This window comes from Clytia hemisphaerica, unplaced genomic scaffold, assembly GCF_902728285.1.
Source record: "Clytia hemisphaerica strain Z4C2 unplaced genomic scaffold, Clytia hemisphaerica genome assembly, whole genome shotgun sequence".
Taxonomy (NCBI): domain Eukaryota; kingdom Metazoa; phylum Cnidaria; class Hydrozoa; order Leptothecata; family Clytiidae; genus Clytia; species Clytia hemisphaerica.
Window position 1 is genome coordinate 196,306 of NW_027104535.1, and position 60,948 is coordinate 257,253.

Consider the following 60,948-nt stretch of genomic DNA (forward strand, 5'->3'; position numbering starts at 1 on the left):
TTGTCTTTAATTTCTTCTATTCCATTTAAGCTGATGAGGAGCTGAAAGAATTTCAGAGTAACATTTGGTGGCATCAAGTCAACTTGGATGTCAGTCGGGCTCATCGTAGGTTCCCTGTTGGTAAGACATTTAATACATCCAACCCATATAACTTCACTAAATCCAACCCATTCAACCCATATAACTTCATTAAACCACAACTAAATTTCCCTCGCTTTGAAATGGCTTTAAACATCGTCACAATATAGGCTTTTTCTGAGAATCTTCCAATCCTCGCTTTGAAAATCTGCCTTAGTCTTATTCCTTACCTCCTTTTATAAAGCCTCTTCCTTACACATCCATTAAATGGAATTTTCGGGGAGGCTCTGCCCCCTTAAGAAAAGTGCTTTGGTACACTTTGCCAAGGCATCCTGTATAAAATGATTCTACTTACGGTCATTGATTTCATTATTTTTCAATAATTGTTTTATTATCGTACACACGATGGTAGTGAAAAGTCTCAACTCACTCTCATTCGAATCTCTTTTATTCAAATTAGATTGGTCCCGTCCAGGCCCGTAGCAACTGGGGGGGGGAGGGGGGGGGGGCACAGGGGCATTTGCCCCCCCCCCAAAAAAAAATATTTTCAAAAGTTGGTAGCTTTGAAAAATCTTGTATTACTGGCTTCATGTTGAACATAATCCTTCCAGCAATCTACTTAGACACCTTAAAAATTGCAAAAAATTTTCCCTTAGACCAAACCGTGGCTGACCCTCGGTTTATATTTCTCACTTTGCCCCCTCTAAATGAAAATGCTTCCTACGGGCCTGCCCTCAGTTCCCTTTTTGAGTTTAAATACAAGATGATTTTAAAATCACCCAATACTTTTAATCGGAACAGCAATGACTTAAGCATAAGATTGAACTTTCCTGCTCTACCGAAATGCTAGAATGCAAGAGACTGCTATTTTTTTCGTGACATCATTTTTCGACTTTTTTTGTAACTATTGCTGGATTTTCTCAATGTATGCTTATGCACTGAAGCCATTCGTGACATTGTGTATTAACAGTGGAGTCTTTATAACTCTATAACTCCATAACTGACACGGGAAAACAAATTTGTTCGACTTAAAGGTTTATAAGGCATTATTGATTAAAAAGGGACAAGAAAACTTGTTCGAGTTAAGGAGATATTCGTGTTGAAGAGACTAAATGTAGTACAAATGTTGAACAACTCTCAAAGTGATCAAAATTTGATTTCTAGGGTCCAGAATGTCAAGGAAACGTGTCTTGCAACAGCAGTTGACTAACATCATCATGAGAGTTCTTTGCCGCCATCCCGAATTGCATTATTATCAGGTACGTAGAGATTTTTCGTGTTTTGTAAATGACGTAATTTCAGCCATTATGAAAACTGTAAAGGTGATCCTTTACGCAAATCGAACGTTTTCTTCCATAACGGTGGGTATTACGTAACTTAGACAAACTGATTCTTTACTACAGCGTGACATCAGAACTGGATGAAAACGGAATACTTTGGTAGAACTCGCTAAAGAGTAATTGTGTGTTTTCAGTAAATAAAACATTTTAGTAAGTTAAACAATAGTGCTCGTTTTCCTTGAAATTGATTGATTCTTATTGGGTGAAAACACATCACGTGACTTTTCCTGGTGAAGAATCAAATAAAGACACGCCCTCGTTTTAATGCAAGATTTTAAACATATAATGGTAAAAGGGAAATTTTCTCACAGAATTATTTCTAACTGAATAACATTACGTGAACATTAAAAAAACTTGACATCTCTTTGTCAAAGAAAATATTTTCTTTGCTTTTTTTCATAGGGCTACCACGACATTGCGGTGACGTTGTTGCGTGTGGTGGGAGAAGAATTGGCTTTTAGTCTGTTGGAACAACTCTCAACTAATCACATCAGGTTTGTTACTGGACCGGACTGGGCCTCCTTAGAAAGACTAAAATTTGACAAAAAAGTGACCCTCAGTGAGACAATTCTTGAAAGATATTTCCACTCTCAAAATCACATAAGTCATTATGATAGCTTTCGTAATCTTGATAAGACCCAAAATCTAAATAATATTAATAGCTAGACATTAAAATACTAAACTTAAAATATTAATACTCTTAGTTGAAAAAATATTTGGGAATTTTCTTTGTTTCTTCTTGGCAGAGATTTTATGGATAAAAATATGAATCGGACGAATCGCATGTTGTCGCTCTTTTATGCTGTCTTGAGTAAAGTGGACCAACAATTAGAACAATTTCTACTGCGGTAAGTTCGAAATTTCTTTATATATTATTCTGTTCTCTGAATATTATCGAATCTAATAACATGATGGGAGAAGAATCTCTCGAAACGTAGCCAAACGTAAATCTCGTGATCCAAGCCACGATAAACTTCCAATATACTAATAACATAGATACACGCTTTTTTAATAACAATTCTATAAGAACACGAGATTGAAAATTGGCTAAAACACAAGAACAAATTGAGAACGTTCTGAACCTCAGATTTCAAAAAGTTATTAAGAAAGTATTGATTTTAACAGATCTTAAACCGCTTTAAGTTTTACATAAATAAACTAAAGCGTATTAAGAATGTCGTAAGAACATTTATTACCGGCTTTCAAGTTCCGCTTCGCTTGCGCGCGCTTATTTAGCGGTAGGGACATTTGAATCAAAATGGTAGCCATTTCACTTTCGTTTTCACCCGCTCTGCAATGAAACCTAAGAAAGAAGTTATCAAAACAAAGGAAGATGCCAGTAAATGGCTCTCTAATTTGGGATTAGCTGTATCTGGAACAAAAGAGGAACTTTTAACAAGAATATCTGGCTATCAAAAATGGCCAAAACTCGTGGAAAAGCTAAAATCTCGAACAAAACGCTACTTTAAATTCAAGTGCAGCATGGATCCTACCTCTATCCCCCCACCTTCAGCCTGCTGGGATGTCAAAGAATCCAAGTACCCAGTAATTTCGCAGGATATTATGGAACATTATTTGTCATTTAAAAAAGAAGGAAACAAGGGGCAAGTCGAAAAAGCTCATAGGATGTTACAGAGCAGAAAGATAATATCAGTTAAAACCCTGGAAGATCAAGGGGCAAAATATGTAAAAGCCATGATCCAAAAGTCTTATGGGAGTGAGTCACGTCCAGCAGTAATTTTATTTTTCAATAATCTCCCAACCAATGCCCATTGTAACTGTCCTGTTGGAGCCTCTGGACTATGTTGTCATATAATTGCCTTACTGCTATTTTTAAAATACTACAAGGACACTGGAGAGAAAATATTTAGACTAACTTGCACGGAACAATTGCAAAAGTGGCACAAAAGAACAACTAAAGGGTCAATCCCAATGATGGCTCTAGCCAAATTAAAACTTAGGTCCGCAAAAAAAAAGAAAAGAATCTCAGCTGCCGATTCAGATAATTCACGTAATAAAAGAAATGTTCCTGAGATAATTTCAAAGATGCAAGAAAAGCTTAAAAACTTTGTTCCTGTTACAGAACATGTCTATTCCGTTTTGTCAAAGTCTGCTTTAGGAAGAAAAAGCTCAGTTGGACAGCATCTTCTCTTTAAGAACAAAGTTAACTCCTTATCTGACCATCAGTATCTTGGCCAATACAGTAATGAAATTTCCCTCAAAAAGCAAAAAATTGAATTAAAAAGTGAAGTAATTGATAAAAAAATTGAACAAATGCTTTCTGGTAAACCTGATGACTTTATTTTAAATCCAGATGTAAACAAAATCAAACCTGAAGATATCATTTTACAAGATACTCTAAATATTGAACTTCAAGAATTTAAAAGTCTATATGAAACTGATCCTGATTATATTTATTTGGAAAAAAACATACATGAACAATCATCTGGTGAAATAAGTATTGATATTTGTTTCCGTGAAAGCCCTATTCCATATTCAACTAACCATATTGATCTAGTCCAAAATACCCCTGAATGGCAAGAAGCCCGGAAGTTCCGAATAACTGGTTCTAGGATATCCTCCCTTTTGGGCTTGCACGGTGAGAAAAAGTTTGTGAGTTGTTGGGATATTGTTCGTGGCGGTAAAACTGAAAGGAGCTTGAAGGGGATTACTAATATTGAAAGGGGACACTATTATGAAAAAGATGGTATACAGTTCTTTCAACAAATTTCCAAAGCAACAGCAGAATCTTGCGGTTTTTATATTCATCCAACAAATCCACGATTTGGGGCTAGCCCAGACGCTCTTGGTCCAGACGGTATCCTTATTGAAATGAAAACTAGAACCGATAATGCGGAAAGCCCACTTGAAAGTATGTCTAGTTACCCGAACTACTATTTACAATGTCAACTACAAATGGAATGTACCGGTGCACACACTTGTATTCTGGTATCTTATCTCCCAGAGAAAGAAACAGCTAATTTCTTTGCTGTAAAGAGAGATCAAGTGCTAATGAATATCATCATGGATGTTTGTATGTCGATTTTGAATAACGAGCCTTTGGTTGATTGGTATGAAGGCGATGACTTGATTAGAAATATTGGACTCCAGCTCTTAAATAAACCGTTGAACTTTAACGTGATTAAGCCGTTAACCAGATATATCAAAGACCAATGTAAGAGCAAAATACAAAGAGTTAATTTCGTAGATGAGATTGATTTACAAGTCAATAGGCTATAATTTTCTATCATATTGAAAGAAATCCTTTATAATTTTTTTAAAGGATGTGTTTTGTATTACTTTTTATTTTTTGAACTTTATTCAAACATCCAGTTGATATTCATTGTACCTACTTAGATTTTATAATTTTCTTTAAAAAAAAGGAGATATTTACCCTAGGATAAACACTAGTACTGTAAAACACTCAAAAATTTACACCAAAACAAGAAAAACGTTTTCAAAATTTCATTCCTCTTTTGGACCAATGGGAGGACATGTTAAATTTACTGTATGACAAAGCATCTGCCAAACACAGGTTAGCATGTCAATCTGTACCAAAGGCCATGTATTATTAAGAATTTTCCAATCTCTCACACGACCAATAAAACGTTCTACATGAATCCTTGTACTAGCGATATCAAAATTTCGTTGAACTTCAGTTTCGTTAAATTGTGGATTCTCTTTTTGTTTTGGACGATTAAGGGTGATTCCTTTTGCTGAACATAAATCTTGAATAGAAAATCCTCTATCCGACATAATCTCGTGGGCTTCATTCACATAATGAATAGTATTGGTTTTCTCTGTGATTTCTGAGTCACTTATTGACCCTGGGTAGACCTCTGAAAACATAATTCCCATTCCATGGGGGGCAATACCAATTAATGCTTTTCCAGTAGAGTGGTTTTTGTAATGTGAAAATAATAATGTATTCACATCTAAATTGGATGCAAAATTAAACTTAAATTCGGTTGCATCAATCACCAAGTCAGTTTTACCATGACCAGTAGTAACAAAAGAGGAAGGCATTTGTTCAATCAAAAAACCATGTTCAGGCATCAAATCGATTTCGTTGAACAAAGTGGCTAAAAAAATGAACCAAGAATTTGCAATGCGTCCGACAGTGGCTTCTGAAGTTCTTAAAATAAATGCCATGAAACGATAATCCAAGCCGTGTCTGCTTATTGTTAAAATTGCTAAATACTGTGTTTCATACGAGAAATTCTTCACAGTATGGTTCAAAAGGGACAAATAAGGTTTCACAATGTCCATCAATATGTTAAATTGATCTAAATCTAGACCACATAAATACTTGAAAATTTTACGATCCTCTGCAATCGATTTAAAAGAAAAATAGAGATTCTTGAAAATAAGTAATTGTTGTTGGGTGTACAGCAACTGTCCTTCAGTGTGGAGTAGTTTATTTTGTATATGTAGTACTTCTTCGGATTTTGCTTTTAATTGTTGCTTAAGCTCTTCAATTTCAGAGTTTTTAGACATATCACTTGTGCTGGGAACATCAACAACAGGAACATCGGGTTTTTGTCTTTTTTTCAGGGAATGCTTTACAACTTTTCTTCTGGCTTTATGCACGGTAACGTTTCTCTTGTTGGCATTTGTAGCAGCAATGAGTTTTTTCTTCAATGTTTTCAACGTTAATTTGGATGACGTAGAATCAGGGTTACGTTTCAAGTTTTTAGCTGCTATATTGATTTTCTTGTTGAGCTTTGCAATCTGAGTCTGAGGAACAATGATCTCAGGCAAATGATTGGAATCTTTCCTCACACAATCAATCCAATGTTCACAGCAAATGTGTCCTCTATCCATGTTAGCTCCTCCTGTTTTCAAAAGCGTTGCATACTGTCTTTGAATTTCTTTATTTTTTGGAATTTTGTAAAAGTTGATTTTTTCTTTGTTTTTATCCAATGTGCGAAAGTTGTTGAAACACATGGAGGATACACAATACCAATTCACCATAATATTACCAAAAACTTCTTCAACAGAATAACAGAATACTAATGAACGTTGTTTTTAGCAGCTGATCGACTGAGTGTTTGGCTTATGTTTACGTGGCGGTCTACCATTTTGATGAAAATGTCCCTACCGCTAAATGAGTGCGCGTGAGCGGAGCGGAACTTGAAAGCCGGTAATGTAAATATCTTTGATGAAATGCCCAAGATTGTGAGACTTTGTAATGTAAATATCTTTGATGTGATGGTGAAGTCACGAGACTTTTTAATGTAAATATCTTTGATGTGATGGTGATTGTAAGACTTTGTAATGTAAATATCTTTGATGTCCAGAAGTGTAATGGGACTAAGCCTTAAAAGTGTTGGCAATCACATGACACAGCTGACAACTTTGGCATTTTGGTGAGCACTACAGACACAAACAGAATGAGCACCTTTAGGACCAACTTATATGCACTACTTTGGTCTTAAACTGCAAAAATTTGAAAATCCAATCTTTTCATTTGGATTTTCGTCTTTGAAAGCTTTGAATAGTTCGTTTAGATTACATAAAGTCAACCTTTTTTGTCTATGCTCTCCATTTCTAATGCTACCATGGTCATTTTTTCCTGGTAGCTGCCTAAAAACATTTTACCAAATTGATTGATTTGAAATAGTTTTTCCTTTTTTTGGGTTGGGTTTCTGTAAAATTCCTCCTTCTTTCTTTAGTTCCCTTGCCCTTCTTCTTCTAATGAGGTATTCAGACACACCAAAATATCTTGAGCATTGTTGTCTAGACCAACTATCAGGGACTAAAGTTAACATTTGAAGTTTTTATGTAGCATATATTAAATTTTCTTTCATTGCATTATATAATCTATCCAACTCTGTTGCTTTTTCTTCAAGTTCACTTTCAACTGTCTTATTTTGATCGTTTGAATCATCAAGTTGATTATGCTTCAGAAATATTATTTTTCAGAGTATCAACTGCTCGGTTTACAAGGTTAAATAATTCATTCTTTTGCATATCGTATAGAATTTTTTCCTTGGTAAAGAGACTAGGTGTTGACCAAAGTAAAAATACCATGTACCCAGAAGGCTTCTTCATCTTTTTCTTTGTGTTTGTTGGTAGGATACGATATATTTGGACAAGGATTCTGTCTTTTTCTATTGATATAGCCAGATCTGCTAATGAAATGCTTCTAGACGACAAACCTTTCTCTTCACTCCATTTAATGTGTCGATAGAATATAAGTCGTACTAATACCAAGCATTGAATTTGTTGTAAGTGGGGTTACTAAACCCAATTACTGAACCAGTAAAAAGAGGCAATTCATCCACTGAGTATCTGAGATCTGAGTATCTGATGGAAATCTCGTCAAAAGGTGTGCCACACATATCAAGAAGCTATAACCGAACTCAATATTCGAAAAGTGAAATCCTACCAACGAATGATATGCTTTCCATATTATCCTTTATAACTTCGAACTCGTGTTTTGTACAGACAGCTGGCTTTCTAGATGAATCCTTCGGGAAGGGAAACAACCTGTACTGAATCGTTGCAGATCTTCTTGTAAGGGAGTGGTTTTCGACTTGTTTTAATGAACCTAAAATGTTAATAGATTCACCAAGAACTCTAGGTTACTGAGTTTTTTTTCTGGTCATCCTTATCTTTTTCTTTTGCGATTCTAATGAAATGACGTAGCATTGAGAATTCAGGCTCTTCGGTCCCAGTAGCTTTGTCATTGTACAATTGTACAATGCTTTCACCGCATCCGGCAATCCCTTCCATGCCGTATTGGCTTCTTCAAACGTTACATCGTTAACTGAAATAAAAAAAATAAAATACATGCGCTAAAAATTTGCTAGAAATATTATTAAACGATATTTAAACAACTGCGCGACCACAGGGACATTGTCCCAACTCGTATAAAATCTAATGTATAAAATCTAGTGTTCAAAAATTTTCCCAACCGTTCTGACTTAAAAAGTTTCCTTTTGGCTTCCGAATGTTGGCATTCTCTGTCACTCTAGGTTCTTTCTTTCTGATCCAATCCTACAAAAGAATCTAAGGTTGGATAAACATTGTTTCCAAATTGCTCACGTTAAGCAAAAGTAAAACCCATTAATACAGGCGTATTACCTCGCAATAGAATCTTTTTTTTAGACTTCAGAGAGGACGGTCATGCTCTGAGCTCTGATTTGTTGTCGTGATTACTCATTATTTCGTTACGAAGTCTAAAGTGATAATACTATTTCTCTATCATGTACGATCTTATTTTTCTCAACAGTTTTTTTCAAAACTACTTTTCTTTTCTTTTTCTTTTCTTTTTGTTTTTCTGTTGTTTGTTTGTGTCAGCACGTTCCTTTGTATGCGATGTCCGTGTACGTTATTGTTGTTTTGTCTGTATTTGTTTTATTGTTAATCATTTCGGTATGAGAAACAGCAGGTCTTTGGATTGTACAAAAACGTATCTGTATCAGGATGTTAATCACTTCAGTGTAGAAAATCCTGTCCTATATTCTTACTTTGAACAAACACCGTATGTTAATCACTTCAGTGTTGATAATGCGTGTGATAGGATAGGAGAGACCTTTGAATCTGAATCTCATGGCGGAAATGTTAATCACTTCAGTGTTGAAAATTTCCCTAGGCTTTTAAGCAATTTAACATTATATGGGGAGAAGTCGTCAAAAGGGTACAACTCTGATATAGTAACATTCAGTCAGTTTCTGAAACATGTCATTTGCGACAAAAATACTAGAGGGGAAAGAATTAGGACTTGTTTCCCACTGATTGTTTGTGTAATTACGACGCTTATTAACACCTTCAATAGTGTAAGTGTGAAACTATGTAATTACCGTATAATTGAGACTCCCAGGAGGGTCTTAGTTAGGCGAAAGAGTTTCCGAAAGTATAAATCGAAGATTAACACTCTGATTACCCTTATGATTTTTGTCATAATTAGATCTAATGACACATCACTTTATGATGAACACTCGAAGTTCCGCGAATTCCTTTGAACTTGTCGACAATATGTCGTCCCTCTACAACGCTTCCAAAGGAAAGCCTTTACGTTTGAATTTTTTCTTATTGCTAATATTATCTGGTGACATTGAAACCAACCCTGGTCCAATTTAGCAAACCAGTTTGTGAATCATTTTACGAACGATAGCTAAAAAACCATCGTTTCGTAACGTGTTGAATGCTCGTGTAGATATCATATGATTCACACAGACATTACAAAAGCTCAATACGATCGCTTTAATCAAAACATAGGGCCCCCTTTTGTGCCAAGGTTGTGTTAGCGCTCAGTTACCATTTTATGATCTAGAAAACTTAGAAGTTCTTGATGAAGAAGTTGTTCTCCCTCTTGATTTGAATGAAGACCTTTACTAACAGACAAATCTTGTCTTAACATTGGTCATCTTAATATTAATGGCCTTCGTTCTAAAATAGATTTCCTAAGAATTTTCTTGAGACAACACAAATTTGACATTCTGTGTCTTAATGAGACCAAAAATCGATTCCACGGTTCCGGACTCAGAAATTTCTGTACCTGGATATGCCATCCACAGGCAAGATCGAACTAGTCATGGCGGAGGGGTCCTTATCTTTGCTGGTAACCACCTTACGACGAAGAGACTCTCGCATGTCTCAAAGAAATCGAACGAGACTCTTTGGGTGGAGATTAAAAGGAAAAAGTCCAAGTCTGTTTATGTTTGTGCCGTGTATCGTCCACCTGTCAGAGGACAGAATCTTGATGTCGTTGAACGATATAAATCTTTTTTAATGTCATGTATCGACAAATTACCAAAAGATTCTGAGATTTTCATCCTTGGTGATTTCAATTGTAATATGTTACAAAAAAATAGACTCTCTGGTATTATCAATGATCTATGTAAAGCCAAGGGTCTCTTCCAATTCGTTGAAGTTCCTACTAGGATCACTGAAACATCATCCACTTTGATTGATCTGATTCTGTCAAATAGCGATCATGCTTTAGACTACCAAGTTCATGACATTGGTCTCAGTGACCATTGTTTCATTAGCATCAAAAGAGGTGAACTTAAAGTTGAACGTCATCCTAAGTTCATAAAGAGTAGATCTTTCAAAAACTTTAGTCAAGAAGTGTTTTTAGAGAGGCTTGGAAACCTTGATTGGTCAAATGTAGTGAATGCAACAAGTGTCGATGCTGCTGCTGAAGCATTCAATGAAAATGTCCTTCAAAATCTTGGACACTCTCGCGCCTGTTACCAAAAAGAGAATACGGGAGTCCAATCCTCAATGGGTCACCGAGGAGCTCCTTACATCAATAAGCGGAGAGACTATCTAAAAAAAAGTTGCTTCGAGATCTAAAAGCGAAAATGATTGGCAAAATTTCAAGCAACAAAGAAATTTTGTGATTAACCTGAAAAATAGGTTAAAGAAACAGTATTTTCAGAACGTAATCGATGAGAATAAAGACGACTCCAAAAAGCTTTGGAAGACTCTCAATTCACTCATTCCCAATGACAAAAAATCAAAACAGCTCCTCATTTTCTCACTGATGAGGGAAAAGAGATCAGTGACAAAAAACAAATCGCTGAAACCTTTTAACAAATTCTTCTCAACCGTTGGTTCTAAACTAGCCGCTGCCTTTCCTTTTTCTGATACTTCTCATATTTCTCCCAAACCTATTCAGGATGAATTTTTCTTTCGCTCTGTTTCACTCACTCAACCGTTTCTAAGATTATAAATGGTTAATCATGGAAAAGCAACGGGGTTGGACGATATCTGTGTAAAATCACTCAAAGCAGGTTCTCCAATCTTGGCTTACTATTTAACCCACATTTATAATCTCTCTCTTTAAAACGGGCGTTGTTCCAAAATGTTGGAAGAGAAAACGAGTCACACCCCTTTTCAAGAAGGGGGATGCTGATGACGTTAACAACTATAGACCAATTTCAATCCTTCCAATCCCAATGAAAGTTTTTGAAAAAATAGTCCATTTCCAAGTTTCTGAATTTCTTGAAAAGAACAACATCATCAGCGAGTTTCAATCCGGTTTCAGGAATAAACATTCGACAGACACGGCAGTGTCTTATGTTGCTGACTTTGTCTTAGGGGAAGTAGCTAAGAAAAATTATGTTGGAGCGGTTCTAGTGGATTTGAAAAAGGCTTTTGACACGGTAGATCATGTTATTTTAATGAAGAAACTTTTTTGTTACGGTATTAGAGATGTTCCCTTTGATTGGTTTGAGTCGTATTTGAGTGAAAGGGAACAGTGTTCGGTTGTTGGTGATTCAAAATCTTCTTTTATGTGGGAGGGTAAGTACGGTGTCCCCCAGGGTTCTGTACTTGGTCCTTTTTTGTTTTTACTTTACATCAATGATATATTTGATTGCATCCACCGAAAAACTTTTTGCCATCTATACGCTGATGACACTGTCATTATACAAAGTGCAAAAGATCCACAAACTCTCAAATCAGGCTTAGAAAAGCAGCTTGAATATCTAAGTGCCTGGTTTTATTGCAACAAACTATCAGTCAATACAACCAAGACTGAAGTTATCTTTTTTGGTAGGAAACAAAAGGTTAAAGAATGTAAGGAAATGCCACCTCTATCCTTTCAAAACGTCCCGATTGAACCTAAATCCGACGTGAAATATCTCGGTGTAATTTTCGACGAAAGTTTAACGTGGGAAAAACAAGCGAGCCTTGTTAGACAAAGAGCCTATCTTGGACTCAATAAAATCAAAAGGGTTAGTTCGACATTGAACGATAGCACGAAACGGTTATTGGTAAATGCAATGGTATATCCACATCTCGGATATTGCGTTAACACCTGGAGCAACACTCTATCGCATGTTCGTAGGCGATTTGATTCTTTGTCTAGACAAATCGATCGGGTCACTCCAATGAACAAGCCTTTTGGAAAAATTGCTGATTACAGTACTGCTCTCATGACTTTCAAGGCTGTTCAAAAGATATGTCCCTCTTATCTATCCAAACGTTTCGTTCTCTGTGGAAATGGTGGTGAGCCCAATGCGCAAGGTGTAAATACTAGAGCTGGATCAGAAAAGAAAATTCGGATACAGAGAACAAGAAATAAATTTGATTCTAAAACCTTTTTATACAATGCTACAAACATTTGGAATAGTTTGCCTACCGACCTCCGCCAAACTAAATCTTTGGTCACTTTCAAATCCAAAGCTAAATCATATTTTTTCCAATAATCATACAGAGATTAATATATAATATGTATATCTTTTTTTCTTTTTTTTTTAAATATTCGTGAAGTCATTCTTTGTTGCCTATCGTTCTTGTTTCAGTTTCCGTATTCGTTCTTGTTCTGTTCACAGTGGCCCTTCGTGGAAACAATTCTCCAGCTGCCTAAAAGCTTTTGAATTTTTCGGAGCATGCCACTTAAAACATATGTTATTATTATTATTATTATTATTATTATTAGAATCTCGCTGGTCGTTAAGTTGTAGAGAGCAACCGTTGAAGACTATCAGCAATGCCATTAATATGGTCTTTGAACTCGATAAAAGTGACTGAAAACTTTTTCTTGATCTCTATCTCAAGTGTTAGACCGAGTCGAAATTCAAAACATGCGAAAAAACCATTATTTACATGGACAAAACCGTACAGTCTGCATAGCATTTTGGTGTTATCCGACGAATGCCAAAATACGGTGCTCCTAACTGGTGACAGCTAGATTCTGTAAATCAAAACAATCGAGTTTTAATTTCGCGAAAATGGCAAAAGTTCGCAAAATCGCGAAATTTAATCTCGTGAAAGTTAATTCGATTAAAGCAATTCATCTAATTGCCATTTGCACCAGGTGTTCTCACCTTTGGGACAAAATTTTGGACGTTTTACATCAGACGCAAACTCCGTACAATGAAATAGTACTGCACCGATTGCCTTCTTCATCGCGTATACATTCTAAATATTGTCCCTGATCATGCCATACCATGATAGTTTTGCATGGAATTAATTATGGTGTCAGTTAGCTTTCCTTTTCCTGATAGCTTGATAATTTTTGTGACGTTTCCTTTCCCTTTTTGATAACTTTTCTCTTGTCTATAATCTTTCACGATCTTACGTAAGCGCGTACTAAGTCACTTGCACACATGGCCCACGCATTCTAGCTTGGAAGTTAAAACTGATTGTTTCTCATGAAGTTTAGCGTCAATGACCTTTACGGTCAAACTTTTGTTATAGAAAAGTGAGTGAGACCAGCGGTAAATTCGAATTTCCCACCGTAGAATTTTTGAAGTTGGAAAACTGCCTTACATCTGGAACCCGTTCAGATTATAAAAATACAATACGACTCTCCTGTCTACCTCTCTCTATGCCTAGTAGCTTAACTTATGTAATGTGTATCAAAGCTTAATCTCCATCACCAAGACATTGCAATTCAACTTTAGTTAGATGGGCGATGAAATGTGACAAATTGCTTTAACGTGCGTCAACTCTTTTTTTGTTTCGTGTTGCGCTAAAGATATATTTCTACATACCTATATATTTCTTTGTTTCGGGGAAAGTCGATCTTTTAGCTGGCGATGAAATCTTTGGCACTTGTTCTTCTTAACGTCTCATCCATCGTTCATTAAATTCTCTGGATGATCTCTACTCAATCGACTTTTCACAAAGAGCCTTTAAAGTTGGTAGATGTGTGCTACCTTTTATTGAGACCCAAAAACAACACATTAACATATACTATTTCCTTGAGACTGAAGTTTGGTTGTGCTCATGTAATTCGTTTTCTTAAAATGCAACAGTTAATTCTTCTGTTTGCTTTAGTCTTTATCGATTTATCTGACTTTATTTGAGCTATTTTTCGTCTAAAACATCACGATAAATTTTTTTTTATTCATATTTATGATAAGATTTTGTAACTCTATATTTTAGATAATTTTTTAACGAAATCGGATATTTTTAAGTTTTTCATATTTTGTTGTAATTAGTCTTATGACTGAGCCCTTTTCAGAAATCGAACAAATGACCCGGTGGATTTTCATCGGAAGTTTGACCTTCGAAGGCTCCTTAAGTTTTGCCTCAGTGTCTTTGTATTGTATTCTAATCGATGCAGAGTTTCAAATTGATTTCAAAATGCGCTAAAAAGCAAGCAGTTTTATCGGTATACTCGTTGTCTTTGGCGAACGTATCTAGATGTATTTTATTTCAACTCATTATCTTTGGTACCAAACTGTAAATTATATTTTTAAAGGTACATAATTTATACTTATACTTATATACTAATCATGAAGAAACTTTTGACAAAAACGAAAATCAAGTTGTTAAGTTTCATACCACCTCCTCGATAGGTGGATTATAAGACGATATCGACGTGCATATTCGCTTTAAGTGTGTTCTTCAATGTGGCAACAGTTTCAACATAATTAGGATGACAAAATTCTCCTGAGAGTGGGAAAAAGAGTACACGCTTAAAATCAATGAATGAACTTCAAATAAACTAGTCGTTGAAAACAGACCCATATACAAAAGATCAAGCTCCAAATAAAAAGAATCGAAGGGGTGAAGTTGCGTCTCTTTTCAACGACTAGAAGCTACTTCCCTCAAAAAACGTTGTTTAATTTTTTTTAGGTTTTTGAGAAACCATCCAACTTTTTGACTAAATGATATTTCATAGTAACATTGAACATGGGAACATATAAATGAATGAGCATTTCCAAAATCGCAATAAACAGAAAGAAAAATAAATGCAATCCCGCACGGGTCAGACATACAGAAATCTGTATGTCTCTCCTTACGATTTTAGGTGAAGAAAAAAAGGCGTTGGAAGTAGCTTCTAGTCGGTTATTTATCTGATATTAGTCGGTTATTTTCCTTTTGTCTCACGCGCGCTGAATATTTAATTAGTGTTTACATTATTTGATTGACAGTTTTATCATAAGGTTATAAGTGATAACCGACTAGTTTACTAGTCTACAGATAAAGACGCTTTGACCAAAACTCCCTTTTCAATCAATTTTGGCACCGATTTTTCGAAATGAAAAGTCAAGTTTTTCATCTCAGATTTTGGAAATTCCGCCCGAGTTTTGAGCAGTGAAATCTGATAATACTTTTCAGCATCCACCAAAGGTGTGCGACAGTCTGTTGCAAAAATAGTAAAGTGAATTTTGAGTTTAAAAGCTCATAACTAGGGAACTTGTGCGTCAAATTTAAAAAGTAATGGCTCGGATTTTAAGTTAGGATATCTACTTTCTAAATAATAATACTCCAAGCACTTTGGGACATTTGTTCGGCCTCAAGACGCCGAGAAACGTCCGAACTTTTTCGTGGGTCACCCGGTAGGTACCCTAAGAGTAATTCAAAACTACTTAATTTTACAGCTACAATGGCCATTTGAGGTTTCATTGGATTTTATAAAAAAGTGGAAAAAAAGATGGCGGGGGGGGGGCAATTTTCCTAGGAGGCAATTTTCCTAGAACCATAGATGGCAAATTTCATGCAATATTAAACCGAATGAAAATATGTTAATTTGACCTTTGCAAATCTTATTAGTAGCATGGGGTCAACCTCCCTCCACCCGTTAACAGCCAAATACTATGCCCTTGGCGAAAAACAGCTTTTCTGATTACTCAAAGTTCAACGTTCACTTCTATTGAAAATTCTATTGTAAAAACGTTGATTAGGTCATTAAATGAAAGTCCAGAAAAGACGGCTCGCCATACAAATCGGACGGTTTCTACATGATTTGACGATGAAAATGAAAATTTGTTATTCCTTTTTTGCCAATTACTAGTTCAATTTTTAAGAATAAGGAGCAATATTTTTACCAATGTATAACAAAAGAAATTCTTTTAACGCAATGATATTAAATTGGTTCTTGTAAAACTGTCGGAAGTCGAGTAAAATCAAGATGAAGTTATAATTTTCTCGAGCTCTAGCTTTCCTTTCCATATATGGTGCGGTCATGATGCGGTTATATCAGTAGAATTGCTAGGAAATTCTGAGCAAGAAGATATATGTACCTTTTCGTATAGGAGAGGTGTACCCAAAACATAAGCCCTAAAAGTTTGCGCATAATCAGGCTTGAAACAAAAGAATTTTGTCACAACACGCTAATTATGCAGATTTTTTATAGCGACAACAAAAGAAACCTATTTACTCGACATAAACTCCCTTAAGGGCAAGAGACCTGGTATATGACGAGCCGTTTTTCCATTGTTTTCAAGAAGCTATTTTTCCATCTCTTTACATTCCTCTGATCAAACTAAACCGCCTATTCACAAAAAAATTTAGCTAGCTAATTTGCTACAATTATCAATGGAGCAGAGCAATTTAGCAAAACAACTTAGCTAGCTAATTTGTTACAATTATCAATGGAGCAGAGCAATTTACCCCAATTATTCGACAAAAAATATATGTATTTTAAACGTATTAAAAGATTTTGAACGTAAAACGTAAAAAAATTGTCACAAAATTCTTTACAATTTTGGTTAAGTTTCTTCTGCATTGAGGAATAAATCAAACATCAAAAACGGGGTTGGTCTAAAAGGCAGGGTAGCCAATGGGGTAGCCGATTGGGCTAGGTTATGGGGTACCTCTTTTCGCCTAAACTTTTGAAATCTGAAACCTGTTTTCATGTGGAAATAACTATTACAACATCTTGTTAATGATTCCATGTAATAAAATTTAAGATTCCTTTCGAACTTCAGCCACAATAGCCTTTTTTCCAAAGGTACTGAACTTTGTTGGCCCAGCCGCGCAGCGCAAGTGGGCCTTTAAAAAGCAACTGAACGAAAAGATTTTGGCTTTGTCGGAGCCTGTGCGCGCAATAGATTAACAAGTCCAGTAGTCCAGGCTAAACCAGCGGCCGATTTAGAATTTTTGCCTCGCCTACCCGCACGATGTTTGACCTACTCTTATATTTTTTTTTTACAGAAGAGATTTACGTAAAGTATATTTCCCAGAGCCTCAGTTGACTGGGTCTAAAAACGTTACATACATTATATGTACAGTTAAAATATATATATATATATTATACCCATATTATAAAATTTACATTACCTACTCTTATATTGGATTGAATTGGTAGTAAAGTCAAATTTCATTCTCTTTATGGCAAAGTATTTTTTAGGTCAGGGAGCAAGTGGGAGCATTTGGATGTTGGAGTTTTATATTTCAAGCTTGACAGAGACTTTTTTCAAGTAAACTTATGTTGTAATTCATTAAATGATAATAAAATGCAGCTCATGTGTAAATTTGAATAAGTTTGGAATGTTTTTCATGATGCTACCCGTGAAGATGGTCAGTTTGGATTTTATCGCTCTAAACGGTCGTTGGCTGGATTTTTTAAACCTGACAGAGAATTTTTCAAGTAAATTTATGCTGTAACTCATTAAAGGATACTAAAATGCAGCTAAAGTGTAAATATTTGAATAAGTTTGGAATGTTTTTCATGATGCTACCCGTGAAAATGGTCAATTTTGGATTTATTACTCTAAATAAACTAAAACGATCGGTGGTTGGATTTTTCAAACCTGACAGAGAATTTTTTCAAGTAAACTTATGCTGTAACTCATTAAAGGATACTAAAATACAGCTCATGTGTAAATTTGAATAAGTTTGGAATGTTTTTCATGATGCAACCCGTGAAAACGGACAATTTTGGATCCATCGCTCTAAACGGTCGGTGGTTGGATTTTTCAAACCTGACAGAGAATTTTTTCAAGTAAACTTATGCTGTAACTCATTAAAGGATACTAAAATACAGCTCATGTGTAAATTTGAATAAGTTTGGAATGTTTTTCATGGTGCAACCCGTGAAAATGGACAATTTTGGATCTATCGCTCTAAACGGTCGGTGGTTGGATTTTTAAAACCTGACAGAGAATTTTTTCAAGTAAAATTATGTTGTAATTCATTAAAGGATACTAAAATACAGCTCATGTGTAAATTTGAATAAGTTTGGAATGTTTTTCATGATGCTACGGGTTAAATCGATATTTCTGAACTTTGACGGTCAACATTTGACATTTGAAGTTTGTGAATTTATTTAAACCGATTTTTTCTTTCATACTAGTAACAAAAGCATAAAGCAAATCTATTATATACATATATTGCGTATCATTTATCATTGCTGACCTTCCCCTGACCTTCCAGCGCAGCTGGTTTCTTTCTTTTCATTTTTCACTTTTTTCACTTTTTGAATGTTCAATGTTCCGTATTTCAATCTCTCCCGAAAATGTGCATTAGGATTCTAAGACTCGATGTTTCCTTTAAACCCTAAAATTGCAAAAATACGATTCCGCAAACATTGATTCTCTCAAGGTACCCGTTACGAAGGCAATCTCCATTAACCCGACCTCGACCTCGACCCTGACCCTCGAAAAAGGCCGACCCTCGACGGTGCTACACTTTTTTTTTTTATAAGAACCAGTAAATTTTTGTTGAGTCTCGGCTGTTCTTATTTTTTTGGCACTTCGAGCCTCAAATTGTTCTTATCCTGTTCTTATTTTTAGGGCAAATTTGGGGGTATTTTTGGGTTTGAACCCTAATTTCATTAATTTGGCCCTTATTTTACCTAAAACTCAGCAACTCCAGGCTCAGGATTGTTCTTAAATTGTTCTTATTTTTTGGCATTTTTGAGCCTCATTGTTCTTATAAAATTGTTCTTATAAAAAAAAAAGTGTATGTCACCTATTCGACAACTCAATTGTTCGACAACTCACTTGTTCGACATTTTTGCAAATTTGTCGAACAAGTGAGTTGTCGAACAATTGAGCGCCCAGATGATAGACAGACCAGTTGTTCGACATCAATTTGTTCGACAATCACAGTATTGTCGGACAAGTGGATGTCGAACAGTTGAACGTTTACATGTCCGACATTCATTTATTCGACACCCACTTGTTCGACAATAGCGAGGTTAAGTACCGTCGTTACCGTCGTAAGACAAAACATTGAAATATTCGGCCCAATATTCGGCCAAACATTCAAATGCAAAATTCCGAAGATGCTACCGTATAGTCAAGATAAGCCAAGCTGGCTAATCAACTAAAATTCTGTCCCCGTGAAAAAAGCATCAAAAAATATTATTCTCATTTTTTATTACACAGTGCCAGCCTGATTCGTTTCTCAACTTTGCATTTTCCGGGCCATTTTCTGATCTTTTTAAATTCATTTGCCTCGAAAGATTTTTACAGCCATAGTTGCAAATTTTATATTGATGTTTTTGTGCACATAAAGCTGTATTTGATTTTTACAAACTTGTGCACGATGGTGGAATCAAAAAGAAAGAACTATACCCTGAGAAGTTTCTATTTTCATACACCATTTAATTTGAAACCTACCACAACGAAATGTAATAGCAGATTTATGACGGAAATACAAGACGTTCTAATGCCGTCAAAAGGTATCTAAATATTAAATTGAACTAGGATAGGAAAAATCTACCCCTCATCCATATTCCGAAGTAAATTTTTTTCAGTTTCAAAGAAAACACTCTTTATATATGAACATAATATTAAAAACTCCAAAAAAGAAAATTTTTCCAATTGTAAAACGAAAGGTATATTCTCTTTTTGGATTCCAAAAGTTATAGTTTCACAAATAAAATGCACTTTTAATTCCATGCTGTTTTAATTTTTTTTGCTGAAATTCATTTTTTTCTAATTTTTTAAAACCAAAAAATTAGTAAAGATAAATTAGTAAAGATTCCCCAGAGTAGTGACGACACTAAATGCAACCTAATATATTTTAAGTAAACTATAGCCAGTCTATTCGATATTCAGAAAAGAGAGAATGATTTTCTTCTAGTGTCATGCATTTTCTGGTATATAGCGATTGCCAAAAATTTCCATTTTCACCTATTTGAATTCATTGCAGAATGGAGATTTTTCGCAAGCTTTCAAATAAAATGTAACCAAAATTCTTGAAACTTTTTAATTGAAATTTCATATTCTTTCTTCCAGTGTAACATTCTATTTCAAGCTAACCTTTTCGCCGCGGTGAAGTGAAAGACCCAGCTTGTTTGTAATCTTAAAACCATATGTACCACAAAAGAATGCGGCTATCGCTAAATCGTACCCTTACAATGAAGATCGTAATCGTCAAGAATAAGGCACGATGATGACAGTACAGTATTTCCCCATCAACTTCAAATCTTTAATCCATGTTTATCATGTTTTGTTAAATCTCATTCTTGAATAACTCTCTCAGCTGTTCACAAGCTAGAGGAAACAGCCCCTAATCACAGACTCAGTGGGCCCCTCCCCACTATAAAAAGCAGCCAAAAAATGGTCCCGGTGATAAAAATACCCTGAAATTTCATCCCTATTGAAAAGCTACAAAAGCCCTCATCCCCGCTGGGAAAAAACACTGGGACTTTGGCCATCCTCACTGGATTTTTGAGGTGTAAACACTAGAATCTGAAATCCCCACTCGTTTAAAAACAAGCGGTTTTCCACTCCCATTGGCATAGTTCTTTTTATCTTCACTGGCTAAATAACTTTCACAGGGTGACTGAGACAGGGGTGTCAGGAAATGGATCTGAAAATAATATATAATGTTATAATATGATGGGTTTCACCGTTGGTGGAGGAGCGGAATCGGCCATTTTTTCGTCCAGAATGGCCGAATTTGACGAAAATCTGGACGGAATTGCGGAATTTAGGTGCACTGTCGGAGACGGAAAATTAGACATTAAACATTGCTTTTCAAAGAAATTTTTGGTGACGGATTTTCGGTTTTCTTTTGGACGGTCATTTTATTTACAAAGTTTTTACTCTAGCGATGCGATTTATTTTCGTTTTAAATTTTCGTTTGAGTCCAGATTTCACTACATTTAAGTTGCAATCAAAGTGAAATGTCAATAAGAAGTTCAATGAATTTAAAACGCGTGGAAGTTCCGTAAGAACGGGAGTCAAGTATGATAACCACTATACCACTACTCCCATGCCAAAAATAAGGGACGTATTAATTTGAAAATGAAGAATTATTCCAAAAACAACTGTTAGGATAAAAAGATCTATTATGAAAAGACAAAAGACAAGCGTAAGGAATACAAAAAGAATCCGGGCCACTTAATCGTATCATCCAGTCTATCAAAAAGCCTTAAGTGGCCTCTGGGCTAAGTCGTCATATGCTTATAGACGTTATGCTTATAAAAAAGTCATGTATTGGTTCATATCATGGCAGCTTTTTTCTGATTTTAGCAAAATATTGCACTCGTTTCATTCTGAAAAATGGAGCTGCCCTTGACCAAATGGCTATTTCAAATGTACTTTCTTTATTTCTTTGTTGCTTAGTTTCTTAGTCATTTTGGATTTCCACTGATTATTTTCAGTTTGAAATAAAGATAAAGAGGCAATTAATCTGCTTGAAAATCCTGTTTAAGAAGTAGAGTATAACTTTTATCATTTTCTCTCGACAGAAAATCGAAAATTATTGCGAGCTCGATGGAGAGAGCCGAAACAACAATGCTCTGCAATGTAAAAGACGTTTTTTAAGAGGATTACCCTTAAAGACTCCATGCTGAAGTCGGAATTTAGGAAGTGAAAAGAATGACCGTATGCAATATTGTTTTTTAATGAGAACAAATAACTGCCGTCCTAAACTGAACCTAATTTGAATGTTGACAATTAAGGTTGAACTTGGCATAGAGCATCGATCAGCTTTTATTTTTTAAGAGGATTACTCTTAAAGACTCGTTCGTTCGTTCGTTCGTTCGTTCGTTCGTTCGTTCGTTCGTTCGTTCGTTCGTTCGTTCGTTCGTTCGTTCGTTCGTTCGTTCGTTCGTTCGTTCGTTCGTTCGTTCGTTCGTTCGTTCGTTCGTTCGTTCGTTCGTTCGTTCGTTCGTTCGTTCGTTCGTTCGTTCGTTCGTTCGTTCGTTCGTTCGTTCGTTCGTTCGTTCGTTCGTTCGTTCGTTCGTTCGTCGTTCGTCCGTTCGTTCGTTCGTTCGTTCGTTCGTTCGTTCGTTCGTTCGTTCGTTCGTTCGTTCGTTCGTTCGTTCGTTCGTTCGTTCGTTCGTTCGTTCGTTCGTTCGTTCGTTCGTTCGTTCGTTCGTCGTCGTTCGTTCGTTCGTTCGTTCGTTCGTTCGTTCGTTCGTTCGTTCGTTCGTTCGTTCGTTCGTTCGTTCGTTCGTTCGTTCGTTCGTTCGTTCGTTCGTTCGTTCGTTCGTTCGTTCGTTCGTTCGTTCGTTCGTTCGTTCGTTCGTTCGTTCGTTCGTTCGTTCGTTCGTTCGTTCGTTCGTTCGTTCGTTCGTTCGTTCGTTCGTTCGTTCGTTCGTTCGTTCGTTCGTTCGTTCGTTCGTTCGTTCGTTCGTTCGTTCGTTCGTTCGTTCGTCGTTCGTTCGTTCGTTCGTTCGTTCGTTCGTTCGTTCGTTCGTTCGTTCGTTCGTTCGTTCGTTCGTTCGTTCGTTCGTTCGTTCGTTCGTTCGTTCGTTCGTTTCGTTCGTTCGTTCGTTCGTTCGTTCGTTCGTTCGTTCGTTCGTTCGTTCGTTCGTTCGTTCGTTCGTTCGTTCGTTCGTTCGTTCGTTCGTTCGTTCGTTCGTTCGTTCGTTCGTTCGTTCGTTCGTTCGTTCGTTCGTTCGTTCGTTCGTTCGTTCGTTCGTTCGTTCGTTCGTTCGTTCGTTCGTTAGGCTCGGAAATCCTGAGTTATTTTTCTCGAGTTAAAGAACCGAGTCATTCTCAATTTCCGTAACTCGGTTCTTTTCCTTGACTTTAAAATTTCGAGTTATTTCTGGTATTTTAACCCGAGTATTTTTCCTCCCTTTGAATTTTCGAATTATTTCTCGTTTTTTAACTCCACTCAGTTTATTTTCGTTCTTTTAAATTTTCGAGCTATTTTCCTTCACGTAGATTCTCGACTCGAGTTATTTTGGCGTTCCCAGCAGAAGGTTCAAGGCTTTTTGCTTGCCACTGAGGGGAAATTTTGCTGACTAGCACTTAACTCGGAAATTTCAACCTGCAACTCTTGATATGAACAACTCGGAAAGATTAACTCGTTTTACGCAACTCCACATTCATTTTAAAGACCGAAAAAAATTTCCGCTCGCTTGGAAATTTGCCGCCATGACAAAAAGTCAGAAGTGCGCAGTGTCACTTGAGCCTTCTCTGGGCCATTGACCCTACAGTTCTAGTTCACAAATTTCATAAGAACTGGAAGTGCGTGAAAACTAGAAGTGCGTGTTTTGAGCCTTCTGGGCCATCGTCGTTTTGGGGCCTGAGTTATTTTTTTTCCGAGTTATTTTGCATGTGAGTCAGACAGGGATAACTTCAAATTAGCCTATCATCTCGGAATATAAGCTAATTAGCCTAGAATAAGCAAATTACCCCATTTCATATATAGGCTAATTATGTAGCTCATAATGAAGTAATATTTGATTTTTGAGCCAAATACTAATAGTCGCATTCTATAAATTCTCAGATTAATCTCTAATCACTCAATTAATGTATATTCCAAATATTATCCCTTAATCAGCTCCAGAATAGGAGATATTTAATTTTTTCTAACTGCGCATGCGCGGGCATGCGCAGTATAAAAACTTAACTAGCTTTTTTAAAATACATCTTTTCTGGGAGCTGAACACAAAAGATTTTTAAGTGGAGAAGGTTCTTTGAAACATATAAGATTTGTTTTTAATGAAAAAAAGATGCGACTATTACGTATTAGTATTTGGCTCAAAAATCAAATTTTTCTTCATTATGAGCTAATTAGCCTACATGTAGTAAATGAAATGGGCTAATTTGCTTATTCTAGACTAATTAGCTGATATTCCGAGATGATAGGCTAATTTGAAGTTATCCCTGCCTGTGAGTGATAATTTCAGTTTTTATGACGTCACCACAAAAATGATAACTCTAAGTGGACCCCGGGCTAGTTGCTTGTTGGCTGGCTATACAGGAGCCCTTCCTTACAAGTCGTTCTTCGTGCTACATAAAAAGCGATAAAAGCGGTGAAACTAGTTTCAATCAGCAATTCCGCCCCTTCAATATTTTTCGTTCTTTCTAGTCCGTGGTAATTTTCCGGGGGTCAGGATTCGATTATTATCAGTTAGGGGTTACGGTCAGGGTTGCTAGTAACGGCTCGAATTTCAGTCAGGTTTAAAAAAGGGGTACATTTCCCCCGTCTTGCCAGTTCGATATAATATGTTTTGAATTTCGTAATTTTGCTGTGCGACCATAGCACAAGTGGTAAGACGTCGGGTTTGGAAACCAAGATTCCTTGCATTTGGTGGTTCGAACCGAGGTGTGGGAGTATAGTTTCAGAATTAGCAAAATAGCTTCAAATATTCAAATTCAGAAAAAACTAAGTCCAGAAATCAGAAAAAACAGAGTTAGAGGGGGGGGGTTTCAGGGGTCTTAAATACCGTCATACCGACAAAATTTTGGGTCAAATACCGTAATACCGTCGGTGAAGGAAGCCTAATACCGATACCGATATTATATTTATGTTTTTTTTTCGAAAAATAATGAATTTTCAGTTATCAAATCTATTGTGTAGTATGTAGTAGTAACAAATTAGAAACTGTACAAACAAGTCTTGTACTTTATGAGGCCCCCCAGTCAACCCTCAATTCAGGTATTCACGCACAATTTTTTTCCAATTCACGTATTCACGCGCGAAAAAAAAACATTTTCACGTTCACGCACCAATTTTGCTTTTACATCTTTGGTTAAACGATTGTGACCTTATTGGGCTAAACTTAACCTTTTTATGGTCTCTTTTAAACAGATTGCCCTATTCTTATAGCAAACATTTTCGCCAATATATAAAGTTTTTTGCTAGTTTTGTGACCTTATTTTCGATATCGTCGACTTTTTAAGGCCTCTTTTACAGCTATTCGAGCTTTCATAAAGGAATATTTTAGGTCTGTCGCGCTAAAGTTACTTACTTGTTACGGGAGGCAAATGTAAAATTAAGCCTTTCCCCCAATAATTTCTTCCTCGCAGACCCGTAAGATGTCTTTTATATTGAGAATTAATTTAAAATCGAGGTTTGGGCCAATCATGGTCTGAGAAGCCGTAGACTTCAACACAGGCTTCATAGAGGTCGTGCTGTGGTGCAACTAGAGGATGCAATTTCAAAAGTTTAACCCCCTCCCTATCGGAGGAAAGAAAATAAATGGAAAATAAGAACGCGAGCGAAGCGAGCGCGAAAATTTTTCGACAATTTTCGCTCTCCTTTGTTATTGACACAATTTTTGATATTCTTTAACACTGACCATTTGTTGGGAAAAATATGGTACAGCAAAGCGACGTACCTGTCGTACCCGGTGCGGCGTTCCAAGAGTTTCGCCCAAGAAAAAATTTAAAATTTAGAATGCCTAGATTGCCTGAAAACGCATCATGGGCATCATGATGTGAATTATTTTTTAATCGTTCGATGCTGCACAAGATGTTTTTAGAACCTACTTTTACAAATTATTGAAGGAGTAAATACCGCCTTTACTGTCTCAAAGTTACTGCAGTATCAGTGTATTGTATTGTAGTAGCAATATAAGTGAATACGGAGAGACGACCATATCATTTAGTGCTGACGGAGAAAATTTTATCTAGACTCATTCGTTGGATGCAGTATTTGCANATTTTTAAGAACTCTTACAAAGTGATGCTTATAAAAAATAAATATGCTCACATTGTGCGCCGTCCCTTGTTTACTTTGTAAGAACTAATTACCGAAAGGTATCTCACCGTCTATCAAGAGTTTATATTATTTATCTTATAGAATAATATGCTTACAAGAAAAGTAAAAATTGCTCATACTTTGGACAACCATCCCTTGTTTACTTTGTAAGAATTAATTACCGAAAGGTATATCACCGTCAATCAGAGTTATTGAGTTGATTCTATAAAGTATATGCTTATAAGAAAAATGAATATGCTCAAATTGTTCGCCATCCCTTGTTTACTTTGTAAGAACTAATTACCGAAAGATATATCACCGTCTATCATGAGTTATTGAGTTGATTCTTATAAAGTATATGCTTATAAGAAAAATAAATATGCTCATATTGTTTGCTGTCCCTTGTTTACTTTGTAAGAACTAATTACCGAAAGGTATATCACCGTCTATCAAGAGTTATTGAGTTGATTCTATAAGTAAATGCTTATAAGAAAAATAAATATGTTCATATTGTTCGCCATCCTTTGTTTACTTTGTAAGAAGTAATTACCGAAAGATATATCACCGTCTATCATGAGTTATTGAGTTGATTCTTATAAAGTATATGCTTATAAGAAAAAATAATATGCTCATATGTTTGCTGTCCCTTGTTTGCTTTGTAAGAACTAATTACCGAAAGGTATATCACCGTCTATCAAGAGTTATTGAGTTGATTCTTATAAAGTATATGCTTATAAGAAAAATAAATATGCTCATATTGTTCGCCATCCTTTGTTTACTTTGTAAGAACTAATTACCGAAAGGTATATCACCTTCTATCAAGAGTTATTGATTTGATTCTTATAAAGTATATGCTTATAAGAAAAATAAATATGCTCATATTGTCTGCTGTCCCTTGTTTACTTTGTAAGAACTAATTACCGAAAGGTATATCACCGTCTATCAAGAGTTATTGAGTTGATTCTTATAAAGTATATGTTTATAAGAAAAATAAATATGCTCATATTGTTCGCCATCCTTTGTTAACTTTGTAAGAACTAATTACCGAAAGGTATATCACCTTCTATCAAGAGTTATTGATTTCATTCTTATAAAGTATATGCTTATAAGAAAATAAATGAATCAACATAAAAGGGGTTGCGGAACGACCGTTCCGTTTTCGCAAAGCGAAGAAATTTCGACACTAACAAATTATTTTTATAAGTCAAACTTTTATTGATAATGTTTTCCAACTCAACTCTTTTTTTTTTATAAGAATTCTATAAGAACAATACGAGGCTCAAAAATTAAATACGCCGGGTTTTGAGCAATTCAAAAACAATTTCAGGCTCAAAGTGCAAAAGGACAGCCAAACCTTTAAAAAAATTTACTGGTTCTTATAAAAAATAGTGCAAGTGACAAAAAAGAACACACATGTTTCTTGTGCAATGGCTGAATGACCAACAACAAAGATATTACATTAGGCTTTAGGCTGGTAGTTTATCTGAATAAATTGAAAGACTTTTATCCCATCTTTTTGTGACTTTTTCAAACAATTACTTAGCTCTCTATAAAACTTTTACAAAGACAAATTTATCAACAATTCAAAAATTATATTATACATTTCCCTTCAAAATTTAAAAGAAAATAGTGCGTAGTTTGAAAGATGATCTTGAGCTTTTCAGCCATTAGAACCTAGTATACAATCTCTCAAAATGTGCTACCTCTTCATGATATCATTCACTTCAAATGTAGTATCAATTTTCCGAAATAGAATCAGCAGCCTAGCAATAATTTCCAGTAACTTATCAAGACTAGTGAGATTTTTTGCGTGATGAAATTTTGTCTTTTTGTGAGTCTATTTTTATACCGAAATACCGTTTTTTATTGATAAAAATATCGAAATACCGACAAAAAAACAGGCAATTTACCGATACCGGTAGAAAATGAAATACCGTAATCCCGTCGTTTTTTTCTCGTAATACCGATTTACCGGGGTTAAAAAGGCCCAATACCGCCATACCGTAAAAGTGAAAACCCCCCCTTAGAGATAGGAAATAGAGAAAAAGAGGAGAAGGGCGGAATTGGTGATTGAACCTAGTCTTCCCGCTCAGTCGGGTTCAACCCTCCTTAGAATACTGAAAGGAAATTAAGAAAATTAGAGCCGACTTACCAGATGAAAAAAAGGTGAGAGGAGAACGAAGAAGGCTTCCTTTGTCTTTTTCTGGTTATCAGGTAACTACTGTTGAATATTTCTGGAAAAGGTAATAGAAAGGAAGGCAGCTGGGTTCATTGCTGTAGGTGCAAAGTTTTCAAACACACTTAGCTGCTACTTTTTATAGACTGATAGAGGCAAAAATTGAAAAAATAGCAAAACCGCATGAGGTTACGCCCCTTAACGTAAATGTTTTTTAGGTTTTTTCAAAGCATTTTGATATAGAAAATGGGATGGGGCATGGTCAGATGGTCCCACTTGCTGAAAAATTGAAATTTTTTTTAGAAAACCTAATTTTTTAGCCAATTTTTATGATTTTGATGAAAATGAACTAGACAATGCTGAACAATACTCAAGACGATCATGTATTGTTGTCAATGGTGTTCCTGCAACTAATGACAAAAACTTTGACCATGTTGGGAACATCAAGACAATCCTCGAAAAAAGTGCCCCTGAGGTCACTACATCATCAATTGACAAAGCCCACCCAGTTGGACCAGTTATCAATGGAAAGCAGTCAATAATTGTAAAGTTCTCCAAACATTCAACTGTTAAGAGTCTTTACATGAAACGAAGACAAATCAAGAAGGATTCACTGGTATCACTTCAACCTTCTCTTACTCGTCAACGCTCGAAAACTCTCAAATCCTTGAAAGAGAAAATTTCTAAAGAAGGAACTATTTTTAACAAGTTGGTAAATTTTATTTTTGCGGACATTGAAGGAAATTTGAAAGCTTGCCTCAAAAATCCTTTGCGTGGCAGAAATATTCACACTTTTACAAATGAGGACCATCTTGCTTATATTATTCATGATCTAAACTATGAACGATTTGATGCCCCTATGTAACTATGCTAACCAACCTGAATGCTGAAACTAACACAAACTAACGTAGAATGACTCCAACCTATGCTCCAAGAAAGAAAAGTTCGTTAACAATTTCATCTTAGGTATATTTTTTTATTATTTCTCACCACCTCAACAATCTCTTCACGTACTGTAAGTTGGTCTAATGTCGACATCCGTCTTCTAATTTCGACATCCTTCTTTATAGATAGGAATAATAAGAAGGTCGAAATCACTGATAGACTAAAGATTTTTCCTCTCGTCGCGCTAATCAAAGTCAATCAGCGATTCCGACTTTCCTCAGTTTCTATTGTTACTATCTCTAAAGAAGGGTGTCGAAATTAGAAGACGGATGTCGACATTAGACCAACTTACGGTACATAGCTCATTGCATTTATTGCCTGATTCTTACTACTTTAAACACTTTTCTCGTCTTTTGAATTTTTTAAGCTCATTTCATTTATGGACAAATGTCCTGTTTGTAAAAAAACTGTTAGTGATAAGTGTAATTCAATTCAATGTGACATATGTGACCTCTGGACCCACCAACACAAATGTTCAGGGTTATCACGAAAACAATTTCAAGCTCTGTCTTTACCCAATTCTCCAAACTGGTATTGTCCTGTTTGCATTAACAATACATTACCAGGTTCGTATATTTTCAATAATAAACCTGAAGACCAAAAAACAACTGATTTCTCTAGCTCCAATCTTAATGATGAGTTGAAAACACTACTTTCTGATCTTAACAAAGTCGTCACTGGCACCACTGCCAGTGAAAAAGATGAAGAAGATAACATCCAATTTCACAACAACAGTTGCAGTTACCTTGACTGCAACGAACTCAATGACGTAATCTCTAAAAATAATTTTGATTGCTCTGCGTTCCATCTAAACATTGCATCAATGTCTAAACATTTTGACAAACTAATAAATCTTCTAGCATTGATAAATTCCAGTTTTAGTTTTGTTGGTATCTCTGAAACTAGAAGCTTGACCGACCAGCCTGAATCTACTCTAGAATCTGTTCCCCTGGAACAAAAAAGTGACTTCACTATTCCAGGGTATGAAAATTTTTCACTCCGACAGAATCTTCTGCTGGTGGGGTCTCTCTCTACATTTCCAAGAAACTTCTATATAAACCCAGACAAGATCTCAGTAATTCCTGTTATCAATCTCTCAGTCTTGAATCTGTCTTTGTTGAAGTCATTCTCTCAAACCGTCCCAACATTTTAGTTGGTAACATATATCGCCATCCATGCATGTCCATAAAAACTTTCAATGAAGAATTCTTACAACCACTGCTTCACAAAATAAAACGTGAGAAAAAACAAATTATTTTGCTTGGTGACTTCAACATAGACCTGCTCAAATGTGAAGAATCAGCTGAGGCTTCATCATTCATGGATATCCTTGACTCCCACCTTATTCTTCCTCAAATTCTTCTCCCTACAAGGATAACTGACCATTCCAAAACTCTCATCGATAATATTTTTTCTAGCCCTTCTGAGTCAGGAACAATTTCAGGTAATATATGCCACTCTATATCTGATCATCTACCACAATTCTGCCTTTTCCCCTCTCTTAATCTTGACAAAATCTTAGACAATGGTCCCTATTTTCGGAAAGACTGGCAAAAATTTAATGAGGTCAACTTCATTCTTGACTACTTAGATATTGACTGGGCTGCTCTTTATGAATCCTCTCATCTCCACCCCAGTGCTTGTTTTGATGTTTTTAATAATGAAATCAAAGACCTTCTGGAGAGACACATTCCCACAGTCAAACTTACAAAAAATCAAGTCAAATCACAGCTCAAACCTTGGATCACCCCTGGCATAGTAAAATCTATGTCAAAACGAGATTTTTATCAACGAAAATACTTAAAAACTAAAAAAGCAGAAGAAAAACTAAATTACAAAAATAAATATAACACCTATAGAAATACAATTGTTTCATTAACTAGACGGAGTAAGTACCTTCATTTTACTAATTACTTCAACCGACACTCTAAAAATATGAAAAAAGTATGGTCTGGTGTTAGAGACATTATTTCTTCAAAATCAGGTAAGTCAACTTGCCCTATATCAATCTCAGTTGGGGACACTGTAACCTCTGATCCCAAAAGAGTTGCTAATTCTTTTAATGATTTCTTCACTTCCATAGCGGACTCTATCAGAGAAAAGATGCAGCCACCTAACCATCATTTCTCAAGCTTCATGAAAAACCCAAATCAAAACTCAATATTTTTTGCGCCAACGACCCCAGAAGAAATCACTAAAATAATTAATTCCTTCTCGCCCTCTAAATCTTCAGGTCCGAACAGCATCCCAGTCAGAATACTTAAACTTTTGAACCAAGATTTATCCACTCAAATATCTTTCCTTATCAACAAATCCTTTGAAACAGGAATATTTCCCTCATCTCTTAAGATCTCCAAAGTCGTTCCTGTCTTTAAAAATAAAGGATCACCTCTGGATGTTTCTAACTACAGGCCTATATCTCTGCTTTCTAATATCGAAAAAATTTACGAGAAGGTAGCTTACTCTCGAGTAATAAATTTTCTAAATCGGTATAACCAGATTTACTCAAAACAATTTGGCTTTCGGAAAGCTCACTCAACCATTGATACCCTTATAAACATCACAGAGCGAATTAGAAACAAACTTGATAATAAAGAATTTGCCTGTGGCGTGTTTGTTGATCTCCAGAAGGCCTTTGACACTGTTGATCATGAAATTCTTCTTGCTAAATTAGATCACTACGGTATTCGTGGCATCGAAAATGCTTGGTTCAAGTCATATCTTTCTGACCGTTCTCAATTTGTCTCTCTATCTAATTCCAATTCTGAGCTTCTACCTATAAGACATGGTGTCCCTCAAGGCTCTGTCCTAGGGCCATTGCTCTTTCTACTCTACATCAATGATCTACATTCCTGTATTAAGACATCTGAAACCTACCACTTTGCAGACGACACTCATCTTCTTAACTTTTCTAGTACAGTATGGTCTTTGTGTGGACGAGTTAATGCAGATCTTAGGGTTTTGGTCAGCTGGCTCAAGGCCAACAAAATATCTCTCAATGCAAGTAAGACTGAATTTGTTATCTTTCGATCTCCTTGGAAGCGCCCTGATTGCATTCCCCGACTCAAGCTGGCCGGTCAAGTTCTAACACCCAGTAAGTGGGTTAAATATCTTGGAGTCTATCTTGATGAGCATCTTAACTGGAAGCAACATGTCTCGAACGTTGCTACTAAACTCCGCAGAGCAAACGGAGCTCTCTCAAAAATACGTCATTATGTTCCTACAAAAACCTTAGTCAATGTCTATCATGCAATTTTTGCCTCACATGCTAGATATGCTGCTCAAATCTGGGCTTTGCGTGACAATACAACAACCCACAGAATCCAAACTCTTCAAAATATTGCGGCCAGAATCATGACCTTCAATGGCCCTATGGTATCTGCCAATCCTCTTCTAGCTAATCTAGGACTTCTCAATATCTTTGATCAAGTCAAAGTTATGAACATTATGTATGTTCATAAATATTTCAACCAAAATCTTCCTCTGGAATCCCTAAACACTTTAAAATTCATGAAAACCCAACATGAGATTGGAACTAGAGATAAAATCATTGAATTAATTTTTCGACCCAATGTCAACACTAACTATGGATTGCACTCTTTCACAAGGATTTCCTCAAACCAATGGAATGAGCTTCAACGTATCTTTTCCGACGATAATCTTTCAGAACTTAAACTCAAAGAATTGAAAAATTTCTCTTTTGTTGTCTGCATGAGCTTGTACGAGATTTAGAAATATTGTTATTATTATTATTATTATTATTGTTTAATTATTATTATTTTTTTTTTCTCAGATGTAACTGGTTTTATATTTATAAATCCTGTAGCTAATAAGGCTATTTTTTAAATGTAAATATCAAACAAAGTTTATAGTTTTTACGGTTATATATGTATATTTTTTCTTAGGTCGACCTCTGTATTTTTATTAGAATTAAGTTTCTAAAAGGGGTGTCCCTTCTACCTCACCTGGGTAGTAAATATATTCAAAATGTTCAAAATGTTCAAATGTTCACAGAAATAAGAATTTTAAGCTTTTGACTTCAAATTTTCACCAAATGTGTAAATCAATAAAAGGAAGCGATTCAAACCAGACGTCCACGCTCGATCACTGCTGTTCCCCTCAGGCAAAATTGTCGATTTTGTAGAGGTCACGAAATTGCCGAGTACAGACGTCAAAAAAAAAAATTCAAAATGGCTGCCGAGCGAGCACTGACAAAAACAACAAATCAGGAGTTTTCAATTGCCTACTACAGCAGAATAAAACAGAGAAATGCAGTAAAATAAAAAGTAAACAAACCTTGAATCTTTGGTTTGTCAAAATAAAGAAAATATTCTAGCCTCAGTAATGTTTACATTCAGAAATAAATCCATTTTCCACCAGACCTACAACACAACAGCCACCACCAAGGTTTCAAACCACGCTGCGGCATAACTGGCAATGAATTCTGACTTAAAAAATGTGGGTCCAGTTCCCTGAAAAGGGTATGATTACACTTCCAAATGACTTTTTTTTACAATAGCATTTTGTCTTCTCACAAATCCAAAAATATAGGTTATAAAACCAACACGGGGGTCAACTTTCTTTACAACAAACCGTCAAATCAAACTTTAGAAAGATTAACCATGTAAATGTCACTTGTTTTCGTGATATTTGGATAATATCAAAACCTTTTTGTATATATTTGGTTCTTCAAAACCATTTCCCTTTCCCGCAGCAGGCTTTAAAGTTCATGTTGACCCCCGGTTTTTTTGCACGGTAATATAGAAAGGCCTTTAGTGCGGTATAAACAAATGATTTCATTAGTTTAAAAAAGTCAAAACATCAAGCTATATCACGTGATCAGAATCATGATCGGAGTGAACGGGAGCTGTGGTCATACGTCATATGATATCCACGTGGGTCGTATCAATGTTTAGATTTTTCAAGCGGGGATTTCTGTAGAATGATAAAATATGGCTTGGCTGGAATGGACACCATAACAGCAGTGTGATAGGATTGATCATCGGAACGGCTCGATGACGGATCGATATGTGATATCCTATGTGATAGGAGATGGATGGAAGATTCAGCCATTAAAAAGTCTTCAGTATTGATCCTTCGTTGATCCATTATCGAGCTATTATTTCAATCGAGTATATCGATTCGTCATCGATTGTTAATCGATTCGTCATCGATCGTTAATCGATTCGTTGATCGTTAATCGATTTGTTATCAATCGTAAATCGAGCATGAGTCGATAGGGTAGATAAGATCGATAACTAATCAAAAGCTTAAAAAAATCTTGAGTATCAATCCTCTATCGATCTCCTATCCGGATCGTTAAGTAATCCATCGATCACATATCGATCTGTCATCGGGCCGTTCCGATGATCGATCCTATCGAGCGCGGACGTCTGGTTAAAAGAAATAAACTTAAGGTTTTTTGCTGACGTCAGCAAAAATTTTAATTTTTTTTCTTCGTAGATTGCTTCCTTTTGTTAATTTACACCATTGGTGAAAATTTGAAATCAAAAGCTTTTTCCTACTTAAAGTTATTCAAGATTTTCTTTTGATGACGTCATCAAAATGGGGCAAAAATGAGGTTTTCTCAAAATTTTTCAATTATTGAGCATGTGGGACCATCTGACCATGCCCCATCTTATTTTCTTCGTCGAAAGAACCGAAAAACATTTACGTTAATGCGTGGAGCCTCATGCGGCCTTTGGGGAGTGCCTTAGGTACCCCGAGAATATTTACCGTCATCATTATATTTACCGTCAAAATTTACCTCAGGATTAAGCCAGACCCGATCAATCGAACTTGTCGAGCCAATCGAACAATCAAAGTAATCTAACTCCATCGAACGATTAAAGTTTGATTAAAAAAATTAATCGAACTCTAAGATTTTTTAAAAGATTGTGAGTGTTCGATTAAGTTCGATCAATGGATTTCAGTTCGATAAGTTCGATAAACCAATTTTGTTTGACAAGTTTGTGCTGCTCCGCCACCGTATATTAGCTTCTTTTTAAAGCCAAATTTGGAATGTGAATTGGGAAATTACTTCCGATAACGAATTACACACTTTTCCTGTATTCTTTTAGCGCCAGAGCACAAATGTTACGCTGGGTTACGCGTAAGCCAAATCGCGTATTACGAACAACCTAAATTGCAGAGTACAGGAGAAAAAAAATCGAAATTCAAAATGTCGGCCAAGCTCACAATGATAACTATCAAAAATCTTCGTTTTTCAATCAGCTATTGCAGCTCAATAAATCAATGAAATAATTTGAAATAAAAAGTAAACAAACCTTGAACCTTTCATGAATCCAAATAAATAAAAGTATTCTTCTAAAGTGAAGATTATATTTCAAAATAAAACGATTTCCAAACCAACCTAAAGTCAGTGTCTGCCAACTAAAAATTTCTCTGCGGGGTCACTGGCAAGGAGTTACGACTTCAGACTTTAGGGTTTGTTCCCTCCACCAAATTCTTTATTTTTTTAAATCTCCCCCCTCTTTTTTTCCCCCTATGACTTTTGGGTTTTTTAGTTTCCCCCCTTTTTTTTGCTTTCCCCCCAGAAAATTCTGAAAATATCAGTTCCCCCCATATATTTCTCAAATTTCAACTTTACACAAACCTAGAATTTTGCTGCAAAAGGAATACTAGACAAAATAGAACGAAAATTGGTTAATTTTTCAATCATAATCTAAGCGCATGATATCGTGTGGACTGACTTTGGTTGCTGTGATAAAGTTGAAGTGATTTCACACTCCCCCCCACCAAATTTGCCAACTATCGATGTTTTCCCCCCTCTTTATTTCCCCCCTTTACTATTCAAATTTTCATTTTCCCCCCTCACCCATTCAAAATTGGTATAGGCTGCAACTACACTGCCAAATGATCTGTATTACATCCCCAAATGGGTCCATAAGTTAGGCGGCAATCACAAATATCTTCATTTCGCGTCCTCGTTGGGTCGAAAAGTGTGCGTCGGTCGGTCGGTCGGTCGTAAAAATGTTCGGGTTTTCTTAAAATTGGACCCAGTGAATTTCTTCTTCTCGTCCGACCTTAATCATCCATTTTTGGAGTGTATTCTTGAAGGAAACTGCCAGCCAGCAGCCAAAACGACCGCGCGTTACGGGTGGTTTCAAATTATGACCTTTGAACATTGTAATGATAAACAAAGTCAAAATGCCGCGAATGCGCTAGAAATCGCTCGCAAAAAATCGGCAATAATAAAATTTTTGAACGAAGGAAACGTCATCGACAGAAAAAGTCCGACAAATTTACCGACTCACCGACTCAATTCTACTCAATTTTCGAGAGTCGGTCGGGCGACGCGAAACGAAGATATTTGTGATTGCCGCCTTAAGAAAATGAAACTATCATCTAGCGCGGAGGTTATGTTTTTAAAAACAAACTTCAAAATAAAATTGTTAATGAACTTGTTACTTTAAAATATCACTTACTTACATAGTTTATGAATGATATAACACCCCTTTCTTAAATAAATGGCCTCTTTAAGCCTTTTATGTTTGCCGCAAGAAGGGAGAAAAATTTAATTTGACCCCCGTTTTTTCTCTCTTTTTCTCTTAACCATTTCCCGCGTGTTAGTGTAGACACAACTTTAATCTGGGGAAATGAAGCGTTTTCATTGGTCTAAAACTTAAGTACCACTTCCCATTGAAAACAACCAAAAACGTTACTACCAAAGCCGGAGACCAAAAAAAATTATCTTCCTTGATGAGGGCACCCTTTTGGATCTATTGTTATTTCATTTAAAATGGTGGAAGTTGTGGATTGATAAAGGCGCCTGCTGATTCAAGGGTAGTAACGCCAAAATGTCCAATATGATCAGGCAACAAAAGGCGAGTTTGTTGCCGCGTTTTGTTGCCGTGCAAGTTATGTCATGCACTCCACCATAGCGAAAGCGCGAGGCATTTCATGGTTATAAGAATATCTTATGTGCTTTTAAATGCTATTCAAATTTCAGTGCTTCATTGAAGATGAAGAAGGAGAAAGATAAAATATGCGCTGACTTATTTTGCTTTTTTTAATAGATTTGCAGCCCTCAAATTTCAAGTAGAAGTAAGTCGACACATAATAAGCCCAAAATATTGGTCAGCAATGCCCGATCTGAGCTTTATTATAGGTCGACAAAGTTGTTTAAAGGCTACAGAAATGTTTTTTTTCTATTTGAAAGCTACAATGTTCAGTTAAAAGGTCAGCTTTGCTGACCAAAAAGATCACTTATGGTCTGCTGCCGAGAGAATTTATTATTTATGGTCGGCAATGAACTGCCGATCATACACAGTCTTTAGTTTGTTATGTCATTGTTGAAAGTTGGAGAAATTTCTACCGATGCAGAATTTTTTTACAGCCAATTAAAGGCACAGTCAGCTTATACTCTTTATGTTTGCTTTATCGTCTAGGTAAAAACGATAAAAATAGACCGGAATGTAATTTTTTTATGAGTGTGGTTATGATTTTTTGATTGCAGCCACATACAGGAACATACAAAATGTTCCTAACTGTCTGTATCTCTATATTCCTATCTTATAATAAAGAGTTGGCACAATATCTATGTTTCAAACTCAGAGTTATATTCAGAGTTTATATGCTTATCTTAGAGATCAAAACCTCAATACAATTATAAGTTTTATAAGATACTTATTTAGAGATTTAAAACCTTATCCACAACGCCAAAGTGCCAGGCATATCTCCACATATTCTTGTATCATTTTTGTATCTTGCCGAATGAGCAAGCACAGCATGGGATTGAGCCCTGACCTCCTACACAAAGTTAAGGCTTAAAGCCACTACAACACCCAGGCTAAAATTTACAAAGTGAAAAACATTTTGTTAGTGGCCATAGTATTATTATTTAGAATCATTTTAGCAATCCCTAGCTAGCAACTTCCTATTTTACAAGCATGAATTTTGCTTTTATTACTTTATAAACGTTGTGTAATGTACTAGACTGTACTCTATTTTCTTATTTTCTTTGTAGATTTTCATGGAACTAAAAAAATGAACATTAAGATTATTCGTTTGGAAAAGAAGGTGTTCAAACTATGGTGTGAAAAGAAGGAGCAATATGGTTTTGGTAGCAAAACGCACAATGAATTTGCAGTGTTTCTACTGGAGACCATCGTTGAGTTGAGCAATGATGGTGCAAAATTTGTCCACGTTCCTATAGCTACAGACATCAACTTCGGAATTAAGGGGAAAATTTCTAATCCAAACACTAAAACAAATAATGAAAACCGATCCACAGAAAATGTTGGAGAGTCACCTGCTGAAGAAGATGATCGATTGACAAATGATAATCGTGTGAATGCATATCAGATGACCATCAAAGATGAATCTATTGATGAATGTGAGACTGTTATCGTTATGCCCAGTGATGAAATCAACATGGACGATTTAAACACAGATGAATATACCCAGCAAAGTTTGACTCCAATTAAAAAATCATCACGTTTCTCAACTTTACAAACTGAACACCAATCTATTGACCTACCACATAATTTTCTATCTAATTCAAAAAATATTACTCCAACTTTAGTTCCATGTTTTGATAGAAATTTTGTCGCTACCTCAGAGATGTCAAACAAAACTACACCAATGTTTGATTCATTTCAACCAAATAATCGACCAGTAACTTATATTTCAATCCCTTTACAAGATCCAAACAGTATGGTTCCAGTTTCTCCATCACATGAGACCTTCAGTGAAGTGACACCGATATATGTTCAACCACCCTTAACTTGTACCAATACACAACGTCTTATGCCTAATCAAGATGAAATACCTAGCAATATGGCCGCACCAAACAGCTCTCCTGACAATCTTGACTTAATGCGAAAGGAATTTGTTGCCCCTTCAAGTTATTCATATGGCCCACCAGAAGAGACACAAGAAGATCGCTCTGCTATAAGCAGCATTTTTCAGAGACTTATGAATCGAGGTTTTTTACGACATAAATCTGAACTCGATCCCAATCTGACGCAACCATTACCTACTTTCGACATACAAAGTGAATCTGTTGAAATTAGTAAACCAATTCTAAATAAAGAAGAGGCTTGGAATAAAAATAAAGATGTTGAAATTGATGATGAAAGTAGTAGAAAGTTCAAAATTGAAGGTGCATCAGTGGACGGAAGCGAAATTGGATTACAAGATGAAGAAGGGAGTCAGAGTGCATCTGAGGATGGTAGCAAACTTGACCCTGAAGAAGGAAGCGAACTTGGGTCAGAAGAAGAGAGTGAACTTGTGCCCAAAGAGGGAAGCGAACCCGGGTCAGAAGAAGAGAGTGAACTTGGATCTGAGGAGGGAAGTGAAATTGAGTCGGAAGAAGGAAGTGAGTTAGGGTCTGAAGTTGGAAGTGAAAGTGCACCAATCACAGACAATGAATATGAAAACGAAGAAGAAATAAGTGGAAGTGAAACTAATTCTGATGATGACAATGGGGAACAAGAAATTGGAGAAAATAAATCACTGAGTGACACCAAAAAGAAATTTGATACTTCTTATAAACAACTTCAAAATTCAAGAGACACTGTTTATCAGAAAAATCCTGATGTTCAGCCACTGCAAACAATGCTACCACCAATGATAAGTTCTACATATGATCACCAAGATATTCCAACAATGGTACCAACCTTGTTGAATGAACAATGTAACCCTATTTTGACACCTTTAATAATGACTCCTCCGCTTGAATACCAACAAAGAGTTACTCAGCAACAACCTCAAGGAATACTAGATAAATTTTATGTTGACCAAAAGAAACCACCAAAAAAATGGACTTGTAAAAGAAATATGAAAAAAGAATCTCAAAATCAACGGCAAGGATATTCAGAAGCTATCAATGGTATTTTTCAGAGACTGAAGGATAATCAAATATTGAGAAAACCTACTGCACCTCCCCAGGTAGAAATAGAAAGGATAGAGAGTGAACAGGAACTCGAACAACCCTCTAAACATTTATCACGTAGTGAACGTTATAAAACTCGGGAAGAGCGCAAAAGAAATATTGATGATAATGAAAAGCCTTCTTTGAAGGATGATGAAGAATGCATGAATGATAGCGAGAAACCTTTAAAAAAGCAGCCACGAACGAATAAAAAGGATTAGTGTTAAAGTGAATTTAGATGATAACAATATCGAAGTCAAGATGGAACAAACTGATGATTGATGTTCTTTTAATACACCTATCAACCCTTAGCGCTTTTAAGGGGACTGGTAAAGAAAGTATAAAGGCCGGTCTCCACTTTCGCGCGAAATGAGCGAAAACTTTTTGACGTTTTTGTAAGGTCATTTGTCGGTTGAAAAATGAAGCAATTCCATTGGTCGAAATTGACATGACGGACGAAAAAAGTAGAACTTCTTTCAACTTTTTTTTTGTTTGTGTGAAACTTTTTTATGACGTAATCTTAAGAAAAAAAACTGTCACCCATTTTGCGCGAAAGTGGATACCGGTCTTTAGTGCTTTTGAGGGGACTGGTAACAAAAATACAAGGAAAATTATTCTAGAAGACGGCATTGAAAACACAATTGTAGGAGTGCTCTTTTGAAAAATTTAAGATATACTCTTGCATTGAAGCGATTATAAAGTAACATCGATATAGTTAAGTTATTCAAATACTAAAAAATAAATTCCACTCTACCGCAGAGACTTGGGAAAATGCCTCTAGAGTTTTTGCGGTAATTTGCTTAGTTTGGTTTAGTTGTAGCTTAAAAATAATGGGTTGATAGATGTATTGACTTTGGTTGTACACATTCAAAAGTTCGCATCTTCTAGAAATTTTACTTTTTTAGGAAAATAATTTATGTTCAACCCAAGAAATTTTTTTAGTAGAATCAATTATTATTATTGTTAAAAACAGTTAAGCTCAATTCTCATAATCCTATTTTCAATTCAATTTTTGCAATTTACAGCTTGAAAAATCAATAACAATATTAATAAGCGAATTTCAAAATCTTGTCGATGCCTCACAAAACCCATTTCATCCTGTTTTCTAATCTTTAAAAAAGTGTGTTTTCTGTCAACATTTTTAAAAATATATTATATGAAAGATTTTTTTAAATTTTGAATTTTTAAATTATTTATCATTATCATGTAATAATAACAATAATAGCCATACATTTATATCCTAAAATTATTTATTGTTTTCTTGAGAACCGTTTGAGAGACAAGAAAGAAAATTCATTCTTGTTTTTCTAAACTTGTATTTTTATAAGCTTCGTTGTTTTTAAGATTTCACTTGCAAAATGATTTCAAATTATGATATTTTCTAAATAAGTCCTGGATTCAAAACCAACTTAGCAAACGGAGATTTTCAATTTATAGTGAAACACTTGAACTGGATATTGAAAATCATGAATTATTCCGTCACTTATGTTTTATTTTTAGAAAAATCCTTAATAAATGGTAAAATGATTATCCACATTAATAATTGTAAGGCGATTGTAGTTTGCATCAGATCTCTAAAGATAAAGGTACGTATGAATTTCAAGAAATTATTTTCATATTTTTCACATGTATTTTAACAATTTTAAACTTTAATTATGTGCTTTAGGGGATTAGGTTATAGAAAAATTCATTTTCTTTAAGGTATGATACTGTAGAAATGACTTGAAGCATCATTTAAAGATTGGTGATGAGTGATAAACCTCGCAGCCATGTGTCCAGTTGGACAGATCAAATAGAAATTGCTCGTCTGCTTGATGGATTGGTTGATGATGTCATCCATAGAGATCGCACCGTCAACCGAATTAACAAATCAACAGGAACATTATACAGATGTGACGATCCTTCAGTTATTGCAGTTGCTCATTCCTTTGAAGAAATGAATCGAATCATTGAAGAATATAGAAGTCGACCTGAAAATGAGTTCCATAAATTTTCTTGTGGGATTTCAAGTAAGTTGGATTGTGATTCACATTGCATTGTTGTATGGTTTTATCTTGTAACTTCTTTCTTTGCAATCAATTATTGGTAAAATGGCCCTATTATTGGGTTGAGAGAACGTTTGACAGCTCAGGACAGCCTGAACAACCTCTATAAGATCGAATATTGTACCTAGATTTCATGGGGAGCTAGATTTTAGAAGGTGGGGGGGCTAGATTTCCGGGGGACCAAGATTTCAGGGGGACCTAAACCTCGATAGGTGCTATGAATCTCCACCCTCTGCTTTGGATATTTCGATTTCAGGATAATATTTCAGGAGGAGGTATTCTAGGTATAAAATGTGTTCTTACAAATGTGAAATAAGAATAAGAATCTTCGGCTGCAGTAGACAATGTTGACCAGCCAGATCTTACCATAAAGTTTGGAAAATAATACTTAGGGTTGACCTGGGTTGACAGCTATAATAAATATTGAGCTTTAAGACTGTCCCTTATAGTGTTTATTACTCTACTCAATTGATCACCTATTTTAAAACTTCAAACTAGGATGGTCACATAGTAGCTCATGTTAATAAATTATATAGATCCGAAGTTTATGGTATATCTCTACTTTTTAGATTGTGGAAAAACACCGAAAAAGTTCTGGATTAACTGGTACATCAGGGATGAAAGATATATCTTCAACAAGACCAACAAATGGTGCGATGATTCAGAACTTGAAGGAATGCCTTACATTAAACTGGGAAGAGATATTTTTCTATGTGATCTTGGAAGGGACCAGGTAAATACCGTGTAGTGTTTTGTCTAGTACTTAAGTCCCCACCACTAGCTTGATGGGAAATGATCCAATCTATCCCAGAATGCGAAGCTGTACGATGACCAGCGAAAAGTGGCAAAAATATATTGAATTTTCATCAGAGAAAAAAACTCAGCTGCAATCTTGGTTATTTGCCAAAAATCTTTTGAAACTAACAGAACAAGAAGTTTGAACCCGACCAGGAAGTTTGAGCCCGACCAGGAAGTTTGAGCCCGACCAGGAGCGGGAATTTAAGTTAAAACCATGAATATTCATGTTAAAACCTAATCGGGAAGACCCTCCCGTTCGGGAACCACAATTCTGCCCGTTCGGAAAGTTCTCGGGGCTAGTGGTGGTGGCTGTTAGTAGTTGTTCAATTTGCTCAAGTAGTCACGTTCTCAACTTCAGTTGAGCTATAATCTGAGAATGTCTGTATGTATGTATGTATGTCTGTCTGTATGTATGTATGTCCGTCCGAAAACTTTAGGGCAGGCTGGACACTTCAAAAAAGGTCGGATTTGGCTGAAATTTGGCACACTTGTTCCTTGGGTGAATATCTGGGGGTGTTTTTTTCATTTTTTGAAAATTTTGATTTTTGGGGCCTGGGGACGAGTTTTTCGCCAAAACGAGGCTAAAACTTTGGGGCAGGCTGGAGACTTCAAAAATGGTCCGATTTGGCTGAAATTTGGCACACTTGTTCCTTGGGTGAATATCTGGGGGTGTTTTCTTCATTTTTCAAAATTTTTGATTTTTGGGGCCTGGGGACGAGTTTTCGCCAAAACGAGGCTAAAACTTTGGGGCAGCCTGGAGACTTCAAAAATTGTTCGATTTGGCTGAAATTTTGCACACTTGTTCCTTCGGTGAATATCTGGGGGTGTTTTTTTCATTTTTCAAAATTTTTGATTTTTGGGGCCTGGGGACGAGTTTTTCGCCAAAACGAGGCTAAAATTTTGGGGCAGCCTGGAGACTTCAAAAATTGTTGGATCTGGCTGAAATTTTGCACACTTGTTCCTTGGGTGAATATCTGGGGGTGCTTTTTGCATTTTTCAAAAATTTAGATTTTTGGGGCCTGGGGACGAGTTTTTTGCCAAAACGAGGCTAAAGCTTTGAAGCAGCCTACAGCCCTCCAAAATGGTCGGATTTGGTTGAAATTTGGCACACTTGTTCATTGGGTAAATATCTGGGGGTCTACAATTGGGCCTATGAATAATTTGAAGCCACTGAAGTTGAGCCCAGTGCGTTGCGCACGTTCGACTATTTTAAAACCAATCCATTATTTCAATTCAACTATTTTTAATGTACTTCAGAAGCTAACATGTAAATAAATCATGAATTATTTTCTTTTTTAGAATGTTTTAGCAAAAGTTAGCAGGGAACAAATGAAATTTAACCACTGTCGAGCTGCGATTGTTGTGAGACAATTCGTTTTCTTTCCAGAATACAAGGTATTGATAATAATTTATTTACTTCATATGCCTGTAGATTAATGGTTTTATTTTTACATAAATATTCCCGCTTCATATCAGACACATATTTCATATCAGGGCAGTGTCTGCCTATTGTTATAATATGCCGATGTAAGCAAAAAATGTTTTTCTTTTCCTCTCTCTGACCAATCTTGCTCCACATCCATGTCAGTCCAATGTACAAAAGCTTGGGAATTAAAATTTATGAGTATAAGCAAACGATATCACTCTTATTTAAAAACAAAACCTTTAAACTGACTCGACAAAATTTGAAGAATAAAAATAGAAGTAGATTTATTATTTTCATATTCCATTGTTGCTGATTGCCAATTTTTCAGATTTTTGAAAAATGTGTTTATTTTAAATTCTTTCAACTTATTTTTCGGCTGCTTCATCATTAACGAGTTTGTTAAATTTGACAGGTTTTCGATACCTGAAATTAGTTAAAAATTTAATTTAAATATTTTTTATCTTTGAGGCAAACAGGATAGCCTCTCTCAACCCGTTTACAAAAGTAGCTGCTATCGAGGAACGACTTCAAAAGAAACTGAAAGCTCATCAAAACGAAATTGAAAAGAAAACTGTTTACATCATCACTTTTCCAAAAGACTCGCACCACAAGAATCATACAACAGAGGTATTTTAAAGGGATAACCAGCTATTTTTTATTGTCAGATAATGTCACAGAGTTGGCTAATTCTGAGAAAAAAACTCACAGACATTATTATCTTTTAAATGTTGCAATTAAAAGTTAACAACGAAATACAAACCTTTTCTTATGACAGCAATCGCAGGGCCCCTTTCCTTTGACGTCGGGATTCCACTTTGTTGATATTTGAAATAGTGACGTCAAAAATCTGTTGACCTTGGAACAGTTTCACCTTTTGGTGTAAAAGCGAGAATTAATCAGACACTCTAAAATACATCTGAAAATTAAAAAAGCTGGCTATCTGTCAATTGAATGCAATTTTAAAAGTTTTCTTAAAAATGCCACACCCACTTGCGCCTAGCTTTTACTTCCCGGCATCTATCTGTAATAAAACGTCACTGAAAATATCGCTATTCTTTTTTTCATGTTCTTTCTTTCGTAAAATAATATTTTTGGACCTACCCCGGTGGAGGTCCTATAAATTAACCTTTGTCCGTTCGTCCGTTCGTTCGTCTGTTCGTTCGTTATTAGCTTTCCTCATGATTGGCTCGTTAGTTTTTTCTGATTTTTTGCACAAAGATGCATAACTATAAACCCTCGAATGTGACGGAGCTCGATTTTCAAAAAAAATAATTTTTCAAAGTCCAAAAAACCCGTTTTTTGGACTTTGTGAAAAATTAGGTCGTTAATTTTTTCTGATTTTTGCATGAAAGTAGGGTACCATCGTAGGTAAAAGATGGCTTAAGCAAATTTTTGCAAAAAAATTTTGTTGGCTCAAAAAACGCATGTTTATCTATAAGAATCACTATTAATAAGCATACATCAATGTTCTTAGTCAAATTACTCAATTTTTTTATTAGATAGTTGTTTTTTTTGCTCATGAGGGCTTACTTTTAAAGAATATATGTGTTTAGACATGAAATTTTGGTTGTTTGGCTTGTTTTTATAGAAAAACTGGCCAAGTTCGATATTTTTTTATAATCACACTATCAATTCCTTAGGTATTAGCGTTTCTCGAGATTGGCTCTTTCATTCTTTATGATTTTTTGCACAAAGATGCATAACTATAAACCCTCGAATGTGACGGAGCTAGATTTTTGGGAAAAAAATTTTGGGGTAAATTTCAAAAAACGGATAAAAAAAGGGTTTTTTGGACTTGTTATTTTCTGACTTTTTGCATGAAAGTAGGTAAAAGATGGCTTCAGCAGATTTTCGTAAAAAAAGAATTTTTCAGCTCAAAAAACGCATATTTATCTAAAAGAATCACTGTAAGCATACATCAATGTTCTTAAAATTACTGAATTTTTTGATGAGATGTTTTTTTGCACTCGAAGTCTTCAATATGAAAGAATTCTTCAAGAGTATGAAATTTTGGTTTCTAAACGTGTTTTTTATAAGAAACAAACGACTAATTTTAATAGATCGCCACTATTTGTGTTCTGAATGATTATTTAATGGTCACGCTTATGTAGATATCAATTATATATGTGTTAAATGCATAACCAGGTAGGTCCATAAAAGTATCACTTATTTTCTTTTAAGGTTGACAAAAGCACACTTTGTGGAGAGGTCACTCAAAAGATTCAAGACCTTGTTCTGCAAGACATATCAACTAAATCTATTAAAGAAGAAATCGATCACTATGTCACCAAAAGCATGTTTTATAAACAAAAACCCCCTGGAAAAACTGATGGCCGATATTTTCCTGATCCTGCAAGAATACTGAATCTCAAATACAGTGTTTTGAAGATGTATGTCGTGCAAGAATCACAGATTGAGCTGTTAGAAAAATCCTTTCAAACTTTAAGGGATGACTTTGGAGTAGAAGTGACCTTTAAGATTGACCAACCTAGAGATGTCAAAATTGATTTCGAATTCATCATCTCCAGAACGTCAAGAACCGTCATTAAAACGAAGAAATCTATTGACAATAATGTTAGAGTCGTAAAAAATGTTGGTCAAAATACATCATCTTCTGAATCTGACAGTGAAGACTCAAATCCACAAAACGTTAAACCAAGTCAAAATAGAAAGTGTAGAACTGAAACACATACAATGGAACCGACTCCCCTCAGGAAATCGCAAGATATGAAGATTCAGCAGGTTTATTTATTCTATCAAACTCAAAATCAACAATATCTTCTTAGCAGATATGGATATTTTGTTCATCTCACTAAAATCAAGCCTAAACAAATTGGCTGCAGAACTATCGCTGTTTCATTGTTTTTAATTTGCGTGCGAACCAATGTGGATTATCAAGTCGTGGGGACAATACTTTGCAATCGATACAATGATCATACGAAAGTTTTGAGGGAAGCATTGGCAGAACTCAAAGTAATCAACGAGCTTTGGAAACCAAAATATTTCATCATTGATCCATCGAAATCAATGATATCTGTTGTTGAAGATATCTTTCCAGGTATTTCAAAAATGAGTATTTCAAAGGTCCTGCGTTAGTTTCGCCTTATTAGTTCTCAGTTATTAGTTATCGCTTTTTAGATTTTATTTCAAAGTCATTTGAAATCATTTGAAGACTTTTGTTTCTTGCACATATTTGTTACATTGTTATAAAGATATTAAATTTCTTGTTTATACAGATGTGGATTACTATTTCAACAAGGATGCTGGCATACATGAATGGGAAGAATACTTCGCAGATCCGTTAAACGGTGTTAAAGATTATAGTGAGAAACTGCTCAACGATCTGAAACTCTTTCAGATGTCTCAATCAGTCGAAGAAATTAACAATTTGATGAAGAACGTCCAAAGATGTCCTGTATGGAATAAAGATGTCGATGTAAAGTTCAGAAACAAGTGGTTTTCTCTTTCAAAGGTTGAAATATTACTTTATTGCCAAGTTTGATAGTGAAAGCACATTCTTAACCCTATCCCAAATGCTGTGACTTTTTCATGATGTAAAGAGGAAAGCCAAAATAAAAAAAATGAATAATATTTATTTCAGTGATTAACAAGTTAATATGCTTCTAACTTTGATATTCAAGTTCAAAGCCAAGTCAACATTGGGGTATTTTGGGGTATTAGTTTTGTTTCATTGCTTATTTGTATTCTTCTTGAAATAGAGATGGACAAAACACTCCCTACCACAACCCATTTCATTGCTGCTCAAAGAAGAATGGTTGGGTGAAATGTTGGAAACTTACGAAGATGCTGTTCTTTTGTCAACGTCGAGAACGTCAGATGGAGGAATTTATAAATTGATTGAAAGACTTACTTCAACACCAGATACTCAATATGAAAGGTTTGATATTCTTATTTTGGGATGAGATTACTCACCAATTAGGCCCATTTCCGTCGGCCTTTGTTGGTGTTTATGGCCTGTGGGATATTAAATCCTTCGAGTATTCGGTCTTAAATAAAATATATTGATGAACTGTAACTTCACTTTGTTGATTGTAAACAAGTTACCAATTACAATGAGGTGAATACAGTCGCTCTCATATTGTTTTCTGACCAGCCACCAGAACCGTTGGAAAACCAACGGATCCGGCGAGACTCGAACTCACAACCATGCCATTCGCGGGCATTTGCTCTACCATTGAGCTACGGGTCCATGTGGAACCCGATGACTCAATTGCCACTGGGTAAAGCTGGAAGTGAATTCTTGTCTACTGACTGGTCAGAGACGATGAATTGGGAGAAATACATCTCCACATTGCTAGTGTGTTGGAATCCACCAACTACTACACTAACGGAAGGTTTGGGCATGCAACCATAGATATTAATCATGAATATTGCCCTTATGTATTACATAAGTTACCAAGTTACCAATTAATTGTGAAAACTGATAGACTTTTTTAAATCAGGAAGGATCTAAAATAACCATTTTTGAGTCAAAGATTCTTAATGTATAAATCAGTATAAATCAATCAACATTTTCTCAATCTTGCTACTCGTTTGATTCGCTTATCAGTTGCTACTTCCAAAGGCTCTGATTCGCTTACCAGTTGTTATTTACTTATCACAATCTTTTTTCTCATTATAATAGTTATTGCACCAAGAACGACAAACATCACATTGATTGCCAGTCATCTCTGAAAATAGTAAGAAAGGATTCAACAAACTTAGCTGGTATCCCTTTATTTATGATGTCACATATGAATGGTATTATCAACTCTGTTAATAAACTTAAAGCAACAGTCAAGAAGCTTTCTTTCGGAAAATATGAAGTTCATACCGTAGATAACCCTAAACAATATCAAGTTTTATTTGGAAATCAAAAGACTTTCCCATCATGCACTTGTGTTGAATGGAACAACAATGCATTGCCTTGTCAACATATCATACATGTGTTTAAAGAATGTGATTTGAGCTTTAGCAATTTAAGTTTATTGTACCGATTGAATCCTTGTTTCAAAATGGACGACTCCTGCATCAATGTTTTTGGTTCTTCAATTGAAAAGAAAGATGTGGTAACACAATCTGATATTGACCCACTTATCAAGACAAGAACAGTTGCAGTTAACACCAAAATGATATACCCTCTGATAGCGACAAAAAAGAAGAGCGATTCCCAAGAAAAATCATCAAATAATAAGATGAAGAATAAAACATCTCTTGATGACATCATCATTGGAGATCTTCTGAGCAAGATGGTCGACAAAGTCGTGTCTCATGAATCAAGCTGCAAAAAATCTTCGAAACAAAAGAAACCCTCCTCGAACTCTATCAGAGGACGCCCAAGAAAGTATGGGAAATCTCGTACTGAAATAGTTATTGAAAACCTTCTGGACAAAATGGTTGACAAAGTCGTTGCAGAAGAATCAGGAAGTGAATCTAAAAAACCTTCGAAACGAAAGAAACCTTCCTCTACCTCAATTTCCAAGAAGGAGAAAGTTAAAAAAGCAAGGAATGCCAAAGTCAAGCCAACTGGTGATCGTGAAGAAACTCAATCAAATGAAATGGTAGCTCGAATTAAACGCGAAGTTAGAACTGGATTAAAAACGATGAGCATTCAAGACGCTAGCCCAAAAACTATCGTACTAGTAAAATTATCTACGGTAGAGAAGGTTCATCCGCCCACAATGCAGAAAGTTCAACTGCCCAATGTTCAGAGAGTTCATCCGCCCACAGTGCAGAAAGTTCAACCGCCCACTGTTCAGAAAGCTCAACCGCCCACGGTTCAGAGAGTTCATCTGCCCACGGTGCAGAAAGCTCAACCGCCCACTGTTCAGAGAGTTCATCTGCCCACGGTGCAGAAAATTCAACCGCCTACCGTACAGAGAATTCGACCAACCACACAGTCTCAAGGAACAACCGTTCAAATACATCAAGGCAATAATCAACCGAATGGAATGGAGCAGCTTGATGGAACGATCATTTCCGACCAACGTTCAAATCTTTCAAAACAACAATCTTTCCAGCAACTGTCACCAGCCAGACAGTCAAATCAATCCAACCGAATTCAACATCGTGACAAACCAGCTCTCAACGGTCCTTCCAATTTAAAGTTTTCGAAAAAAACGTCTTCTTCAAATGCTATTCGAGTTAATAAGGGTCCATACCCAAATCTAAAGGAAATGCAACAGAATGCAAAAAGACAATCAATGAAAGAGCAAAGTCTAAACGCATCAAACATTAAATCAAACCTGATGAACATACAAAATCTGTTATTCCAACTCAATCCAACAGGCAATATTGTACTTTCATCTACTGAGCAAAATGTTTCTCAAAATAAACAGTCCATTGTGACTGTTGCCAGTTCTAATTCGGTAGGTCTTCAAGCAGATATTGAAACTGCTGTCATCAGTCAAAAAAAGGCACAAGTTAATGCTTTCTTAAATCAGACACCAAATCCAAATTTTAACGGACAAAAACAAAATGAACGCAACCACCTTGCTGGATATACTAATGAGCCTATGGTTCAAATCAATACCCTGAATAAAGAAAGAAGGCCCAAAAGAAAAGACAAAAGAAAACAAACTCAATCGAATTTGAAGAAACGAAAATCTTGCGAATTTAAACAACCGGAAAAGGTGAAAATTTTGCCAAGAAAACATCTTAGACCAAAAATCTCGGACATTTCGACAGAGTATCAGTACCCTGCGTTTGTCGGTCAAAAATCTGCCAATTCAAATCTTAATCAGTTGCCAACTTCTAAAGACGGGGAATCGATACAAACCAAAATCAAGATTGAACCAGATGATTTTCCTAATATCGATATTGACATTGAATCTGTTCTGAATTCGGGGGAAAATGTAAACATGATGTATAACAAACATGATCCCGTAGAAGAATCGTTGGAAAAGATTTCAAAACTAAAGAAACAGTTAGATGCTAGTCTACGAAATGAAGCTTTTGATGCGTTATGAAAATATTGACGCATTTATTTTTTGTATTTTCGTTTCAATGTTGATAGTTTTGAAATCATTTACCCTAAAGTTAAATTTATTCCTATTCTATTAGAACCTTTTAGAAAACTTCCCGTATAATTACTTTATTAATCTATTGGTGCTTATTCCTTGTTTTCAAGGTCAAGTAGAAATATGAAAAAAATGAAATACTTTAATGGGATAAACTTTCGCGGGGATTAAACTTCTCGGTTGGGCCTATCCGCGAAATTCAAAAATTTCGTGGGGATTTTTAATTTCGCGGATGGCACTATTGGGTGGCAATATTTTCACTACTTTGTGTCTTTTACTGTCAACTCATGCATGTTGGTTGCTGAAATACACATTATTTACCCCTCTTTGGTGCAAGTAACCATGCAAATAGTATTTATTTGACATATTTTAAGTTTTGTTTAGAAATATTTCGCAGGTGAGGCACTTCCAAATTTCAATTGGGACTTAATTTCGCAGATTTTCGCGGATGACACCCAAATCCGCGAAAAGCGCGAAATTTAATCCCCGCGATAGTTTATCCCATTAAAGTAGTAATTTTGTTAAATTTGAAATGATATCGTTCAAGATAAAAAAATGAAGATTCCTAACAATGAACCTACCATTTTTACAGAAAAGTGTTTCTTAGCTTGTGACAAAACATCGAATCCAAGAAAACTTTCTCGGTACATCAGGAATGAAAAATATATCTTCAACAAGAACGTTAAACGATGCGTTGATTCTGAACTTGAAGGAATGACTCGAAAAGCTGGATTTGGGATTTTTCGATCGAGCCTTTCTTCAGCATATTGTAGCCATGTCATCAAGTAATTTTTTCATTTCAGATATATAGAATATACAAAAAAATATGCAAATTTGAAATGGAAAATGGAAGATAAGTTAAGCAAACCTCTTGAAGGAGACCACAACGATGAAGAAACAGATAGCAATGAAGAGATTCTAGAACCAGGCGTTCAAACTCCTACCCCTCCTCAACACCACAAACACATGTCAACTGAAACACTATTCGAGAATGAGAAAATCTCTCAGATGAACTAATTTTTGCTTTTTCGCGGTTTTTTCGACAAAACTGCGAAAAAAAGAACCGGCGAATTACAAATTTGTCCATTTTTTATCATTTGAAAAATTTTGAAAAATTCCAAGAAAAACGAAAGAAATGTTGCCAAAATAGGGGAAAACCGCAAGAAATTAATTCCCTTGAAATACGTTTTTTTGGAATTATTTTTCGAACGTGAAAAAAACATTTCCCACTAAAATTAGGCTGCTGGCATCCACTAACGGATTCGTGCTCCTTATAGAGGATGCTTAATAAGCTATTTTTCCTTTGTCCAGAGATTTGCCGCCTTTAGCCGATATACGGCCGATATACATGTTTAGCTGGCGAGTGTCTACAAATATAACATTACGTAATGTTTAAGTTTTCTGTGAGGCAACAAATCATAGATTGGAAAATATATTTGGATTTCGAAAAAAAAGTAGGCGGAAGGAAGTTTGCTTGTTTTTCTTCCTTCTTTCTTGTTTAATGTGGAGATTTTGTAAAAGATGAGAAATTAGATTTATTGAATTTAAGTGCCCTGGTGTATCTTCTGTGTGCACCAACAAAATTTTGGCCAGAATTTCAACGTTTTGTAAATGGTAGAACAGGCTGTTTACCTCAACAAAAAGGAATTCTATTCAACAGTAAGAGTTTTTTATTGTATAGTATAGTCTCTTTACCCCGAATCTCTATAACTCGAATGTCTGCAGGTTTTCTGGTCCCTTCAGTTGATAATGCCTTATAACCTTACTCTATAACTCAAAATTCTTTTAACTCGAAAAAAATTGTGTTCGTCCTGCGTGTTTGGCTGACGGAAACCCTACTTGTCCATGAAGTAACGAAAACTTTTATTTGAATCAGTGTTAACACTCATTGCAATAAAAATACCTGATTTTTTTTTCATACTCATATTGCAATCCCTATTATAGAAATAGTGCCCCCCCCCCTTTTGAAGACGGAGTAACCGAGAAAAATTTGGATTTTTAGTAGAAGGAACCAACCCAGGAGGACACTTTTCATAATAGACGTAAAACTTTGGCCACCTTTTAAATGTTTAGTGATTTGCAAGTTTGATTTTTAAGGGCATTTGGTCCATTCATTTCTCTTTTACAATTTGACTAACCTTTTCGATATCCAATTTAGCTGATGAAATTCAATCTACTAATGTTATTATCAATTGGTATACGAGAAATGAGGAGAGCATTTTTCCTGCTGCCAAATCAAGATTATGGCGTGACGATTCAGAGCTCGAAGGGATGCCTTACATCTATTGTGGAAAGAATGCTTATTTCGCTCAAGGAATGGATGGGAAATTCACAAATGAGGTGATTCATTTTGCTTTTAGCCAGAATGGATATGATTTGAAAGCCCTTTAATCATTATAAAGTTTTTCAAAAGTTAATTTTGGAAATTCTTGTGCTTTTTTAAAGATATAAAAACTTTTCCTTTTATTTATTTTCATGTTCTTTATTGCGAATTTAAATTTAAAATTTTGTTTTTCCGTTCCAGGAAATAAACATGTTGGCAGAGGAATCCTACGTTGTCAGAAAAATCATTGTTTTCCCTGGGTTCAAGGTGTGAACTTGCTTGTAGTTTAATCATGATGCTTTTTAGCCCTGCTGACCTAGCCAAAAAGGGATACACGATGATGTTTCATTGGTTATGGTATTTTTCTACAACCTCGCTAGACTTTGGCTTTTCAAACATTTTGGGTGTAACGAACATCATTTCTCTCTTCACCATTCAAACTAATCATGAAATTTTATATGAAATATATATTACTTTCAGTTGTTTGAAGACAGGTGGAAGAAGAAGGAGGTCGAAAGGCTAGAATCGCTAATTCGCAAGCAATTGGAGCAAAATGATAAGCAGTTAGACAAGAAAGTCGTTTTCCTTATCAATTTATCAAAAATGGACCGATCTCTTGAAAAACCTGTCAATCCATCCAAGGTAAATGCTGTAAAGTTTTAATCATAAAAATTTCTTGGCAGGAATACACGGTCTTTTTTTGTGATTATCAGATTTAACCCTTTTTGAAATATTCTTATTATATTCTTAATATTCTCTTATATCTTACACACTTACTTTGTTGACTTTTTGGCTTACAAGGGTTGCATTACCTTTTCTAATTCAATTCTTTTAAATCTCAGAGATTGATTTCAATTTGTCCTTATGTTTTGAGAAAATCTTTGCCTCTTATAAAGTCCTAATAAAACTCTCATTGAAAAGTGCGTACCTTATCGGTAGAAATTTCGTCGGTGGAAAATTTCGTCGGCAAAAAATATTCGTCGGCAAAAAACTTTCGTCACTTGCTGGTTTTGGTAAGCGCATTAAGGCCGGGGAAAATATTCGTCGGTAAAAACTTTCGTCACTAAGCGATTTTTTCGTCACTTTTTACCGACGAAATTTCTACCGATAAGGTATCTGCTACCTACTCTCGGGTACCTAATAGCCGCCCCCCCCCCGCTTATTAATTTTTCGAAAATTTTCCACCCAGGACATTCTTATTCCCAATCCCCCCCCCCGCTTATTAATTTTTGGGAAAATGTTTTCGAAAGTTCCCTCTTTTGTCCTAATTCTGCTGTATTAGCCTCCTTTTCAAAAATTTTCCACCCAGGACATTTTTATTCCAACCTCCCCGCTTATTAAGTTTTGATATTTTTTTGGAATTTTGCAACTGAATCTTAGAATTTCCCTCTTAGAGCATTTTAAAATGTAAATTGCCAATTATTCCCCAGTAAGACTCAAACAGTTTTAAGAAATTCCATTTTTTGCTTCAAACTATGCTGAGTTTGGATCCTAACCTAAGAATACCTTAAGAAGATGATTTTTCTCAAAAAGTTTAGTCTAGCAAGCTAGACGACTAATTCATACATAGTAGAAATAAAGCAAAAAGTAATAAAGTGAACAATTTTAGTCGTCTAGAAACCTTTGTGCACTAACTCCAAACAAAAGAAAAGTGTCAATATTTGCAATTATAATTTTTTCCCGCTCAAAATAATTCTTGAGAAAAACATGTATGTGGATTTGTGTATTGAAAGTTTTTCATTTGAGTTGATTTTGTTTTGAGAGTTTGTTATTGCTTGATAAATTGTTTTCTCGCTACGCAAGTTTCTGCGTAGCTAGCCCCTGTATCTATAAGGCTGGAACACCGGATTCTTCCAGTTGTTTATACAAACTAAATCCCGTATTATTATTATTATTAGTATTGGTATTATTAGTATTACACGCATTATAAACGACTCCAGTCTACAAAAAGTTAAAATATCCATGATGAAATGGAAAAACATCATTCTTACAAGAAAAAACTTGTACGTAATAGTTATCACACGGTGCAGAGTACAATATGGGATACACGCTTTTTTTTTATAAGAATGGTGTAAATCCATTTCATCATGGATAATCTTAACTTTTTTGGGAAAATCATCCTAAAATATTCTTACAACATTCTTAGGTTATGATCCTAATTGACAATTTATAATTTAAAATGGTCTAAAAATGGCATTCTTAGCTTGAGTAGCAAAATTCTATGATGGTGATATTCTTAGCATATTCTTAATTTTTTGGCCATTTTCATCATGGACATTCTTATAAAGTGTATTCTTATAAAAAAAAAAGCCTGTATATTTTTCGAGTTCAGAATTTTCGTCATGGATATTGTACGAGTGAAAGTGTGATAACTGGTTTATCATCAACTTGAAACAACTTTAGCCAATCAGATTGCTTATATTTTTCATATTGATGATAACATATTTTAATTTGTTACAGGCTGTGAATCTTCATGTACGAGTTCTATTCAAGATAGAACAATTGACGTTGCAAGGTTGTACAAATACTGAAATACAACAAGGCATCGATGATTTTGTGGCTAATGAATTATTAATACAATAATGACCGGTTAGTGAGGGCTGTACTGAGAAATATTGCCCGAGGTCAAGTAACGACCGAGCTTGCGAGGTTGTTGCGTTGACCGAGGGCAATATTTTCAGTACAGCCCGAAAAAAACCGGTCATTATTGTATTTGTTAACCTTTTTCCTTCAGCTTCGATTGATTTTGAGCGCTTTATTCAGGAAAAATAGCGAAATAAAGCAGAAAAAACAAGCGAAAAGAGATGAAAAATTGCTATAATTTCTGACGTCAGAAATAAAAAATGAGAGAAATGATGTCAACGCATTGTTCATTTTCCTTTGAAAAAGTGACGTCACAATGAATTTTCCTAACGACGGGCAACTCTGGACAATGTAGGCCCGTCGTCATGCGAAAAGAACCAATTGCATTGCGCTAAAAGTCATGTAGCCCGCTTCGAAAAAGTAACCGGTTAACAATCATCAATAAAACACCTCCATCTAAAACAAATGAACGCTTCTATCCACCCTTCCCAAAGATGAAAGCAGTAAGAGATAACGCGTTATATATCAATACACTTACTGCAGATGACATTAGAAATTTGGTTAAGTTTTTTAATACTCTAAAACTCAATGATGAATCCGATATAGTGTTCAAGGTTTATCAATCTCAACCGAGAAAAGCAAAAGTTAAAGAATTAGATACAGAAAAAGTTTCAACGTCTGATGAAGAACTAGATTTATTACGTCAATTGAAACTCGGGGAATCCTATAGTAGAAGAAACTTTATCAAACCTTCACAATGGGATTTTCCAATTCAGCAATATTCTTTACTTCATCAATCTGAACCCCAGCAGTACTTGCTCAATAAGTATGGATCTACAATACACATTGTTGAGATTAAGGCTGAAGACTATGGTTTTAATATCATTGGTGTTTCTTTGTTTGTATTGTTTGTTCGAACCAATGTGGATTATCAAGTTGTTGGGACAATACTTTGCAATCGATACAATAATCACACGAAAGTTTTGAAAGAAGCTTTGACAGAGTTTAAAGAAATCAATGAGTTTTGGAAACCAAAATATCTCATGATTGATCCCTCTGAGTCGATGGTTGCTGCTGTCAAGGATGTATTTCCAGGTAAACTTCTATTTATTTCCATACTACCCGTAAAATTTGTTCCTCTTCAAATAAAAATGTGAGAAATGTTTTGACTGTTTCTTCAAAAGTTTAGTTCAAGTTACTTCGTTCTGATGTTTTTTGTTAGATTTTGGAGAGTCCAATTAACGACACCTCATTTAACAGTCATACAAAGTGAGGTTTATTTCGTAATCCAGTTGAAGAAGGAGTGTCCCGAGAGTAAAAATTATCTTGAAATTTCCAGGCGGTAAAAGACTGGTTTAAGTTCGTCAACCCTCACTTTAAAGAATTTTCCAAGGCTGTCTTTGCAAGTTTTGCCAGTTTTGCCAGGGAGTTATTCATACATTTCCGAGTACTTCTTTGAATTAAAAAGGTTCTTCCACCCCCTGTATAGATTTTTTTAATGGGACAGTCCATTGAATGTCGTGTAATTTTCTTTTGTCTTCAGGATCTGAGTTCTTTTTCAACAAAGAATCTTGCATACGAGAATGGCAAACATATTTGACAGATCCTTCAAACGGTGTGAAAGATCATTCCGATAAGATTCTTGGTCATTTGAAAGCACTACAGATGGCAGAATCGATTGATGAAGTTGACCGTTTGATGGACAACATCCCACCTGAAGAAGATTGGTTGAAATCTGTCGAGTTTTCTGGAGATGGCTTCTGGATATCACAATACGAGGTATCGTGAAATTTGTTTATGAAATACCATTTTTAAGGTGTTCAAGTTACTAATATAGTGGAATCTCTTTAACTCCGACCTCTAGAACTCGAATGTCTCCTTAGCTCGAACAAGTTTTATGGTCACTTCAGTTAACAATGCTTTATAAACCTTACTCCATAACTCGAAATTCGAACAGATTTGAGTTCCTCATGTTTGTTTTACTACATTCCAACGGACATCTATCAATCCAGTCTATTTTCTCAAATTTTAGCCATTGTCGGGAAATTTAGTCCTCGCCTAAACCTCTATGAAAATAAGAGAAATTTGTTGTGAAAGGGACCGATTCGCAAATTCGCGAACATTTTATAAATTCAATACACCAAAAAAATCCAAGCGAAAATTTATCCACCTTTAAAGGTTTGTTCTTTTTTCTAGCGCAACCGATAAAATGATAAAGAATGATAATTATCACCAGAGTTTTGTTATCTATTGCTTTCAGAAATGGATGAAATGTTGCTTACCAAAGGATTTGATATTCTTTCTACGAGACGACTGGCTTCGCTCTGCTGTTCACTTTTATAGAAACATCCTCGAATCCTACTCAAAGAAGGACACCAAAGGGTTGATGATGTTGATGGCGAAATTAACGGACGAGAAACCAAAGTCTCGCTACTCGGACAGGTATCCTTGTTCCTAATAAAAGAAACAATTCTTCAGCTATTTCACCACTTTGAATCAGAAATTTAATATCGTTTATCTATGACCTTTCAAATAGATTGCTCTCTTCTCAAAAAAGGAATGAAGTTCTTCTAAAAATTAACAATTTTTGATAATTCCGTTGAAAACAGCCAAAATTCACAGGAGCTATGCACCCAGACTTTAGTGGTTTAAAGTACATCTTGTCTATCTATTTTCATTATTTCTCATCGGAATAAAGCAGTTTGGCCTCTGAATGATAATGACAGTTCGTTTCAAACTAATATTGACATAACTGTCATCAGGGGTAAAAATTTCTAATCAGGGAAATAGTATTGAGCCTTTTTTAGGAGTTTAGAAGTTGTCGTAAAGAATCTCGTTTATTCAATTTTTTTAGTTATGTCTTGAAGAATGAAATGTTGTTCAAAGATGCCATGAGTGCAGCAACTCGCTATTCGTCATTCGAAAAAAACTTTGGTCTACCATCATTCATGATGTCTCATTGCGCAAGCATAATGGACAATTCCCAAACAACAAAATCAAACAATACCGGACATACAGTTACCCTGGGAAACCAAAGAACTTTCCCATCATGCAATTGTGAAAATTGGAAATTTAACAGAATGCCTTGCGCTCATTTTCTGAGAATCTTCAAAGAAACAAATGCTCGGTATTCTTCCTTAAGTCCATTGTATCGTGCAAGTCCTTGTTTTCAAATCGATTTATCACGTGTTCGGAATAAATCAAAAAGCTTATCAAAAGGCAATATTCTTCCATCGGAAATTGTTTCATCAAATTCAACTGCAGAAATATTTGCATTGAAAGACCCTCCGATTGATTTCCAAAATGAATCGAAACAGTTACATGAGAATGAAGTAAGGGAGGACGTTCATTCTTCGAGTAACGAGAAATCATCCGCTCATCATCAGGTGCCACACGTACAATCAAAGAGAAAAGACGAAACAATACTTTCTCATAAAACGCAACTTAAAATGTTGCCAAATACGGCTTCCAAGTTTCCTAGTTTGACTCCAATTATTGGCGCAAAGATATCACCTGTGACTCCAATTTTTGGCGCAAGCATTTCAGATAAGAATAAAGCTTCACAACAAATTGAAAAGTTGAATAGCATACCATCTGAGAATGAGAAGATTCGTACTTGGCTTCAAGAACAAAAACTAAGGAAAAAAGATGATAGTTCAAAAACGACAGGAACTTCAAACCGTTTACAAAATAAGAACTCCAAGCAAACATCAACTTTAAGCCAACCTGAAAATCCTACTAAGCGTAAAACAAATTGCGAAATTATTGGTGAAAAACGCAAATTACTTTCTAACACGAAATTTCATGTTTCTACAACCACAAAGAAATCGAAGCGGCTATCACAAAAAATGAAACACAAAAAAACTTCACTACAAACTGAGAAACAAACTTCTAATACTACTGAGCAAGAAGGGACATGTTCAAATGCAACAAAATTACAACCTAAAACGTACCAGTATGCATCTTATGTAGAACCATCAAAACAATCAGCTTCTTCATCAGTGAGCAGTATTCAAAATGAAGGGTTGATTCCAGATGTTGAAATCAAGGACGAGTCGCAGTCTATCCGATTTCCATGAGGACATAACTTGTGAAGAGTCTGCTAGTTTGTCGAGCAATAATGAAAATTTATGATAAATTTCATGTGCAAAAATCGAAGGAAAACGATTCAGTTTGGAATTCCGTTTGAATATATATTTCTTATAAGCTGAGAAGAACAGAAATATATTTTTAACTTAAGGCCCTTGTTATCAGTCATTTAAAAAAATGACCCCCCTGACTTTTAAAACACCTTGCCGAAAACATTATCTTAGGCTCTGGAAGGAAATATGTTCCATATCATTGTTTTCCTGTGATTTTTAATATCGCTTATAATGTATTGTATTTGTACCTTAAAGCTAAGGCTACACTGATAGTTTTTTTAGGCGGCTGCAATGCAATTAGCGTTGCGTTGCAAGCACGCGAGAAATTACAAAATGTAGCACGTCAATTTTTTCTGCAATTGCTCTGCAACGCAATAAAAATATTGCAGAACAAATTGCAAGTGTCTGCAACAATTTTCAGGCGACTGCAACGCAACAATTGCATTGCAGCCGCCTGAAGAAACTATCAGTGTAGCCTTAGCTTAAGGGAACTAATTTTTGCTTTTTCGTGGTTTTTTCGACAAAACCGCGAAAATAAGAACCGGCGAATTACAAATTTGTCCGTTTTTCATCATTTGAAAATTTTTGAAAAATTCCAAGAAAAACGAAAGAAATGTTGCCAAAATAGGGGAAAACCGCAAG

At 35.5% G+C, this 60,948-nt stretch overlaps 4 protein-coding genes across 4 annotated transcripts in view; all 4 read left to right on the forward strand.

The window, feature by feature from the left end:
- LOC136822509 (TBC1 domain family member 20-like) overlaps positions 1–2,270 on the forward strand; it is a 5,851-nt gene extending 3,581 nt beyond the window's left edge. The window contains exons 3-6 of the mRNA XM_067078776.1: positions 31–120; positions 1,243–1,337; positions 1,821–1,912; positions 2,165–2,270. Of these exons, the coding sequence (XP_066934877.1) occupies positions 31–120; positions 1,243–1,337; positions 1,821–1,912; positions 2,165–2,270 (383 nt within the window). The remainder of the gene's footprint in view (positions 1–30; positions 121–1,242; positions 1,338–1,820; positions 1,913–2,164) is intronic.
- A 25,845-nt stretch (positions 2,271–28,115) lies between these two features.
- On the forward strand, positions 28,116–41,010 carry LOC136822543 (serine-aspartate repeat-containing protein D-like). The gene is made up of 2 exons (XM_067078809.1): positions 28,116–28,166; positions 38,063–41,010. The coding sequence occupies exon 2, from the start codon at positions 38,083–38,085 to the stop codon at positions 40,189–40,191; it is 2,109 nt and encodes a 702-aa protein (XP_066934910.1). The 5' UTR covers positions 28,116–28,166; positions 38,063–38,082; the 3' UTR covers positions 40,192–41,010.
- A 458-nt stretch (positions 41,011–41,468) lies between these two features.
- Positions 41,469–51,339, forward strand: LOC136822517 (uncharacterized). Its single transcript, XM_067078783.1, has 9 exons — positions 41,469–41,556; positions 41,672–41,979; positions 42,585–42,748; positions 44,113–44,208; positions 44,708–44,866; positions 46,421–47,297; positions 47,476–47,711; positions 47,959–48,137; positions 48,885–51,339. Exons 2-9 carry the CDS (start codon positions 41,718–41,720, stop codon positions 51,205–51,207), a joined length of 4,296 nt encoding a protein of 1,431 aa, XP_066934884.1. The 5' UTR covers positions 41,469–41,556; positions 41,672–41,717; the 3' UTR covers positions 51,208–51,339.
- A 1,511-nt stretch (positions 51,340–52,850) lies between these two features.
- On the forward strand, positions 52,851–60,403 carry LOC136822522 (uncharacterized). The gene is made up of 9 exons (XM_067078788.1): positions 52,851–52,917; positions 53,417–53,598; positions 53,783–53,848; positions 54,062–54,223; positions 56,042–56,153; positions 56,600–57,259; positions 57,708–57,943; positions 58,425–58,606; positions 59,019–60,403. The coding sequence occupies exons 2-9, from the start codon at positions 53,530–53,532 to the stop codon at positions 60,241–60,243; spliced, it is 2,712 nt and encodes a 903-aa protein (XP_066934889.1). The 5' UTR covers positions 52,851–52,917; positions 53,417–53,529; the 3' UTR covers positions 60,244–60,403.
- Positions 60,404–60,948: the final 545 nt, after the last annotated feature.

Coding starts and splice junctions, on each gene's coding strand:
- LOC136822543 (XM_067078809.1), top strand. CDS start 38,083: ATGAACATTAAGATTATTCGTTTGGAAAAGAAGGTGTTCAAACTATGG.
- LOC136822517 (XM_067078783.1), top strand. CDS start 41,718: ATGAGTGATAAACCTCGCAGCCATGTGTCCAGTTGGACAGATCAAATA. Junction 44,209..44,707: donor TTTTCTTTCCAGAATACAAG/GTATTGATAATA, acceptor TTTATCTTTGAG/GCAAACAGGATAGCCTCTCT. Junction 47,712..47,958: donor AGTGGTTTTCTCTTTCAAAG/GTTGAAATATTA, acceptor TTCTTGAAATAG/AGATGGACAAAACACTCCCT.
- LOC136822522 (XM_067078788.1), top strand. CDS start 53,530: ATGCCTTACATCTATTGTGGAAAGAATGCTTATTTCGCTCAAGGAATG. Junction 53,599..53,782: donor ATGGGAAATTCACAAATGAG/GTGATTCATTTT, acceptor TTTCCGTTCCAG/GAAATAAACATGTTGGCAGA. Junction 56,154..56,599: donor TTTTGTGGCTAATGAATTAT/TAATACAATAAT, acceptor ACCGGTTAACAA/TCATCAATAAAACACCTCCA.